Source organism: Portunus trituberculatus, chromosome 27 (genome assembly GCF_017591435.1).
Source record: "Portunus trituberculatus isolate SZX2019 chromosome 27, ASM1759143v1, whole genome shotgun sequence".
Lineage (NCBI taxonomy): Eukaryota > Metazoa > Arthropoda > Malacostraca > Decapoda > Portunidae > Portunus > Portunus trituberculatus.
The window spans coordinates 4009432-4081520 of NC_059281.1; the positions used below are offsets into that span (position 1 = coordinate 4009432).

General features: G+C 42.4%; 2 protein-coding genes across 2 annotated transcripts; one reads left to right on the plus strand and one right to left on the minus strand.

Annotated features, from left to right (window-relative positions):
* Positions 1-6324: 6324 nt before the first annotated feature.
* Positions 6325-49308, minus strand: LOC123509677 (palmitoyl-protein thioesterase ABHD10, mitochondrial-like). Its single transcript, XM_045264149.1, has 3 exons — positions 49124-49308; positions 48438-48725; positions 6325-8213 (listed from the first exon to the last, which is right to left on the minus strand). The coding sequence occupies exons 1-3, from the start codon at positions 49181-49183 to the stop codon at positions 8034-8036; spliced, it is 528 nt and encodes a 175-aa protein (XP_045120084.1). The 5' UTR covers positions 49184-49308; the 3' UTR covers positions 6325-8033.
* Positions 49309-57807: 8499 nt separating this feature from the next.
* Positions 57808-58383, plus strand: LOC123509434 (uncharacterized protein K02A2.6-like; the record flags this gene model as incomplete). The annotated part of the gene is made up of 1 exon (XM_045263725.1): positions 57808-58383. A coding segment is annotated over exon 1 (576 nt), but the record flags the coding sequence as incomplete, so codon positions are not given.
* Positions 58384-72089: the final 13706 nt, after the last annotated feature.

Genomic DNA, 72089 nt, shown 5'->3' on the forward strand with positions numbered 1-72089 from the left:
TCGAGCAGACCATTAAGGGTACAACGTGACCGCTGGGATTCTTCAGTAGGAAACTAAGACAAGCAGAAGCAAAATATAGTACTTTCGACCGAGAACTACTTGCTGTATACCTAGCTGTTCGTCACTTCAAACACCTCCTTGAAGGAAGCCCATTCACCATCCGTACAGACCACCAGCCACTGGTTCACGCCTTCTCCAAACCGGGTGATGCTTGGTCTAACCAACAACAGCGGCAACTGTCCAGCATCGCCAAGTTCAACTGCACCATCGCATACACCCCCGGAAAGCTGAATCCAGTGGCAGATGCCCTCTCAAGAGTGGAGATAAACTTGGTCCACCTCGGAATTAACTACGATGAGATAGCAACTGCCCAAGAGGACGACCCTGAGACTGCAGCCTACCGCACCGCCATAACCGGTCTCCAATGGAAGGGCGTCAACCCGGAGACAGGGGCGCACCATCCTCTGTGATGTCAGCACCGGTCGACCACGCCCTCTCAACCCGAAGCCCTTCCGCCGCCAAATCTTTTACATCATCCATGGGTTGTCGCATCCATCTGGACGGTCAAGCGCCCATCTGATAAAGGAAAAATTTGTCTGGCATAAAATGAATAAGGATATAAAGCAGTGGGCACGTTGCTGTTTCGCCTGCCAGACCAGCAAAGTCAGCCGCCACACTGAGTCGGGGACAGGAGAATTCCACCAGCCCAAACGTCGTTTTGGACATCTCCATGTCGATGTGGTTGGTCCCCTTCCACCATCAGACGGAGTACAATACCTCTTCACCACTACAGAACGCTCCACACGATGGCCTGAGGCAATCCCCATGAAAAACGCTACCGCTCAAGACTGCGCAGAAGCCCTCTTACATGGATGGATCAGCCGCTTTGGCATTCCAGATGAGATCACTTCCGACCAGGGTCCTGTTTTCATCTCTCACTTGTGGACGTCCTTGGGAGAATTAATGGGGACAAACATCCATCACACCACGGCATACAACCCAGCAGCCAATGGTATGGTAGAGCGAACCCACTGCACCCTAAAGGCTGGGCTGATGGCACGATGCACTGGACCAAACTGGAGGGCCCAACTACCCTGGGTCTTCCTTGGGATCCGGACATCGCCCAAGGAGGGACTACACGTCTCCCCTGCTGAGATGGTGTTTGGAGAGCCCCTCGTTGTTCCAGGAGAGTTCTTTTCATCATTCTATACCAATGAAGATGGCAACTACCTCGCCAAATTACGCCAGGCGGTGGGGAAGTACCGGCCGTGCGTCCAGACACACAAGTAGTTGCCCCCATGGCCCCTCCCGAAGTCACTCAACGCCTGTAAGTTCGTCTTCGTGAGGAACGATGCTCACAAGTCACCCCTCACCTGCCCCTACTGGGGACCCTACGCCGTCCTGGAGCGTAACTCCAAGGCATTTTGTCTCAGCATAGCCGGACGCAGCGACTGGGTGTCCATCGACCGTTTAAAGCCCGCCTACTTAGAGGAAGAGGTATCTATGTCGACATCGCCCCTTGTTGATGGCCATACCTCTATGTCAGACCACTCATGTGCACCTCCTCCTACACCAGTCTCTGCAGATAGACCTCGCCTGGCCTCATTCCGCGCAGGACGGCTCATTCGACAGCCCCAGAAACTTGATCTTTAACCAGGCAGGGACTCTCTTGCGGGGGGAGTATTTGTAACGTTGCTTGAGTCACTCCTTCAATCAACACAATCTCCGAAGAGAACGGAGCAGATTGACGGTGACTAAAACAAACTTACAAAGATATTTTAATATTCTTTTTCTATGATTTTGTGATATGGCATTTGATCAAATATGAGTGTAGTATTATGTTTAACATTTATTGTACAAGAAGACAAGTGTAATAATTGCCTGTTACTTTAAATACCACCATATGGTTGCATAGGATTTTTAGGATTCGCATTTATTATCTTATAACTTTGTGTATATGTTCGAGGTGTCAATAAACTGCATCAGCTACTGGAAACAGCTTTCAACTCCTTACAATATGACATCCGAAGCACAAGATCACATAGTAAAAAGCTGAGAAAAGGAAGATGTCTGAGAGATATTAAATAATATAGTTTCCCGCAGAGATGTATTGAGACGTGGAACAGTTTAAATGAAGAAGTAGTGTCTGCAACGAGTGTGCATACTTTTAAAATACGATTGGATAAGTGTAGATATGGAGACGGGGCCACACGAGCATAAACCCCAGGCCCTGTAAAACTACAACTAGGTAAATACACGAGATGCGGTCGAGGAAGGACGCAATACCGTCGCTCCCGAGAATCAGCTGATCTTCACTACCTTTGTTTGGGTTTGCAGTGGCCTGGGCGATTAGTGTGGACTCGTTTTTCTCATGAATACAGTGTTACAAAATAATGAGTGAGAAAGATATTCCATCTAAATGCAGGTATGAGACACAGGAAAGAATGAAAGCTGATGATGACTATGTTGGTGAGGGAAAAAGAGAATTCGAAGGCTTTGATACGGCGCATACTTCACTATTTGATAGAGTGTCGACTATCGAACGTAAATTAGATCAATTGATAAAGGAGAGTATGGGAATGAAAGAGAATGAAGAACAGGATAAAGAGCTCCAGAAATTGAAAGAAAGGATAAAAAGAGTGGAAGAAAACGAAACTAGGCTAAGAACCGAAAATGAAGAATTAAAAGTCCAAATAGCTAACTACAAGAAATTGATGGAAGAAGGACTCAGTAAAGCCGAGAAAGAAAAGAGAAACTAAAGATCTAGTTAACAAAGAAGAAGAAAGAGTACAAGACGTGATTAAAAAAAGTACAAGCATGGAGAATCCAAGATAAGAAAGACAAGAAATCATTTCAGGAAGTATTTCAAGAACAGTTAAAAGAAAGAGATGAAAATATGACAAACAAAATGATAGGAGTCCTGAAGAAAAAAGAAAATTTAGTAAGAGAAATTGCGAAAAAAAAAGTGTAATTATTTTTGGACTGAAAGAAGAAAAATGTTGAATATAGACCAAGAAGGGAAAAGGACGAAATGAAATCAGTAAAAGACCTACTAAAACATCTAATTGACGAGGATAGACAGAACTTAGAAGAGGAAGTAGAAGAAATCCATAGAATGGGACCATATCAAAGGGAACAGTGAGACCAATTAAGATATTACTAAAATCACAAGCAGCAGCAGAAGAAGTACTATATAGAAAACAAAACTCAGAGAAACAGAAGGTTGCAAATATATATATATATATATATATATATATATATATATATATATATATATATATATATATATATATATAGAAAAATAGAAACGAGGAGGAAAGGAAGAGACACAATGAACTGGTGGCAGAAGCAAGAGAAAAAAATAATGAAAGGTCAGAGGAGGAGAAGAAGGCATTTTTGGAGAATTATAGGAGACAGGATAAGGAAATGGTATATAAAAAGAAAGAAGAGAAAAAATGGAGCAAGTTTAACTAAAAATGATAAGAACAAGAGATTAAAAATGATGTATACAAACATAGATGGGATTTTATCTAGTAAATTAGAATTAAGAGATTACATAAAGAAAGAAGAACCAGATATTGTATGCCTGGTGGAAACAAAGTTAAATGAGGCAATAAAAATAGACATAGATAAAAGGTATAATATATGGAGGAGAGACAGAGTGGGTAAAGGAGGAGGAGGAGTCATGATGATGTTAAGGAAGGAGATAGTGGTAAATCAAGTGGAGTTTGGGAAGGAAAATCAGAAATACTGTATGTTAAGATGCATATTAATAAAAGGAGTTAACAATCATTGGAACATATGTGCCACCAAAAACAAACTCATGGACTAACCAAGAATATAGAGACATGATAGATGACACAATAAGGAGTCTTACAAGAATCATTAAAGAAAGGAGAAAAGTGATATTGGTAGGAGATTTCAACTGTAAGGAGGTAGACTGGGAAAATTATGAAAGTGGTATGGGGAAGATGCCTGGGAGATAGATTCCTGAACCTAATGATAGATAATTTGATGGTCCAAAGAGTAAAGGAAAACACAAGATTCAGAGGAAACGATGAGCCGGCAAGATTAGACCTAGTTTTACAAGGGATATACCAATTAACGATGATATAAGATACAAGTGCCCATTGGGAAAGAGTGACCATGTAATATTAGAAATGGATATAGAAGAAGGAAAGGAAGATAGAGATGAATCATACAAAGGAGACCGATTAAATTACAGAAAGGCTGATATTGAGAATCTCAAGAACTATTTTAAAACGTAAACTGGGAGGAGATGGAAAACTCATTAACGGTTCAAGAGAAATATAACTTATTTTTGGAAATATACAAAACTGGGGTCAGGAATATGTCCCGAAATATAGACCTAAAGAAGAAGGAAAGAAAGATTGGTTTAATGCAAGATGTGCTAGGGCAAAGGAGAAACGAGATGGAGCATGGAAAAGGTGGAGAAGAAACAGAAATCCAGAAAATAAGGAAGAAGAAAGGAACTATGAAAAGGACATTGTCAAAAAATGTAAGGAGTAACCAAAATTGTTCTACAGATTCATAAATGGAAAAATAATGCAAAAAGAAACAATAGGAAGGTTAAAAAGAGAGAATGGAATGGTGGAAGATCCCAAAAGTATGGCGGAACTGTTAAACAGTAAATTTCAGGAGGTCTTTACTAAGGAATCCAAATTTGTAAGACCACAGGGTAATAGAGAGACTGTCCATATGAAAGAGATCAAAGTAACCAAGCTTGAAATAAAAACGTTGATGACGGAACTAGATGAGGAAAAGGCAATGGGACCGGATGAAGTCCCAGGCAGAATACTGAAAGAATGTAGGGAAGAACTAGCAAGTCCAATATACAACATCATAAAATGCTCAATAGAAAATGGAACAGTGCCAGTGGAGTGGAAAAGAGCTGAGGTGGTTCCCATATATAAGAGCGGAAGGAAGGAAGAACCTTTAAATTACAGACCGGTATCACTAACTAGTGTAATATGCAAGATGTGTGAAAAAGTAATAAAGAAGCAATGGATTGAGTTTCTTGAAGACAACAAAATCAAATAGCCAATTTGGTTTTAGAAAAGGTCGGTCATGTGTAACAAATTTATTGAGTTTCTACTCTAGAATAGTTGATAAAGTACAAGAGAGAGAGGATGGATTGACTGTATTTATTTAGATTTAAAAAAGGCTTTTGATAAAGTGCCACATGAAAGATTACTATGGAAGTTAGAGGAGAAGGGTGGCTTAAAAGGAAGCACATTGAGATGGATGAAAAATTACTTGAGGGGGAGAGAAATAAGGACGATAGTTAAAGATATGAAGTCCAAGTGGAGAACAGTAGACAGTGGAGTGCCACATAGTATTTCTCAATACTTTTAAATATATAAATGACATGCCAGGAGTGAACAGCTACATAAATCTGTTTGCGGACGATGCGAAACTGTGCAGAGTCATTAAACAAAAGAGGATTGTGAAATACTACAGGAAGACTTAAACAAGATCTGGAAATGGAGCAAAAAATGGGAGATGGAATTCAATGTGGACAAAAGCCATGTCATGGAAATGGGAAAAAGTGAAAGACGACCAGTGGGAATCTATAAGATGGGAGATGGAGTAGAACTAGAAAAAGTAAAAAGGAAAAGGACTTGGGAGTGACAATGGAAGAAAACAATCAACCGGTAAGCCATATTGATAGAATTTTCAGAGACGTATAATTTGCTAAGGAATATTGGAGTAGCATTTCACTATATGGACAAAGAAATGATGAAGAAATTGATAAGTACTAAAATAAGACCTAGATTGGAATATGCAGGAGTTGTGTGGACCCCATAAAAGAAACACATAAGAAAATTGGAGACTACAAAAATGGCTACAAGAATGGTTCCAGAATTTAAAGGGATGACATATGAGGAGAGACTAAAGGCAATGGATCTACCAACCTTGGAACAGAGAAGAGAGAGGGATCTGATACAAGTTTATAAATTGATTAACGGAATGGATGAAGTGGATAATGAGAAACTGATCCTGAGAGAAGAATATGACATTAGAAGCACAAGATTGCATAGTAAGAAACTGAGGAAGGGAAGATGTCTGAGAGATGTTAAAAAATTTAGTTTCCTGCAAAGATGTGTTGAGACTTGGAACAGTTTGAGTGAGGAAGTGGTGTCAGCAAAGAGTGTACATAGTTTTAAAGAAAAATTGGATAAGTGTAGATATGGAGACGGGGCCACATGAGCATAAAGCCCAGGCCCTGTAAAACTACAACTAGGTAAATATAACTAGGTTAATACAGCTCATTAGTAAGGAGGAAGAGAAAATCACTGCATCTTCACATAATTTCTCCCTTAATAAAGACAATAAAATCTAATTCTAATGACATTCCTTGTTTGGCTCATTTCTTTTACACCCCAAGTTTAGGGAAAACAACCAAGCCTTACTGACTATACTGTGCAAAATTAAGTTAAACAACCAACTGGAGTCCAAAGTCTCAAATGTTTCAATGTCTGTCCTCTAATATATTGGCCCTTAAAGGTATTCCTTATAGGTGCCCCAGATGTTTAAAAATACAAACTCTTATACTATCACAGATTAAGGATAAAGCAAATACAACTTATTCTTGCTTTGCTACACAGTGTCCCAAAATTCTGGACACATAGATAGAAATGTATTAAATTCTTTTATAATTTTTATTCACTAATATCGTTATCCTCATTATTATTGATTAATGTTTGATGTATTTTATGAAATTCCCATGAACTTAATGAATGCTGTATCTTTTCTACTGATTTTAGCATATAAATTTATGACACTGTAGTAATATTAGTGTCTAAACTTTTGGGCCCATCCATATAACAGATCTATTCCTTTTCCTGCGTCTGATCTCATCAGCTAATTATACCAAGTGCAAGTAAACATTTCCATCAATGTTCACAAAGTTCACCATTTATCCATTCACAGTACTATCCATCCATGTTAGTTGTGGTCTGGCTTTACATTTATTCCTATCACAACAGACATTCTTACATCCAACACTTTCACTGTCTTTCCATCCCTTTCATTGTCTTGCTCTTGGCCTTACTCTTCTTATTTCATAATCAATCAGTAAAATTGTTCACCAATTGCTCTTCTTTCTATTTCTACAAACCACTGTAACACTCCTTGCTCTATTCAAGTAGCTCTACTCTTTCAATACCTCTCTGATCCTCATCTCTCACCCTATTCATTTGAAATACTTTCATCATATTCCTAATACATTTTGTTTCCATTACCTCTTATCTCTTCTCAATGTCATCACCCCTGTTCTCTCATACAACCTATTTTTTTCATCCACGCCAAGTAACCTATATCTATGCACTCTTTTCACACCACTCCACACCTTTCTAAAAAAATAGACAAGCACAGGGAAGCTGCCAGAAACCATTAGGTCTACACACAACACGTTTGGTATAGAATGTAAGCACCTATATCCATCCATTATCCTTATCCATGAGTAAAAGTTTGAAAACCTCAAAGAATATGAAGGGAAGAAAATAGTAATGCTAACTTCCTATACCAAAAGGAAGAAAATAGTAATGCTAACTTCCTATGTAGAATAAAATCCGAAAACCTAAAAGACTTACTCTAGATGGAGTTAATTAGTGTAACTAACCCATATATATATTAAAGTTAATGGCACTAATAGGATCTGAAATCAGATTGAATGAAGGAAAATGGAGTTGGAGTGACATATTCTTTGTGTTTAAACAAAAATACAAGTAGAAAGCTGACTAGAATCTGAAATCACATTTTTTTTTTTAATGAAAAAAAAAAAAAAAAAAAAAAAACTATTTCCAAGTGTTTAAAGTACAAGTTGAAAACCCAATGGGTATTAGGCTGAATGGAGGAAGAGATGGACAATGGCATATCAATCTTCACCACAAACTACAGCAATTCCCCTTTGCTTGATAAGCTGTGAGCATCTACACCAACACTCACAAGTTCCTCTCTCCAACTCTGCTGGAGAATATAATCTATCCCGACATCTAAGAGTACTTCCATCATTGCGTGCTCCTCTGATGCACCTCAGCTGCTAACTTAAGGATGGCATCGTAGATCACCTCCAGGCTCAGCTTATCAACAAGAGTGTGGCCAGCATGCTTGAGGAAGGTAAGGTGCACATCCTCAGTCTTGAAGGAGTGCATGAGTGGCAAGGATTCTGTGTACGGCACATCTTTGTCCTGGGGAAGAAAGCAAGGCCTTGAGTGAACTTTGAGTGTTGAAGTCCATAGATGAGTATCTGATTTTGCTAATTTCTAATAAGCGAACAAAATATTACTTTTTCTGCTCAAATCGTGGTGCATCTACAGATAATGTCCATGTGTCTTTCATCCCATCACACACAGTACATAAGAATGGCCAGAATGCACATGTTATGGCATCTATAAGCAGCAAAGTTAAAAAGACCAGACAAGGAATCCCCAATATATTTACATTTCCCAAATATATTTACATTCTGCCTTATCTCACAATGGGACAAGACATGGATAATTTGGTGTATAGATATGGACATGGTGTCATTCAGAACAAAGTGCAGTAACAAAAAAATTATCACAATAACCAATAAATTGATAACAAAAACTTTATCAGCAACAAGTGATAATTCATTGATAAATGACAATAAATCTATCACCCAATAACTGATAAAATGATAAATCCAAATCTTTATTTCTATCTTCATCTTGGAAAACTTTAAATTCAATGTTAATCCTGCCTCTTCACAGATGGAAGTATAGTTTTAAGTACCTAAAATAACTACAGTCAACTCTCGATTAATGGGGGTTTGAATAACACTATTTTGACAACATTACTTAATATTTAAGGAGATGTGATTAAATAACATGATTTATTCAATTTAACATGGTTAACTTGATTTGATGACATCATGTTCTTTCTCACAGTCCTCACTGTGATATCCATTATAGGCAATAGAGGCCCAGAAACACAAATATTATGGTGAAAGTAATACACAAAGTAAAGAAGAAGCGGCCACTACTGATCGGTGGCAGACAACTGTCTCCTCATCTCCTGCTTTGTTTTCCATGTTCCATGCAAGATTACACTTTGTGCATCACAAAACAATCCTTTCTTGGTGGTAAGGCATGTAAAAAACTAATAGAAATGTTTTTGTGAACATGAATGTATAAATGAGATCTCACTCCTCAGTCTGGTGCTAACCTGCACTGTGAATGGATAATTTCTCTGCATTTTCACCTAGTGCCATATACTATGGCATCCAAGCGTCCTTTAACCTCCTCAGAGGAAAGTGATTCCAAGAAATCAAGGAAGACTGTGACCACTAAAAAGAAGTTGGAAGTGTTAAATCGCTATGCTATGGGAGAAAAGACCATGGGATGGGACTGAGGGAGAGCACCTTGTGTATCATCAGAGCTAATAAAATGGGAACATACGTTTTTATTGTTTCTGTGACCTACTGATGTATTAATAGTTTCTTTAAGGTTTAAGTAACAAAATCCCCAAAATAAGCAGTTTCCCAGTGGCCAGGAACATAAACCCCCATTACCACAGTTTTTTATAAAGAAAAAATAATGTTTGAATAATGCAATTTTGAATGCAACATCTCCAGGAACATGATTCTTGAATCAAGAGTTGACTCTACATGTTTATTTTCTATAAACTAAAATTATCAGTTATTATCAGTTTTGAACCAAAAGTATTGGTGCTATCAATAAATTGATAATACCAGAAAAATAAAGTCAGATAATTAATAACCTGTTATTATTAGTGATAAATTACTGCAATAATGTCACCCTGTGGTATCAATCACTTATGATCATCTGCTGGTCACCTAACCTGCTGTTCCACGGCAGAAAGAGCTCATAACTCATAATGCATGACTCAGATCACTCACACACAACACACCAGCAAAGTGAGGTTATAACCCCTCAGGTTACAACTTACTGCCAGGTGAACAGGGGCTACACATTAAGAGGCTCATCCATTTGCCTCGCCATATCCACAACTCAAACCTTGGCCTTCTCAGTTTTGAATGTGGTGTGTGTATGTGTATTTACCTAGTTGTAGTTTTACAGGGACTGGGCTTTATGCTCGTGTGCCCCCGTCTCCATATCTACACTTATCCAATTTTTCTTTAAAACTATGCACACTCGTTGCTGACACCACTTCTTCACTCAAACTGTTCCACGTCTCAACACATCTTTGTGGGAAACTATATTTTTTAACATCTCTCAGACATCTTCCCTTTCTCAGCTTTTTACTATGTGATCTTGTGTTTCGAATGTCATATTCTTCTCTCAGGATCAGTTTCTCATTATCCACTTGGTCCATTCCGTTGATCAATTTATAAACTTATATCAGATCCCCTCTTTCCCTTCTCTGTTCCATAGCCTTTAGTCTCTCCTCATATGTCATCCCTTCAAATTCTGGAACCATTCTTGTAGCCATTTTTTGTAGTCTTTCCAACTTCCTTATGTGTTTCTTTTTATGCATATTCCAATCTGGGTCTTATTATAGTACTTATCAATTTCTTCATCATTTCTTTATCCATGTAATGAAATGCTACTCCAATATTCCTTAGCAAATTATATGTCTCTGAAAATTTTATCAATATGGCTTACCAGTTGATTGTTTTCTTCCATTGTCACTCCTAAGTCCTTTTCCTTTTTTACTTTCTCCAGTTCTACTCCATCTCCCATCTTATAGATTCCCATGGGTAGTCTTTCACTCTTTCCCATTTCCATGACATGGCTTTTGTCCACATTGAATTCCATTTCCCACTTCTTACTCCATTCCCAGATCTTATTTAGGTCTTCCTGCAATATTTCACAATCCTCTTTTTGCTTTATAACTCTGCACAGTTTCGTATCATCCACAAACAGATTTATGTAGCTGTTCACTCCTTCTGGCATGTCGTTTATATATATGAGGAAAAGTATTGGTGCTAATACTGAGATGGCACTCCGCTTTCTACTGATCTCCACTTGGACTTCATATCTTTAACTACCATCCTTATTTCTCTCCCCTTCAAATAACTTTCCATCCATCTCAATGTGCTTCCTTTTAAGCCACCCTTCTCCTCTAACTTCCACAATAATCTTGCATGTGGCACTTTGTCAAATCCCTTTTTTAAATCCAAATAAATACAGTCAACCCATCCCTCTCTCTCTTGTACTCTATCAACTATTCTAGAGTAGAAACTCAGTAAATTAGTTACACACGATCGTCTTTTTCTAAAACCAAATTGGCTATTTGATATTAACCCCTTCAATACGGTGATGCCTATGTGGGCGTCATGAAACCTCAGTAGCATATACAGTGGGTGAGCGTCATATTTCTTTCTGAGCTTTCTTCAGTTCAGTTGTCCCATATAGTGTGTTGGATAAATACACAGTGTGCTGTCCTTGAAATCCTAGTGCTCCTACCATCCTTGTCTCCAAATCACTAAAGATAAGCTACATGGGTTGTGTCTAAAATTAAATGGCATAGACTGTTCCCATCTCTCTCTCTCTCTCTCTCTCTCTCTCTCTCTCTCTCTCTCTCTCTCTCTCTCTCTCTCTCTTATGAAGATAAGTTAGTTCGTCCGCCTTGTAACATGTGAAAAACACACAACACACTAAAATAAGACCTAGATTGGAATATGCAGGAGTTGTGTGGACTCCCCATAAAAAGAAACACATAAGAAAATTAGAGAGACTACAAAAAATGGCTACAAGAATGGTTCCAGAATTTAAAGGGATGGCATATGAGGAGAGACTAAAGGCAATGGATCTACCAACCTTGGAGCAGAGAAGGGAAAGAGGGGATCTGATACAAGTTTATAAATTGATTAACGGAATGGATGAAGTGGATAATGAGAAACTGATCCTGAGAGAAGAATATGACTTTAGAAGCACAAGATCGCATAGTAAGAAACTAAGGAAGGGACGATGTCTGAGAGATGTTAAAAATTTAGATTCCATAAAGATGTGTTGAGACTTGGAACAGTTTGAGTAAGGAAGTGGTATCAGCAAAGAGTGTACATAGTTTTAAAGAAAAATTGGATAAGTGTAGATATGGAGACGGGACCACACGAGCATAAAGCCCAGGCCCTGTAAAACTACAACTAGGTAAATACACACGAGACGCGGTAGAGGAAGCACGCAATACCGTCGCTCCCGAGAATCAGCTGATCTTCACTACCTTTGTTTGGGTTTACAGTGGCCTGGGCAAAAAGTGTGGACTCATTTATTTTTTTCATGAATACAGTGTTAAATAATAATGAGTGAGAAAGATATTCCATCTAAATGCAGGTATGTGACAAGGGAAAGAATGAAAGCTAATGATGACAATGTTGGTGAGGGAGAAAGAGAATTTGAAGGCTTTGATACGGCGCAAACTTCACTATTTGATAGAGTCTTGACTATCGAACGTAAATTAGATAAATTGATAAAGGAGAGTATGGCAATGAAAGAGAATGAAGAACAGGATAAAGAGCTCCAGAAATTGAAAGAAAGGATAAAAAGAGTGGAAGAAAACGAAACTAGGCTAAGAACAGAAAATGAAGAATTAAAAGTGGAAGTAGCGAACTACAAGAAATTGATGGAAGGACTCGGTAAAGCCGAGAAAGAAAAAGAGAAGCTAAAAGATCTAGTTAACAAAGAAGAAGAAAGAGTACAAGACGTGATTAAAAAAGAAGTACAAGCATGGAGAATCCAAGATAAGAAAAACAAGGAATCATTTCAAGAAGTATTTCAAGAACAGTTAAAAGAAAGAGATGAAAATATGACAAGCAAAATGATAGGAGTCCTCAAGAAAAAAGAAAATTTAGTAAGAGAAATTGCGGAAAAAAGAAGAGTGTAATTATTTTTGGACTGAAAGAAAAAATGTTAAATATAGACCAAGAAGGAAAAAGACAAAATGAAATCAGTAAAGACCTACTAAAACATCTGAATGACGAGGATAGACAGAACTTAGAAGAGGAAGTAGAAGAAATCCATAGAATGGGACCATATCAAGAAGGAACAGTGAGACCAATTAAGATATTACTAAAATCACAAGCAGCAGCAGAAGTACTATATAGAAAAACAAAACTCAGAGAAACAGAAGGTTGCAAAGATATATATATAAAGAAAAATAGAAACGAGGAGGAAAGGAAGAGACACAATGAACTGGTGGCAGAAGCAAGAGAAAAAAATAATGAAAGGTCAGAGGAGAAGAAGGCATTTTTTTGGAGAATTATAGGAGACAGGATAAGGAAATGGTATATAAAAGAGAGAGAAGAGAAAAAATGGAGCAAGTTTAACTAAAATGATAAGAACAAGAGATTAAAAATGATGTATACAAACATAGATGGGATTTTATCTAGTAAATTAGAATTAAGAGATTACATAAAGAAAGAAGAACCAGATATTGTATGCCTGGTGGAAACAAAGTTAAATGAGGCAATAAAAATAGACATAGATAAAAGGTATAATATATGGAGGAGAGACAGAGTGGGTAAAGGAGGAGGAGGAGTCATGATGATGTTAAGGAAGGAGATAGTGGTAAATCAAGTGGAGTTTGGGAAGGAAAATCAGAAATACTGTATGTTAAGATGCATATTAACAAAAGGAGTTAACAATCATTGGAACATATGTGCCACCAAAAACAAACTCATGGACTAACCAAGAATATAGAGACATGATAGATGACACAATAAGGAGTCTTACAAGAATCATTAAGGAAAGGAGAAAAGTGATATTGGTAGGAGATTTCAACTGTAAGGAGGTAGACTGGGAAAATTATGAAAGTGGTATGGGGAAGATGCCTGGGAGATAGATTCCTGAACCTAATGATAGATAATTTGATGGTCCAAAGAGTAAAGGAAAACACAAGATTCAGAGGAAACGATGAGCCGGCAAGATTAGACCTAGTTTTACAAGGGATATACCAATTAACGATGATATAAGATACAAGTGCCCATTGGGAAAGAGTGACCATGTAATATTAGAGATGGATATAGAAGAAGGAAAGGAAGATAGAGATGAATCATACAAAGGAGACCGATTAAATTACAGAAAGGCTGATATTGAGAATCTCAAGAACTATTTTAAAACGTAAACTGGGAGGAGATGGAAAACTCATTAACGGTTCAAGAGAAATATAACTTATTTTTGGAAATATACAAAACTGGGGTCAGGAATATGTTCCGAAATATAGACCTAAAGAAGAAGGAAAGAAAGATTGGTTTAATGCAAGATGTGCTAGGGCAAAGGAGAAACGAGATGGAGCATGGAAAAGGTGGAGAAGAAACAGAAATCCAGAAAATAAGGAAAACTTCAAAACAGCAAGAAATGAATATGCTAAGGTGAGAAAGGAAGAAGAAAAGAACTATGAAAAGGACATTGTCGAAAAATGTAAGGAACAACCAAAATTGTTCTACAGATTCATAAATGGAAAAATAAGACAAAAAGAAACAATAGAAAGGTTAAAAGGAGAAAACGGAATGGTGGAAGACCCAAAAGTATGGCAGAACTGTTAAATAGTAAATTTCATGAGGTCTTTACTAAGGAATCCAAATTTGAAAGACCACAGGGTAATAGAGACTGTCTATATGAAAGAGATTAAAGTAACCAAGCTTGAAATAAAAAGTTGATGACGGAATTGGATGAGGAAAAGGCAATGGGACCGGATGAAGTCTCAGGCAGAATACTGAAAGAATGTAGGGAAGAACTAGCAAGTCCAATATACAACATCATAAAATGCTCAATAGAAAATGGAACAGTGCCAGTGGAGTGGAAAAGAGCTGAGGTGGTTCCCATATATAAGAGCGGAAGGAAGGAAGAACCTTTAAATTACAGACCGGTATCACTAACTAGTGTAATATGCAAGATGTGTGAAAAAGTAATAAAGAAGCAATGGATTGAGTTTCTTGAAGACAACAAAATATTATCAAATAGCCAATTTGGTTTTAGAAAAGGTCGGTCATGTGTGACAAATTTATTGAGTTTCTACTCTAGAATAGTTGATAAAGTACAAGAGAGAGAGGATGGGTTGACTGTATTTATTTAGATCTAAAAAAGGCTTTTGATAAAGTGCCACATGAAAGATTACTATGGAAGTTAGAGGAGAAGGGTGGCTTAAAAGGAAGCACATTGAGATGGATGAAGAATTACTTAAGGGGGAGAGAAATAAGGACGATAGTTAAAGATATGAAGTCCAAGTGGAGAACAGTAGACAGCGGAGTGCCACAGGGGTCAGTATTGGCACCAATACTTTTCTCGTATATATAAATGACATGCCAGAGGAGTGAACAGCTACATAAATCTGTTTGCGGACGATGCGAAACTGTGCAGAGTCATTAAACAAAAGAGGATTGTGAAATACTACAGGAAGACTTAAACAAGATCTGGAAATGGAGCAAAAAATGGGAGATGGAATTCAATGTGGACAAAAGCCATGTCATGGAAATGGGAAAAAGTGAAAGACGACCAGTGGGAATCTATAAGATGGGAGATGGAGTAGAACTAGAAAAAGTAAAAAAGGAAAAGGACTTGGGAGTGACAATGGAAGAAAATAATCAACCAGTAAGCCATATTGATAGAATTTTCAGAGAGACGTATAATTTGCTAAGGAATATTGGAGTAGCATTTCACTATATGGACAAGGAAATGATGAAGAAATTGATAAGTACTAAAATAAGACCTAGATTGGAATATGCAGGAGTTGTATGGACTCCCATAAAAGAAACACATAAGAAAATTAGAGAGACTACAAAAAATGGCTACAAGAATGGTTCCAGAATTTGAAGGGATGACATATGAGGAGAGACTAAAGGCAATGGATCTACCAACCTTGGAGCAGAGAAGAGAGAGAGGGGATCTGATACAAGTTTATAAATTGATTAACGGAATGGATGAAGTGGATAATGAGAAACTGATCCTGAGAGAAGAATATGACATTAGAAGCTGTGGTGTTCAGCAAAAAGCAGTCAGCAATCCGGTGATCTTTATTCCCTTGGTGTACAGAGGTGTGGGGCGACTACACAGTTTGCTCTCCCACTGACCCGACGCCTCACGTCACAGTCGTCCTCACTTCCCCTCCCATAACAAGCAATTAACTAGGTAACTAGGTACAAGGGTAAGAGCCAACGACACCCAAGTATTTAACCCATCACCTACACACATCATAGTACATTACAACACAGATACATATACATTACATTACACCCCCTGATCTCAGGATCACAACAATATCGCTGCGGAGGGTGCGCTCACGGGTACTCCTTAAGCACGGCTTCGTGGTGCCTCAGGTGGGGTTCAGCCACCTGCGGCTGCAGCAGCTGGCTTTGCGTCAACATAAAGCGGGGTTCATCTTCTACTCCCGGTTCATCTGGAGTGCCAGCTTCGTTCACTGAGAGGCTGCTGCAGTGTCTCAAGTCCCTGACGTGTCGTGGGACTCCATCAACCTCTACCACCTGCGGCGAGTTCACCCTGGTGGCGACGCCGGGCTGCGATGCTGAGGTGCAGCGCTCGCCCGCCTCGAACCCACACTGCATCGTCAACTGTGTAGTTCTTCCTTGCAACATCAGGGAGGTGTGAGCGGCACGCTGTACCTGATGTGCCGCACGCAGTCTCGTACTCGGTACCGGTAAATACCACTCACGGAGCTGATGCCACAGTTTCCCGTCCGGGCGTCACGTTGTACAGGTGGACTGCCTCAGCAACGGAGCAGCCCTTCCTCGCTGCTATCACCTTCACCGTCGATGGTTCCTTTCCACGATACCGTTACCAGGCGGTGCGTATGCCCTCTGAAGCGCAGCGACACGCCCAGCGGCGAAAGCTGCGAATCGCCGGCCTCGGAAGACAGTGTCGTTGTCACAGAGCAGTTGGGCGCTCGCTCGCAGAAGACTTGTTCCAGGTGACTGATGACGGTGTCCGCATCTGGACGACGTAAGTGCCGCCACACAGCGAACCGAGGCGGCCCGCAGTCGACAAGGGACAGGTAGGCGCTACCGAGGTAGTGGGTAACATCTGTCGCCAGGCGCCACCACGTCTCAGTCACACTTAATGACCCGTGTGCCGCCGCCGGCGCTGGCTCGATCTTGCGGCACACCTCACACTGCCGCACAGTAGCACGTGCTTCAGCAGCGTCACTGCTCGTGAGATGTCACGTCGTGCAAAGAAAGTGTGCGTCGCGCGCCGGGATGGCCAGCACGTATGTGAGCGTCAGCGACACTCGCCACGCTGCTATGACTGCTAGCTGCTGATGCTGCTACCGCTGCTACACTCACTGCCGATCCGTCTTTGTCACCTCGCACCACTCCCTGGGACTCGCGTGAGGCGTCGGTGCGGTTCTCTGAGGGCGTCACGAGCGTCACAGACATGACCAGCTCAAGTTCCGTCACCAGCTGCGGATGACATCTACCCGACGGCAAATCAGCATCTCCCCATGAGCCTTGGTGCGAAGGCGTGCCCAGCCACTCAGCGCATCGTCAATCCAGCGGTAGACAGTCGCAGAGTCTGTTCGCAGATCGATGGTTCGCATGCCCCATGCGATGGCCAGATTGACGCCACGAACTGCTGCGTCCAGCTCAGCCATGTTAATGTGGAGCTCTCATCTCTTCTAATCCAGCATGCGTCCTCGATGGCAGCTCCTTGCGGTGTTTCCACAACAACACCGGCAGCGATAGAGCTGGCGTCGGTCCACCACTGCCTGGTCTCCATGCACGCACCATTGCCCACAGCACGGATCTTCTTTGGACAGCCTGCTTGACACGTACTCCATCTGCTGCACTGGGCGTCATCCCCGTCACGTCGTCCCAGCCCGGGTACTAGCGTTCACCTGCCGTTTATCCATGCCACTGCCGGTGCAGCCAGCCGCCCACCGGCAAATGAGCGATCAGTCACCGCACCACGCAAACACTGCGGCGGGTCACTTGTTTCCTGGCACGGCAACTGCGTTGTCTCGCGTCCATTGCAGTTCCCGTTCACGGACGTGCGCGTAGACCCAGCAAGCGTGCCCCATCCGCCACACGGACTGGCTGTTTACACTCCAGCCCGTAACTTCGCGAAGTGTGCAGCAACCTGCTCTGCACTGACCAGGTCTTCATTCACGAGCAGGTCGTCTACGTGCGGCAAAACTGCTTGTTCGATCTTAGAGTCTTGAGCCAGGATGGTCTTGACAACTGCTTTCATAACTTGTGGAGCGATGTTGAGGCCAAAACCAAGGCGTTAAGCACTACCGCCGACCTCTCACCATCACGGTCTGGAAAGGCCACAACTGCTGATCTACACGCACCTGTAGATCGCCTTGCGTGGGTCGAGGACGGACACGTTTCTCCATGCGGCGCCACTTCCTTAGTTGGTCAGAGCATACGTTGCTGTCGGCAGTGAAGGCAGTCACGCGGTCATTTAGCTCACGGTAATGATGATGGGCCGCACCTTACCGCCATTGTTCTGCCGCACTGCCATTAGCGGTGAAGCCCCGAGTGCCCGTGCTGCTGCTCATCGTGAGGTACAAGCCAACCACTTGTAATCCACGACTCCAGCTCCTGGCAGAACGCCTGTCGCATGGAAAGGGGCACGTTGTACTGCTCCACTGTGTTGCCGAGACAGTCAGGGGCAGCACCATTGTCCACTTCCACGTGGCGATCCACGTCCGACTCACTGTGTTGAACTGCGCTGAAGTCAGGGCGTCCACCACCAATGGCGCGGGGCAGCGGTGCCACACAACCGTCGCTGTCCAGCGCCGCAGAATTGAACATCAGAGGCAGACTTCACCGTGACTCCACCAAGTGCCTCGATGCCTGCGATGCCAAGTACAACATCCGCGCCCAGGAGGCTGGCTCACCACCAGTGCTTGAGTCTGGCACACGGGCCAGCAGGAGTCTCCACAGACACCTCGCCGACTCCAGTACACGGGCGTGTCTCCACTGATGGTCGTTACGCTGGTGATCCGAGGTTGCCACCGCATGCAACACGGCGTGCACGATGGTCTCGGTGCTGCCTGTGTCAACGAGCACTTGACAACGACACCCGTTGACTAACAGCTGCACCACTGGCAACGCCGCTCACTGGTTTCCGGAGGAGCGCTGGCGCTGATCGTCCCCTCCTACATCGTTTCCGTAACACGGGCATGCTGCAACAAGATGCCCCGGCCGGCCGCAATTCCAGCAACGACGAGTGCGCCTCGGTGCTCTCACTTGTTGCTCGTGAAGCTGCTCTCTGGCCGTTGTTGGTTGACCACGAGCCTGTGTCACTACAGCTCCAGCAGCCACACCAGCAGCTATACTCTCATCAAAGAGTACAGCACGAGCCCGGGCCAGCACACTAACCAGGTCGAGGTCTTGCCCTACATCCAGCGAACTGTTCTGCGAATGTCATCTGGCAGTCCAGTCACGAAGGCACAGGCGAGGACACGCTCCGGGACTCACCCGGCCGGAGGCGGCGTGTAGCAAATGCCTCGTACGGCGCGTACTGGTCCAAAGCGAGCAGCGTACAAGGCGTCCCGCACGGCTTCTGGAGAACAGCGGCTGGCTTGAGGGAGTTGTGACCACCAGAGCCGCCACCAGTCAGGCGCAGCGTAAGACGGACTGGGAGGCGGCGCCCAGCTCGCACAACATCTCGGCCCTTGTCACCCATTCTCGGCGTCCGTTGTACCGTCGAACTCGGGATGAGTCTAGCGTCAAATGGCGTTGGTGTAGATGGGCTCACCTTCACGTCTTCGGGTCTTGGGCATGACTGCCTAGATAGCTTGTGGTGTTCAGCAAAAGCAGTCAGCAATCCGGTGATCTTTATTCCTTGGTGTACAGAGGTGTGGCGACTACACAGCTCGCCTTCTGCTCTACTGATCCGGCCTCGCGTCACAGTCGTCCTCACTTTCCCATAACAAGCAATTAACTAGGTAACTAGGTACAAGGGTAAGAGCCAACGACACCCAAGTACACATCATAGTACATTACAACACAGATACATATACATTACATTACAGAAGCACAAGATTGCATAGTAAGAAAACGATGTCTGAGAGATGTTAAAAATTTAGTTTCCATAAAGGTTTGTTGAGACTTGGAACAGTTTGAGTGAGGAAGTGGTGTCAGCAAAAGTGTACATAGTTTTAAGAAAATTGGATAAGTGTAGATATGGAGACGGGACCACACGAGCATAAAGCCCAGGCCCTGTAAAACTACAACTAGGTAAATAGGTAAATACACACACACACACACACACACACACACACACACACACACACGGCCCGGTAGCTCAGTGGTTAGAGCGCTGGCTTCACAAGCCAGATGACGGGTTCGATTGGCCGGGTGGAGATATTTGGTGTGTCTCCTTTCACGTGTAGCCCTGTTCACCTAGCAGTGAGTAGGTACGGGATGTAAATTGAGGAGTTGTGACCTTGTTGTGATGTGTGTGTGCCTGGTCTCAGACCTATCCCAAGATCGGAAATAATGAGCTCTGAGCTCGTTCCGTAGGGTAATGTCTGGCTGTCTCGTCAGAGACTGCAGCAGATCAAACAGTAAATTACACACACTCATACACACACACACACACACACACACATATGTACTAAAATAAGACCTAGATTGGAATATGCAGGAGTTGTGTGGAACCCCATAAAAAGAAACACATAAGAAAATTAGAGAGACTACAAAAAATGGCTACAAGAATGGTTCCAGAATTTAAAGGGATGACATATGAGAAGAGACTAAAGGCTATGGATCTACCAACCTTGGAGCAGAGAAGAGAGAGAGGGGATCTGATACAAGTTTATAAATTGATTAACGGAATGGATGAAGTGGATAATGAGAAACTGATCCTGAGAGAAGAATATAACTTTAGAAGCACAACATCGCATAGTAAGAAACTAAGGAAGGGACGATGTCTGAGAGATGTTAAAAAATTTAGTTTCCCACAAAGATGTGTTGAGACTTGGAACAGTTTGAGTGAGGAAGTGGTGTCAGCAAAGAGTGTACATAGTTTTAAAGAAAAATTGGATAAGTGTAAATATGGAGACGGGACCACACGAGCATAACACCTAGGCCCTGTAAAACTACAACTAGGTAAATACAACTAGGTAAATACACACACACACACACACACAAATACAAAAACAACAAATTTTCTAATCTCTCTCTCTCTCTCTCTCTCTCCTCCCTTCGTTTCCCTCTCCCTTCCCTCCCTCCCACTCTTCCTCTCTAAAGATAAGCTACATGCATCCCGCTTGTGTCTAAAATATTAGCAAGTGTCTCTCTCTCTCTCTCTCTCTCCGAAGAGAGAAGCGTCCACTTTCCTCTTCGCGAAGGCGATATAGTGACTAAAAAATAGCAGCATAATACACAAAGACGACAAGTATGACAAGCTTGCATGAGTTTCCCATGCTCGGGCACGCGGCACTACCACCCATATATCATACAGGCGGGCTTTTTTAACATCCGGCGCGAAGGGGTTAATTTGTTATCTTCAAGGAACTCGATCCATTGTTTCTTTATTATTCTTTCATACATCTTGCATATTACACTAGTCAGTGATACCGGTCTGTAATTTAAAGGTTCTTCCTTCCGCTCTTATATATGGGAACCACCTCAGCTCTTTTCCATTCTACTGGTACTGTTCCATTTTCTATTGAGCATTTTATGATGTATATAGGACTTGCTAGTTCTTCCCTACATTCTTTCAGTATTCTGCCTGAGACTTCATCTGGTCCCATTGCCTTTCCTTCATCCAATTCCTTCATTAACTCTTTTATTTCAAGCTTGGTTACTTTAACTTCTTTCATATAGACAGTCTCTCTAATACCCTGTGGTCTTTCAAATTTGGATTCCTTAGTAAAAACCTCCTGAAATTTATTATTTAACAGTTCTGCCATACTTTTGGGGTCTTCCACCACCCTGTTCTCTCCTTTTAACCATTCTATTGTTTTCCATTTATGAATCTGTAGAACAATTTTGGTTGCTTCTTACATTTTTCAACAATGTCCTTTTCATAGTTCCTTTCCTCTTCCTTCCTCACCTTAGCATATTCATTTCTCACTGCTTTGAAGTTTTCCTTAGTTTCTGGATTTCTATTTCTTCTCCACCTTTTCCATGCTCTATCTCTTTTCTCTTTTGCCCTAGCACACCTTTCGTTAAACCAATCTTTCTTTCCTTCTTCTTTAGGTCTATATATCGGGACATATTCCTTGACTCCTGTTTTGTATATTTCCAAAATAAGTTATATTTCTCTTGTACCCTCTCTGAGTTATCCATCTTCCTCCCATAACGTTTTTAAATAGTTCTTGAGGTTCTTTCTGTAGTGTGTGTGTATTTACCTAGTTGTAGTTTTACAGGATCTGGGCTTTATGCTCGTGTGGCCCCATCTCCATATCTACATTTATCCAATTTTTATTTAAAGCTATGCACACTCGTTGCTGACACCACTTCCTCCCTCAAACTGTTCCAAGTCTCAACACATCTTTACGAGAAACTATATTTTTTTAATATCTCTTAGACATCTTCCATTCCTCAGCTTTTTAGTATGTGATCTTGTGCTTCGAATGTCATATTCTTTTCTCAGGATCAGATTCTCATTATTCACTTGGTCCATTCCATTGATCAATTTATAAACTTGTATCAGATCCCCTCTCTCCCTTCTCTGTTCCAGGTTTGGTAGATCCATAGCCTTTAGTCTCTCCTCATATGTCATCCCTTCAAATTCTGGAACCATTCTTGTAGCCATTTTTTGTAGTCTCTCCAGCTTCCTTATGTGTTTCTTTTTGTGAGGGGTCCACACTACTCCTGCATATTCCAATCTGGGTCTTATTATAGTACTTATCAGTTTCTTCATCATTTTTTTGTCCATGTAATGAAATGTTATTCTAATATTCCTTAGCAAATTATGTCTCTCTGAAAATTCTATCAATATGGCTTACCGGTTGATTATTTTCTTCGATCGTCACTCCCAAATCATTTTCCTTTTCTACTTTCTCCAGTTCTACTCCATCTCCCATCTTATAGATTACCACTGGTCGTCTTTCACTCTTTCCCATTTCCATGACATGGCTTTTGTCCACATTGAATTCCATCCCCCACTTTTTACTCCATTCCCAGATCTTACTTAGGTCTTCCTGCAGTATTTCACAATCCTCTTTTTGCTTTATAACTCTGCACAGTTTTCCATCATCCGCAAACAGTTTTATGTAGCTGTTCACTCCTTCTGGCATGTCGTTTATATATACGAGAAAAAGTATTGGCGCCAATACTGACCCCTGTGGCACTCCGCTTGCTACTGCTCTCCACTTGGACTTCATATCTTTAACTACCGTCCTTATTTCTCTCCCTCTCAAATCATTTTCCATCCATCTCAATGTGCTTCCTTTTAAGCCACCCTTCTCCTCTAACTTCCACAGTAATCTTGCATGTGGCACTTTATCAAATGCCTTTTTTAAATCCAAATAAATACAATCAACCTATCCCTCTCTCTCTTGTACTCTGTCAACTATTCCAGAGTAGAAACTCAGTAAATTTGTTACACACTACCGCCTTTTTCTAAAACCAAATTGGCTATTTAATAATAATTTGTTGTCTTCAAGGAACTCGATCCATTGTTTCTTTATTACTCTTTCACACATCTTCCTTATTACACTAGTTAGTGATACCGGCCTGTAATTTAAAGGTTCTTCCTTCCTTCCGCTCTTGTATATGGGAACCACCTCATCTCTTTTCCATTCTACTGGTACTGTACCATTTTCTATTGAGCATTTTATGATGTACGTATATAGGTCTTGCTAGTTCTTCCCTATATTCTTTCAGTATTCTGCCTGAGACTTCATCCTGTCCCATTGCCTTTTCTTCATCCAGTTCCTTCATTAACTCTTTTATTTCAAGCTTGGTTACTTTAATCTCTTTCATATAGACGGTCTCTCTATTACCCTATGGCCTTTCAAATTTGGATTCCTTAGTAAAGACCTCCTGAAATTTACTATCTAACAGTTCTGCCATACTTTTTGGGTCTTCCACCATCCCATTCTCTCCTTTTAACCTTTCTATTGTTTCTTTTTGTCTTATTTTTCCGTTGATGAATCTGTCGAACAATTTTGGTTGCTCCTTGCATTTTTCGACAATGTCCTTTTCATAGTTCCTCTCCTCTTCCTTCCTTACTTTAACATATTCATTTTTCGCTGTCTTGAAGTTTTCCTTATTTACTGCATCTCTATTTCTCCTCCACCTTTTCCATGCTCCATCTCTTTTCTCCTTTGCCTTGGCACACCTTGCATTAAACCAATCTTTCTTTCTTCTTTAGGTCTATATTTCGGGACATATTCCCTGACTCCTGTTTTGTATATTTCCAAAAAATAAGCTATATTTCTCTTGCATCCTCTCAGAGTTTTTCATCTCCTCCCAGTTAGCGTATTTGAAACAGTTCTTGAGATTCTCAATATCAGCCTTTCTGTAATTCAATCGGTCTCTTTTGTATGATTTGTCTCTATCTTCTTTTCCCTCTTCTATATCCATTTCTAATATTACATGGTCACTCTTTCCCAATGGGCACTTATATCTTATATCATCATTCATTTGTATACCCCTTGTAAAAACCAGGTCCAATCTCGCCGGTTTGTCGTTTCCTCTGAGTCTTGTGTTTTCCTTTACTCTTTGGTCCATCATATTGTCTATCATTAGGTTCAGGAATCTTTCTCCCCAGGCTTCTTCCCCCATACCACTTTCATAATTTTCCCAGTCCACTTCTTTACAGTTGAAATCTCCTACTAATATTACTTTTCTCCTTTCTTTAATGACTCTCGTTAGACTCCTTATTGTGTCATCAATCATGTCTTTATATTCTTGATTGGTCCATGAATTTTTTTTGGTGGCACATATGTTACAATGATTGTTAACTCTTTTTTATTAATATGCATCTTAATATACAGTACTTCTGCTTTTCCTTCCCCATATTCCACTTGGTTTACCACCATCTCTTTCCTTAACATTATCATGACTCCTCCTCCTCCTTTACCTCCTCTGTCTTTCCTTCATACGTTATATCTATTATCTATGTCTATTTTGATTGCCTCATTTAGTTTTGTTTCAGCCAGGCATACAATATCCAATTTTTCTTTCTTTATGTAATATTTTAGTTCTAATTTACTTGATAGAACCCCGTCTATGTTCGTATACATCATTTTTAGTTTCTTGCCCTTATCACTTTTAGTTAGACTTGGTCCACTGTTTCCTCTTCCTTCTCTCTTATATACCATTTCCTTATCCTGTCTCCTAGAATTCTGCAAAAAGAAATACCTTTTTCTCCTGCTCTGACCTTTCATTTTTTTTTTTTTTTCCTTACTGCTGCCGCCAGTTCATTGTATCTTTTCCTTTCTTCCTCATTTCTATTTTTCCTTATATATATATATATATATATATATATATATATATATATATATATATATATATATATATATATATATATATATATATATATATCCTTGCAGCCTTCTGTTTCTCTGAGTTTTGATGTTCTATATAATATCTCTTCTGTTGCTGCTTGTGAATTTAGTAGTATCTTAATTAGCCTTGTTGTTCCATCTTGATAAGGTCCCATTCTGTGTATTTCCTCTACTTCCTCCTCTAGGTTCTGTTGTTGTTCTATCTTGATAAGGTCCCATTCTGTGTATTTCCTCTACTTCCTCCTCTAGGTTCTGCCTATCTTCATCGTTTAGATTCTTTAGTAGGTGTTTGACTGATTTCATTTCCTCTTTTTCCCTTCTTGGTCTATATTTTACATTTTTTCTTTTAGTCCAAATATGATTACACTCTTTTTCTTTTCTGCAATTTCCCTTACTAGGTTTTCTTTTTCCTTAAGGACTCCTATCATTTTGTTTGCCATATTCTCATCTCTTTCTTTTAGTTGTTCCTGGATCACCTCCTGAAAATTATCCTTGTCTTTCTTATCTTGTACTCTCCATGCCTGTACTTCCTTCTTAATCACGTCCAGTACTCTTTCTTCTTCTTCGTTAACTAGATCTTTCAGGATCTTTTTTTCTTTCTCTACTTTACCGAGTCCTTCATCCATCTGTTTCTTATATTTGGGTAGTTCTTTTCTCAGTTCCTGTTCTTGTACTCTTTCCCTATTCTCATACCTGCATATGGGTGTAAGCTCTTTCCGACTCATGGTGCCTTTCAATGTAATTCCTGGAAACTATTGCCACACAAGTCACACATTTGCCCAGGCCTCTGTAAACACACCAACCTGTGGTAGTGCAATCAGCTGATCGCAAGGAGTGTTGGTCCACACGTCCGACCTTGACTGTGTCTCGATCGTGTGTGTGTGTGTGTATTTACCTAGTTGTATTTACCTAGTTGTAGTTTTACAGGGCCTGGGCTTTATGCTCGTGTGGTCCCGTCTCCATATCTACACTTATCCAATTTTTCTTTAAAACTATGCACACTCTTTGCTGACACCACTTCCTCACTCAAACTGTTCCAAGTCTCAACACATCTTTGCAGGAAACTAAATTTTTTAACATCTCTCAGACATCGTCCCTTCCTTAGTTTCTTACTATGCGATCTTGTGCTTCTAAAGTCATATTCTTCTCTCAGGATCAGTTTCTCATTATCCACTTCATCCATTCCGTTAATCAATTTAAAACTTGTATCAGATCCCTCTCTCTTCTCTGCTCCAAGGTTGGTAGATCCATTGCCTTTAGTCTCTCCTCATATGCCATCCCTTTAAATTCTGGAACCATTCTTGTAGCCATTTTTGTAGTCTCTCTAATTTTCTTATGTGTTTCTTTTATGGGGAGTCCACACAACTCCTGCATGTTCCAATCTAGGTCTTATTTTAGTACTTATCAATTTCTTCATCATTTCCTTGTCCATATAGTGAAATGCTACTCCAATATTCCTTAGCAAATTATACGTCTCTCTGAAAATTCTATCAATATGGCTTACCGGTTGATTATTTTCTTCCATTGTCACTCCCAAGTCCTTTTCCTTTTTACTTTTCTAGTTCTACTCCATCTCCCATCTTATAGATTCCCACTGGTCGTCTTTCACTTTTTCCCATTTCCATGACATGGCTTTTGTCCACATTGAATTCCATCTCCCATTTTTTGCTCCATTTCCAGATCTTGTTTAAGTCTTCTTGCAGTATTTCACAATCCTCTTTTTGTTTAATGACTCTGCACAGTTTCGCATCGTCCGCAAACAGATTTATGTAGCTGTTCACTCCCTCTGGCATGTCATTTATATATACGAGAAAAAGTATTGGTGCCAATACTGACCCCTGTGGTACTCCGCTGTCTACTGTTCTCCACTTGGACTTCATATCTTTAACTATCGTCCTTATTTCTCTCCCCCTTAAGTAATTCTTCATCCATCTCAATGTGCTTCCTTTTAAGCCACCCTTCTCCTCTAACTTCCATAGTAATCTTTCATGTGGCACTTTATCAAAAGCCTTTTTTAGATCTAAATAAATACAGTCAACCCATCCCTCTCTCTCTTGTACTTTATCAACTATTCTAGAGTAGAAACTCAATAAATTTGTCACACATAACCGACCTTTTCTAAAACCAAATTGGCTATTTGATAATATTTTGTTGTCTTCAAGAAACTCAATCCATTGCTTCTTTATTACTTTTTCACACATCTTGCATATTACACTAGTTAGTGATACCGGTCTGTAATTTAAAGGTTCTTCCTTCCTTCCGCTCTTATATATGGGAACCACCTCATCTCTTTTCCACTCCACTGGCACTGTTCCATTTTCTATTGAGCATTTTATGATGTTGAATATTGGACTTTCTAGTTCTTCCCTACATTCTTTCAGTATTCTGCCTGAGACTTCATCCGGTCCCATTGCCTTTTCCTCATCCAATTCCGTCATCAATTTTTTTATTTCAAGCTTGGTTACTTTAATCTCTTTCATATAGACAGTTTCTCTATTACCCTGTGGTCTTTCAAATTTGGATTCCTTAGTAAAGACCTCCTGAAATTTACTATTTAACAGTTCTGCCATACTTTTTGGGTCTTCCACCATTCCGTTTTCTCCTTTTAACCTTTCTATTGTTTCTTTTGTCTTATTTTTCCATTTATGAATCTGTAGAACAATTTTGGTTGTTCCTTACATTTTTCGACAATGTCCTTTTCATAGTTCTTTTCTTCCTTTCTCACCTTAGCATATTCATTTCTTGCTGTTTTGAAGTTTTCCTTATTTTCTGGATTTCTGTTTCTTCTCCACCTTTTCCATGCTCCATCTCGTTTCTCCTTTGCCCTAGCACATCTTGCATTAAACCAATCTTTCTTTCCTTCTTCTTTAGGTCTATATTTCGGAACATATTCCCTGACCCCAGTTTTGTATATTTCCAAAAATAAATTATATTTTTCTTGAACCGTTAATGAGTTTTCCATCTCCTCCCAGTTTACATTTTTAAAATAGTTCTTGAGATTCTCAATATCAGCCTTTCTGTAATTTAATCGGTCTCCTTTGTATGATTCATCTCTATCTTCCTTTCCTTCTTCTATATCCATCTCTAATATTACATGGTCACTCTTTTCCAATGGGCACTTGTATCTTATATCATCGTTAATTGGTATATCCCTTGTAAAACTAGGTCTAATCTTGCCGGCTCATCGCTTTCCTCTGAATCTTGTGTTTTCCTTTACTCTTTGGACCATCAAATTATCTATCATTAGGTTCAGGAATCTATCTCCCAGGCATCTTCCCCATACCACTTTCATAATTTTCCCAGTCTACCTCCTTACAGTTGAAATCTCCTACCAATATCACTTTTCTCCTTTCCTTAATGATTCTTGTAAGACTCCTTATTGTGTCATCTATCATGTCTCTATATTCTTGGTTAGTCCATGAGTTTGTTTTGGTGGCACATATGTTCCAATGATTGTTAACTCCTTTTTGTTAATATGCATCTTAACATACAGTATTTCTGATTTTCCTTCCCCAAACTCCACTTGATTTACCACTATCTCCTTCCTTAACATCATCATGACTCCTCCTCCTCCTTTACCCACTCTGTCTCTCCTCCATATATTATACCTTTTATCTATGTCTATTTTATTGCCTCATTTAACTTTGTTTCCACCAGGCATACAATATCTGGTTCTTCTTTCTTTATGTAATCTCTTAATTCTAATTTACTAGATAAAATCCCATCTATGTTTGTATACATCATTTTTAATCTCTTGTTCTTATCATTTTTAGTTAAACTTGCTCCATTCTTTTCTCTTCTTTCTCTTTTATATACCATTTCCTTATCCTGTCTCCTATAATTCTCCAAAAAAATGCCTTCTTCTCCTCCTCTGACCTTTCATTATTTTTTTCTCTTGCTTCTGCCACCAGTTCATTGTGTCTCTTCCTTTCCTCCTCGTTTCTATTTTTCTTTATATATATATCTTTGCAACCTTCTGTTTCTGTGTGTGTGTGTGTGTGTGTGTGTGCATGCATATTTACCTAGTTGTGAGATACAGGAAAAGAGACACACTAGGCTCGTGCTGTCCTGCCCCCTGATCCATTTCTATCAAAATTTTGTTTAAATTTATGTATGGTCTTTGCACACACTGTTTCATCATCACGTTTGTTCCACACTGCTAAATATCTGTGAGGAAAGCTGCATTTCTTCTGCAATGACTCAGTTTCAGTTATTTTCCATGTCCTCTAGTGCTCCTCATAACAAGTTTCACTAGATCATCTCTGTCCAGCTCCTCTATCACTTCCAATATCCTATATAGTGCTATCACATCACCTCTCTCCTCCTTTCCTCCAGCGTAGTTAGTCCCAGTTTTTCCATCCTCTCTTTGTAACTATATTCACTTAGATTTGTAGGAATTTTTGTTGCAGCTATCTGGATTCTTTCCAGCTTCCTGATGTCTTTTTTTTAGATTTGGTGACCACACTAATGCTGCATACTCTAGATGCGGACGTATCATTGTTGTTATCAACTTTTTTATCATATCTTCATCAATGTATGTAAATGCTGCTCTGATATTTCTAAGTAGATAATAGGTTTCTTCTGTGGTCTCGTAATATGCTTTCCAAACAGCATGCTGTTAGAAATTATTACTCCTGTGTCCTTTTCTTCTCTCCTTTTATTATTTTTTTCCATTTCCCAGGTAATAAGTGCCTTTTGTTCTTCTAGCACTCCTTCCTAACTCCATCATGCAACATTTCATAGCATCAAACTTCATGTTCCATTTCACAGACCATTCATGTATTTTCAATAAGTTTTGATTTAGTGCTTCATGGTCCTTTTGATTTGAGACTCTCCTCATGATCTTTGCATCATCAGCAAAGACTCTTATGTAGCTAGTAACTCCTTCTGACATGTCGTTAACATAAACAGTAAACATGATTGGTGCTAGTATTGAACCTTGCGGGTCTCCACTCATTACCTCTCTCCAATTTGACTTTTCACCTCTGACAACTGTCCTTATTTCTCTACCCATCAAAAAGTCAGTCATCCACCTTAATAATGATCCTCCCATTCCTCCTATACTTTTCAATTTCCATATTAATCTTTTGTATAGTACTTTATCAAAAGATTTTTTTAGATCCAAGTATATGCAGTCAGTCTATTCATCTCTCTCATTCACTATATCCAAAACTCTTGTGTAAAAAGTTAACAAATTAGTTGTAAAGGATCTCCTTTCCTGGAACCCAAATTGTTTCTCTATTATCATTCTGTTCTCTTCCACATTTGTCAGTGATACTGGTCAATAATCTAATGGGTCTTCATTGTTCTCGGCCTTGAAGACTGGTATAATATCTGCCCATTTCCGGTCCTTGGGTAAAGTTCCTTCCAACAAGATGGTGCTGATGATATTGTGGATTACCTTAGCTAGCTGTGAGCTGCATTCTTTTAAAACCCAGTTTGGTATCCTATCAGATCCCTTTGCTTTCCTTCCAGTTTATCCAAACCTTTCTGTATTTCCTCTACTGCTGTTTCACTTCCTCCAAACCTATCCTATTTACTATACTTATTCTTTCTTCTTTGAACTAATTTTCTTTAGTGAACAGAGAGTGGAAGTATTTATTGAACACTTCAGCTATCTCCTTTGGATCTTCAACTGTTTCTCCTTCTACCTTTACTCTGCTGATATCTTCTTTGTGCTTCATCTTACTGTTGATATATCTGAATGTTTCTATCGTAGTTTCTTTGCTCAACTCTACAAATTGTAACGTACGCATTCCTTTTAAATATATAATTGGTCCAAAGGTCAAATCTCCTATTTTTCCTCCATTTGTTCCATGCTTTCTCCTGCTCCAGTCTGGCTGTGGCACATATCATATTGTACCACTCTTTGATGAATGTATTCAGCATTGCCCTCTTGGGTACCCATTTCTTTACTCCCTTATTGAATATTTCCATGAAGGTGGCCCACTTAACTTCAATGTCATCTGCCTCTATAACCCCTCCAATTCATCCCCTCAAAGAAGCTCCTGAGCTGTCCAAAGTTGGCCTGGCTATAGTTTAGCCCCTTACTCCTGTGGTCTTCATTCCTCTTGCTCTTACTTTTATCTATTAAAGAGAACTGCATCAGTACATGATCACTTTTTCCTACTGGGCTTTTATAATTTAAGTCCCCAATAATTGTATGTTCTTTTGTAAATATCAGGTCAAGTCTTGATCATTCATTTGCACTGAATCTTGTATGTTCTCAGACCCATTGTGTGAGGATGTTCTCAATGGCCAATTCCAATAGTTAGTTTCCCCCTAATGCCTCACTGCTTTCAGTAGTCCAATTTTCCCAAGAAACTACTTTACAGTTAAAACCTTCCATTACTAATGCATCCTCACTTCCTACTATTAATTTAGATAGACTTGCTTTTGTGCTTCTAATTTCTTTCAGTATTCTTCACTTCAAGAGTTGGTTTATAGAGGAACATAGGTCACAATAACACCAAGGCATCTTCCCATGTTCCTCTTTAACTTCACTTTGAGCACCTCAGCATTGCCTCCCACATGTAGCTGACTTTACTGTTAGCTCTTTCTTCACTAGGAGCATCACACCTCCACCTTGCTTGTTTTCTCTTTTTGTCAACCATACATTGTATTTTCTATTACCAATCTCTAGTACCTCCACATCACTCTTCAGTTTAGTTTCAACAATTCCCATAATATCTGTTTTTTTCTTCTTGTAATATAGGATTTTTACTGTAAAATTCATTTTTATATACATACTTACCCATAACAATTAATTATTGCTTAAACCCCATTCCCACAGCAAACTTACCACATGTATAACAGCTCGAGGAAAGAAACGAAAGAAAAACTTGAGGTGTCCTTTCTCATTTTTGAGAAGCCACCCAGCCCATTTTCTATTCCCAGGTATCACCCACCAGGCAGATTTCTTCATTCGCCTCTAGCCTAAGAGGTCATAGAGGGGAGGGAGGATGAAAAACTCAATTATAATTAGTAATTACGAGTAAGTATGTAGATAAAAATGGATTTTACATTAAAAATCCAATTTGTTATTACACATACTACTACCCATAAATATTAATTATTGCTTAAGAACTGAATCCCAAGTATGGGAGGATAACCTCACCCCTAAGAACAACTTTCACTCTCCAAGACACATACCCTTACAAACACAAAACTTACAACATCGAGGCCATATCCTGAGGTGGGTGCACCACTTGTATCCCATGACAGAGGGACAAAACTAGAGGAGTGAGAGGAGCATCACACCTCTCACCTCGAGAATGGTCCAATGACCTAGAACCCCACAGAGGACAATACATAGAACCGTATGTATATGGAACCCAAAAGAAAAATTAATTAATTACCCTGAGAGCCAACACAATAGGGCCCAGAGAAAAGGTATCCAAATACCTATGAGTAATATCCCTGAGATGAAAAGAAGCAAAAGTGGACATACTCTTCCAGGTTCCCGCCTGAGAAACAGAAGGAATGCTCAGAATCTTCCTAAACAAGGCACTTGTCACCACTGCTCTAACTTCATGTGCCTTCACCCGAATCAAGTGCATGTCCTCCTCAGAAACATCCACTTGTGCACGCTGGATAACCTGACATATCCAGTGGGAAATAGTATGAGGGTGCACTACACGCCGAGGCTTAGTAACCATCACAAAAAGACGGGAGCATCTAGGATGACAGACCCTGGTCCTATGAAGGTACTCCCTGACAGCTCTGATTAGGCACAAAAGCCTGTCCCCTTCCAAGTCGCCAACACACTCTGTAAGAGCAGGAATGGTGAAGTCGGACTAAGATACATCACCTGGGAGTTGAGTCTTCACTAGAAAATCAGGAGCTAGAGAAAAAGTCACAGAAGCCCAACCCTTCGAGTGACGAACTTCTGCTGACAGCCCATGCAGTTCACTAACTCGGCGAGCAGACGCTAAAGCCAAAAGAAAGGAGGACTTTAGTGTAACATCTTTTAATGAAGCCAAACGCAGAGGCTCATAAGGGAACTTCATTAATGAACGTAAAACTAAGGATAAATCCCACACAGGAATGCGTGGTGAACAAGGAGCCAACTTGGCAAACCCCCGAAACAGAGCTGACAGATCCCTATCCTGGGAGATATCCAAGCCAGCCTGCCAGAAAATCGGGGCCAAAGTGGAAGGATAGCCCCTAATGGACAGCAAGGACAAATGTATAATGTCCCAAAGAAAAAGAAAAAGTCTGCTAAGTCCATTACAAAGGCCGAGAGAGGATGATAACCCCTCGACTCACACCAACCACAGAAGACAGACCACTTTGCCTGACAGACTCTGGCAGAGGACTGTCTGATTGGACGGGCCACAAATCTAGCAACCTTCCGCGAAAAGCCTCTCTTTCGGAAGAGATGCTGGAGAGTCTCCATGCATGAAGGTGAAGAGCCCCTGGAGACTTGTGAAAGAGGTGGCGATGAGGCTGGCGGAGCAGAGAGGCCCATTGCGTCAACACTCGAGGATGGTCCACAAACAGATTCAGAAGCAGAGGAAACCAGTCTGTTGATGCCACCGTGGGGCAATCAGAGTCACACGAACACAAGCAGACTCTCTGACTTGAACTAGCACCTGCTGAATAAGCAAGAAGGGAGGAAAGGCGTACAGATCCAAGCCCTCCCATGGAAAGACAAACGCATCCTATTTCCAAGCTCCTGGGTCGGGCAGTGGAGACACATACAGAGGTAACTCGTGATTTAAGGCAGTGGCAAACAGATCCACCCGTGGCGCACCCCACACCTGGAAGCCCTGCCTGCACACTACAGGATGCAGGATCCACTCTGATCCCATACACCCATGACTGAGGATGTCCGCCACTGCATTGCGCCGTCCCAGCACAAACCTGGGGCGAAGAGAGACCAAACTGTCATCGCACCACCGGAGAATGTCCCCTGCCAGACTCAAGAGAGACTCAAACCAGGTGCTCCCTGAGTTCCGTAAATAGGCCACCACTGTCGAATTGTCTGACATGAGAGACACCACTGTGCCCGAGACTTCCTGCTGAAAGGACTGCACAGCCTGGAAAACAGCCATCATCTCCAGGTGGTTGATGTGAAACCTCTGCTCTTGTGGAGACTACACCCCCCGAGACAAGAGAGTCCCCCAGATGAGCACCTCAACCGTGAAAGGACGTGTTGGAAAACAGAGATTGTTCCAGAGGTGCCATTACAAAGGGAGCTCCCTTGAGCAGATGACCCGGATCCATCCACCAGGAAAGGTATGCCAGACACTGCTGTGAAGGAGGAATCCACCACCAGGGAGGGTCAAACACTGCCTTCCAGTGTTTTTTTTAGGCACCACTGAAGGGACCAAGAGCGTACCTGGCTGCCTGGGACCAGCCTCTCCAGGGAAGCCAGATGACCCAGGAGTGACCTCCATAGAGACACCATAGGGGCTCTGTCCTCTAGAAAACTTTGTGCCACCATTCTGGTGATGGAAAAACCAGAGCCCTTACTGAATCCAGCACCATGCCCAAGTGCTGCTTCCTTTGGCTGGGTACCAGGTCTGAGTTGGGTAGATTGATCTGAATACCCAACTGAACGCACAGCCGTAAAACAGCCCGGATGGCGTCTATGCGCCCCTGGAAAGTCATCCCTGTGACCAACCAATCATCCAGGTAATGGCACAGGGAGATATCATGTTGATGAGCCCATGAAGACACTGGAGCCATCACCTTGGTGAAGACCTGCGGGGTGGTGGCAAAGCCAAAACAAAGAACCTTGAACTGAAAAACCTTGCCTCGCTAAATGAACCGCAGGTACTTGTGAGAACACAGGTGGGTTGGAACTTGGGAATATGTGTCCCTCAGATCCAGAGACATCATCCAATCCCCCACATTCATAGATCCCAAAACTGATGCCACCATCTCCATCCAAAACCTTGTTCAGAGTTGAGAGGTCGAACACGGATCTCCAACCGCATGTTACCTTGGGAACTAGGAACAGACGGGCATAAAAGCTTTCTAGCTTGCCCCCCACAAGCTCTATAGCCCCTTTGGCCAACATATCCTGCACCACTAAGTCCAAGGTCACCTGATGATCCGATCCCTCTGCATAACTCGCAGACTCTATTGGTCTGGCTGACAAAGGAGGGAGGATGCAGAAAGGAGAGGACATAACCATAACACAAGAGTCTTCACTACCCACTCTCCTGCCCCCACCTCCATCCACTCTCTCCAGTGCCGCTGCAGGCAAGCGCCTACAGGCACAGGAGAGCAAACTACTTCCCTAACGAGATCTACCTCGGCCATGGGGTCCGCCACTGCAAGAACCCCTGGCCTGAAAGGATCCCCCTGTAACAGAAGAACTGGGGACCAGAGCCGACAAAGAGGCATTACGAAACACATCCCTCCTTGACTGTCCTTTTATCTTACTCCCCTGGGACGCAGAAGCTTAACCCCGAAAAGAAGAGGCTAACCCCCACACCCCAGAAGAGAGGGCATGCTGCTGAGCAGCTAAGTGCTCATCTTCCCGTACCCTGGTCGTCTCCACTGCTGGGTCAAATAGCACATCAGAAATGGGAGAAGAAAGGAGCTGGCGCTTCTCCCTGTCAGAAAAGATACGACGCAACGAATCCACTACTGCCTGCCTCCTTAACATAAGGAATCTACAATGTAGCTCCTCAGCAGGACAAAGAATGTCCTTATTTGCCTTGGCCAGAGCTGACAAAAATTCCAAAACATCCTTTTCTGTGCTAGAACCAGCACCAACCCATGTAGCCAAAACCTGGTTTGTCCAAGAGGCAATATCAGCCATGGAGCCACACACTTTCTTCATTTGTGCCAACAGATGGGAGAAGACAGAGACTGCTGGGTTGCCCAATGGCCTTAGACTCCTCATTAAATTAACCACAGGAGGAGCCAGAGAGGCCCCTTCAGGTAGAAAAAAAGACCTGGCCCGGCCATACCAGTCCCTGGACAACCGAAAATTTGGTAAGCAAGGCTTAAGCTCCTTCAGGGACCTGCATTGGGCTTCTTCATGAACAGCTTGAGCCGTAAGCGACCATGGGAGAGAAAATGAGGGCTGGCAGGGCAAAACTGAGCCCTGTGCCCTTTCAACCCTCATAAGATAGGACAAGGAAGGAGCCTCAGGAACAGGCAGATGAAGATAGGCTCTCACTTGGCCTATGAGGTGCAAAAAAGGGGAAACACCTTCTTGATTGGGAGGCACGTCCTCCTCATCATCCTCACAGGTCCCGGCTACAGAAAGGGGATGGCCAACTGGCATGTGAGCCGAAAGACCTTGGCCCACCCCACTGCTACCATGAACAGCAGCTGGTCGGCCAGTCTCAACAGAAGCCTCCTGAAAAGTGGAAAACTGTCCAGCACAGATTTAGCAGGGTCCATATGAATCACACCACTACAAGGAAGGGGATGGCCGCCAGGCATGGGATCCGAGGGGCACACACCAACCCCTACAAAAGGCACATGAGTCTGGTTGCCCAGCATGGGAGCCTTGTGGCTGACACCAACACTCACATTCTGGGAAGGGAGAAGTCCATCAGACATAATAGCACCAAGCTCCACATGGAACGGTCTCACCTATGCCTAATCTACATGAGGGGATGATGAGCTGGCTGCCAGGTATGGGAGCTGTATGGCAGACGCCAGCCTCAACATCCTGGAAAGGAGTCTGGCCGCCAGGCATGGAAGCTGTATGGCAGACGCCAACCTCCATTTCCTGGGTAGCGGGCGGCCGCCGGGCATGGTAGACTGATGGCTGTTGACAATCCCATCCCCCGTAAACACTGCGAAAGGTATCAGGAGTACCAGGCATTTCCTTACCTGAACCACAGATAAAACCACAGGAGGGGATAAGAGGCTGGCCGCCTGGCATGGGAGCCGTATGGCAGATGCCACCATCAATATCCCGGATAGGAGTCTGGCTGCCATGGCAAATACTGACCTCCGTATCCCGGGTAGTGGGACGGCCGCCAGGCATGGTAGACCACCCTAAAAAAACAGTGCGAAAAGTACCTTACATGTGCCAGAAACCGCGGCATGGCAGCCACCTGTTGTTGGGTCTGCGGTAGACGCCAGTACCATCTGAACCTCGCGACTGGTGGCACCAGCTGGTCCCGCTTGCCCTGGCCTCTGCATTGCCTTGATCATACCCGGTTGGGAATCATCTACCTGTGAAGCTAGAGAATAGAAACCAGAGAAGGGGGGAACCCTGGGAAGAGGAGAGAAAGAGGGAAAGCTGGCCCAACGTCTCCTCTATATTACACATGCGTTTATGCAGCTGCTGTGACAAAGGGGAAGACTTACACTTACCGGAAGAAGCCTTCCTCTTCTCAGTACAATCTTTAATACTATCCAAAAGACGTAGAAACTGGTCGTGTGACAAGGCCTTGCAGCAATCACAACGGGAAGCAAAGCTACAAAACACCTCCCTAAGTGACACACTCCCCATGAGGGTCCACCGTAAGTAACGGGAGGGAACGAGAACACTTCACACACTTTCGTGGAATAATAACACACTTACAAACTCCCTGTAGAAGAAAAACAAGCCAAGGAGTGACGAAAGGCAAACCCAACTGCTGCTGAAAAGAAAAAAACGAGCTGGTGAAAAAGATGAGCTGAAGACTACGTGTACGCCACATGACAGCAAAGAGGCAAATGAAGGAATCAGCCTGATGGCTAATACCTGGGAATAGAAAACGGGCTGGGTGTCTTCTCAAAGAAAATGAGAAAGGGCACCTCAAGTATTTCTTTCATTTCTTTCCTCAAGCTGTTAGACATGGGGTAAATTTGCTGTGGGAATGGGGGTTTAAGCAATAATTAGTAATTATGGGTAGTAGCATGTGTAATAACAATAATCATTTAATTTAAACCTAGCTGAAATTAAACCATTTAAGTTTGTGAAAGCAACTTTTAATTTGTCCCATCTCCAGCCTCCTCTCTCATATACCACTTCCTAAATCTAATGTCCATGACTCTCCCAAAGAATTTCTTTTCCTCCACCTCTGATCTCTCCTCGTTTTTTTTACTTGCTTCTCTTCTTAACTCATTTATTTTGTCTCTCTCCTCCCTGGTCCTATTTTCTTAAACAACACCTGTGTGTGTGTGTGTGTGTGTGTGTGTGTGTGTGTACCTAATTGTATTTACCTAATTGTAACATACGGGAAAAGAGCTATGCTCGTGTTGTCCCGTCTCCATATCTATTAATGTCCAGCTTTTTCTTAAAATCATGAATATTCCTTGCGTTGACCACTTCCACGTCTAAACTATTCCATGCTTCCACCCTTCTATGAGGGAAGCTATATTTTTCACATCTCTCCTATAAGTGGCCATTTTAGTTTTTTCCCATGCCCTCTCGACATTCTTCCATTCCACATACACAGATCTTCCCTATCCATTTTTCCATGCCAATCATCACTCTGTATATTGCTATCAGGTCTCCCTTCTCTTCTGTTTTCCAGGGTTGGAAGTTGCATTCTTTTCAGTCTGTCTTCATAAGTCAAATCTCTTAAGTCAGGCACCATTTTGTTGCAGCCCTCTGTACTTTCTCTAGTTTCCTTATGTGTTTCTTTAAGTTCGGAGCCCACTGTATTGTTGCATATTCAAGCCTCGGTCTTATCATTGCAGTAATTATTTTCTTCATCATTTCTTCATCTAGATATACGAACGCCACTCTTATGTTCCTCAATAAGTTCAATACTTCTCCAATTATTTTGTTTATATGTCTCTCTGGCGATAGGTCATTGGTAATTGTCACCCCAAGGTCTTTTTCTTCATGACTGGTTTTATGTCTTCATTTCCTATCTTGTACATACTCCTGATTCTTCTTTCACTCTTGCCAAACTCTATTTTCTTGCATTTTGTCGTGTTGAACTCCATTTGCCATGTACAGCTCCATTTCCATATTCTGTCCAAGTCTTCCTGGAGTAGTTCGCAATCTTTGTCACATCTCACTTTTCTTAACAATTTTGCATCGCCTGCAAATAGGCTCACATAACTGGACACCCCATCCACCATGTCATTTATGTAGACTGCGAACATTACTGGTGCCAACACTGATCCCTGTGGAACTCCACTCTCCACCAATCCCCATTCTGATGGTCTGTCCTTAATTATTGTTCTCATTTCTCTTCCTACCAAAAGTCTTCCATCCATTTTAGTAAACTGCCATGCACTCCTCCTACCATTTCAAGTTTCCAGATCAGTCTCTGGTGTGGTACCTTATCAAAGGCCTTTTTTAAATCCAGATATATTCCATCAGCCCAACCATCTCTTTCCTGTATTACATCTATCACCCTCGAATAGTAACATATCAGGTTTGTCGTGCATGAACGCCCTTTCCTAAAACCAAATTGACACTCACAAAGTATGTCATTTTTCTCCAAGAAGTCTGTCCATCTAGTCTTCACCACCCTCTCACACATCTTAGCTACCACACTTGTAAGTGACACTGGTCTATAGTTCAATGGGTCTCTCTTGTTACCTGATTTATAGATTGGGACAATGTTAGCTCTTTTCCAGTCTTGGGGCACTACACCTTCCCTTAATGAGGCATCAATTACTTCACAAACTTTTTCTGCCAATTGCTCCCTGCATTCTCTTAAAATCCATCCTGATACCCCATCAGGTCCCACAGCTTTTCTCACTTCTAAACTCCCCATCATGTTCTTGATCTCCTCCACAGTTACTTGAAACTCCTTCATAATCCCTTTCTGTTCCATTACCAGTGGTTTGTCAAAAGCAGTCTCCTTTGTGAATACCTTCCGAAAGCATCCATTCATAGCCTCTGCCATTTCCTGGGATCTTCACTGCATACTCCATTTACTTCTAAACTTTCAATACTTTCTCTATTTTTGATGTTGTTGTTCACATGTCTGTAAAAAGCCTTGGTTGGTCTTTACATTTATCAATTATATCCTTTTCTTGTTTCTTTCTTTCTTCTCTTCTAATCAACACATATTCATTTCTTGCTCTTTTGTAACTTTCCCACTGCTTAATCCGTCTTTTCCTTCTCCACCTCTTCCATGCATCCTCTTTTCTTGTTCTAGCCTTTTCACATCTATCGTTAAACCAGTCCTGCTTTCCAACTTCTATGTTGTCTTATTGGTACAAATTTTTCTCACCTTCTTTGTATATTTTTATAAATTCCTTCCACTTTTCATTTGCTCCTTAGCACTCTTGAATTTCATCCAATTTGTCTCTTGAAAGAATTTCTTTAGGTTTCCAAAATCTGTCTTGGCATAATTCCATCTTCCCACTTTATATTCTTCATTTCTTCTAGATTTCTCTTCGTCTATCACCTTGAACTCCAAAACTGCATGATCACTCTTTGCTAAAGGGCACTCCACCCTCATCTCCTCAATGACCATTGGCTCTGTACTAAAGACCAAGTCCAGTCTTGACGATGCTCCTCTCCTCCAAACCTAGTATCTTCTTTGACCCACTGAGTTAACACATTTTCCATTGCCAGTGTCAATAGTGTATTTCCCATGTTGTCTCTGATCCTTCCATTGACCAGTCCTCCCAACACACCTCTTTACAATTAAAATCTCCCATCATTATAGTTCGTTCACAGCCACCCAACATTTCTTCCAGACATGTTCCTGTATCACTTATCATTTCTTCATATTCCTGTACTGACCATGCATTTGTCTTAGGTGGTACGTACACCACTATGTAGTGCCTCTTTTTCCTTCATTAGTTTCTGCTCTGATCTTTAGCACTTCTGCCTTTCCCATACCTTTTTCACTTGATCCACCTTTATATCTTTTTTAACCAGCAACATCACTCCTCCTCCCATCTTACCTACTCTATTTCTTTTCCAAACGTTATATTTCCCTTCTCCAACCTTCATCAGGTCTTCTCCTCTCTCAGTTTTGTTTCAGTAAGACCCACAATATCTGGGTTCTTGTCCCTCAAGTAATCGTTGAGTTCTAAAATCCCGATATCACTCCATTTATGTTGGAATACATTACATTTCGCTCATATGTAAGTTTCTTTAGTCCTTTCTTGCTGTACTTTTCTGGGTTATGAACCACTTCCTCAGTCTCATATCCAAGATTCTCCAGAAAACTCTTTCTTCTCCTCTTCTGTCCTCTCTTCATTTTTTCAAAGCCTCCTTTCTCAACTCATTTAACATTTCTCTTTCCTTTTCACCGAGATCTCTTCTCAACCAAATCTTCCTTGTTGTTTCCTGCTGGGCTAGCCTCCATGACTTCTCCACCAATTCATCTACATCCTTTTGTGACTTAAGTTTGATTCTTATTGGCCTCATACCTTCTCTTGTGAACTTTCCAATTCTATGGAAGTCCTCTATTTCTTGTACTAGGTCTTTTCCTCCTCCTGCACCACATTAATGATATTATTTATCACCTTTTTATGTTTTCTCTCTCTCCATTTTACTCGGTGTCTTATCCTCCTCCACACCAAATATCACCACACATCTCTTTTTGTCTACAGTTTCCCTCACCAATGTCTCATTTGACTTAATAACCTTCACCACTTTCTCAGCTATCTTCTCTTCTATGATCTGTTGATCTATAATTTCAGCAAGGCCCAAAGTTTTCTCCCTGACTCTTTGATTTCCTTTTCCAGACTTGCAACTTTGTAATTTACCTCCTTTCTTTCCACTTCCTGACTTTTTTCCATTCAGCCTGCTTCTCCATCACTTTTCCTAGAGATTCTCCACATTTTTCGCAATTCACTTTAATTAGCTTAACTTCCTCTTTCAGTGCTGCATTTTCCTTCTTCATATCGGCACAGTCTTTCGTTTACATTGTCATAACTCGTTTCCAGGCCCTCATACTTTTCAAACAGTTTTTCAATTTTACCTTCTAACTCCAGAATTTTCTTCACATAAGCGCTCTTCTCCATTATTCCTTGAAACCCTGTGAAGTCTGATTCCTCTTTCGAGTTCACGGCCGCCATGTTGCGCAGATCTTTGTAAACAAACCAGCTGATGGCTCAAACGCAGGCTACAGTTTATATTTACCTTCACTGGACATTATTTTGCTAATCAACAGTTAACATGACTATATCCCTCTCTCTCTCTCTGCTCCAAGGTGTGTGTGTGTCTCCTCATATGTGTGTGTGTGTGTGTGTGTGTGTTACCTAATTGTATTTACCTAATTGTAACATACGGAAAAGAGCTATGCTCGTGTTGTCCCGTCTCCATATCTATTAATGTCCAGCTTTTTCTTAAAATCATGAATATTCCTTGCGCTGACCACTTCCACGTCTAAACTATTCCATGCTTCCACCCTTCTATGAGGGAAGCTATATTTTTCACATCTCTCCTATAAGTGGCCATTTTAGTTTTTCCCATGCCCTCTCGACATTCTTTCATTCCACATACACAGATCTTCCCTATCCATTTTTCCATGCCAATCATCACTCTGTATATTGCTATCAGGTCTCCCTTCTCTTCTGTTTTCCAGGGTCGGAAGTTGCATTCTTTTCAGTCTGTCTTCATAAGTCAAATCTCTTAAGTCAGGCACCATTTTTGTTGCAGCCCTCTGTACTTTCTCTAGTTTCCTTATGTGTTTCTTTAAGTTGAGCCCACTGTATTGTTGCATATTCAAGCCTCGGTCTTATCATTGCAGTAATTATTTTCTTCATCATTTCTTCATCTAAATATACGAACGCCACTCTTATGTTCCTCAATAAGTTCAATACTTCTCCAATTATTTTGTTTATATGTCTCTCTGGCGATAGGTCATTGGTAATTGTCACCCCAAGGTCTTTTCTTCATGACTGGTTTTATGTCTTCATTTCCTATCTTGTACATACTCCTGATTCTTCTTTCACTCTTGCCAAACTCTATTTTCTTGCATTTTGTCGTGTTGAACTCCATTTGCCATGTACAGCTCCATTTCCATATTCTGTCCAAGTCTTCCTGGAGTAGTTCGCAATCTTTGTCACATCTCACTTTTCTTAACAATTTTGCATCGTCTGCAAATAGGCTCACATAACTGGACACCCCATCCACCATGTCATTTATGTAGACCGCGAACATTACTGGTGCCAACACTGATCCCTGTGGAACTCCACTCTCCACCAAGCCCCATTCTGATGGTCTGTCCTTAATTATTGTTCTCATTTCTCTTCCTACCAAAAGTCTTCCATCCATTTTAGTAAACTGCCATGCACTCCTCCTACCATTTCAAGTTTCCAGATCAGTCTCCGTGTGGTACCTTATCAAAGGCCTTTTTAAATCCAGATATATTCCATCAGCCCAACCATCTCTTTCCTGTATTACATCTATCACCCTCGAATAGTAACATATCAGGTTTGTCGTGCATGAACGCCCTTTTCTAAAACCAAATTGACACTCACAAAGTATGTCATTTTTCTCCAAGAAGTCTGTCCATCTATTCTTCACCACCCTCTCACACATCTTAGCTACCACACTTGTAAGTGACACTGGTCTATAGTTCAATGGGTCTCTCTTGTTACCTGATTTATAGATTGGGACAATGTTAGCTCTTTTCCAGTCTTGGGGCACTACACCTTCCCTTAATGAGGCATCAATTACTTCACAAACTTTTTCTGCCAGTTGCTCCTGCATTCTCTTAAAATCCATCCTGATACCCCATCAGGTCCCACAGCTTTTCTCACTTCTAAACTCCCCATCATATTCTTGATCTCCTCCACAGTTACTTGAAACTCCTTCATAATCCCTTTCTGTTCCATTACCAGTGGTTTGTCAAAAGCAGTCTCCTTTGTGAATACCTTCCGAAAGCATCCATTCATAGCCTCTGCCATTTCCTGGGATCTTCACTGCATACTCCATTTACTTCTAAACTTTCAATACTTTCTCTATTTTTGATGTTGTTGTTCACATGTCTGTAAAAAGCCTTGGTTGGTCTTTACATTTATCAATTATATCCTTTTCTTGTTTCTTTCTTTCTTCTCTTCTAATCAACACATATTCATTTCTTGCTCTTTTGTAACTTTCCCACTGCTTAATCCGTCTTTTCCTTCTCCACCTCTTCCATGCATCCTCTTTTCTTGTTCTAGCCTTTTCACATCTATCGTTAAACCAGTCCTGCTTTCCAACTTCTCTATGTTGTCTTATTGGTACAAATTTTTCTCACCTTCTTTGTATATTTTTATAAATTCCTTCCACTTTTCATTTGCTCCTTAGCACTCTTGAATTTCATCCAATTTGTCTCTTGAAAGAATTTCTTTAGGTTTCCAAAATCTGTCTTGGCATAATTCCATCTTCCCACTTTATATTCTTCATTTCTTCTAGATTTCTCTTCATCTATCACCTTGAACTCCAAAACTGCATGATCACTCTTTGCTAAAGGGCACTCCACCCTCATCTCCTCAATGACCATTGGCTCTGTACTAAAGACCAAGTCCAGTCTTGACGATGCTCCCTCTCCTCCAAACCTAGTATCTTCTTTGACCCACTGAGTTAACACATTTTCCATTGCCAGTGTCAATAGTGTATTTCCCATGTTGTCTCTGATCCTTCCATTGACCAGTCCTCCCAACACACCTCTTTACAATTAAAATCTCCCATCATTATAGTTCGTTCACAGCCACCCAACATTTCTTCCAGACATGTTCCTGTATCATTTATCATTTCTTCATATTCCTGTACTGACCATGCATTTGTCTTAGGTGGTACGTACACCACTATGTAGTGCCTCTTTTTCCTTCATTAGTTTCTGCTCTGATCTTTAGCACTTCTGCCTTTCCCATACCTTCTTTCACTTGATCCACCTTTATATCTTTTTTAACCAGCAACATCACTCCTCCTCCCATCTTACCTACTCTATTTCTTTTCCAAACATTATATTTCCTTCTCCAACCATCATCAGGTCTTCTCCTCTCTCAGTTTTGTTTCAGTAAGACCCACAATATCTGGGTTCTTGTCCCTCAAGTAATCGTTGAGTTCTAAAATCCCGATATCACTCCATTTATGTTGGAATACATTACATTCCGCTCATACGTAAGTTTCTTTAGTCCTTTCTTGCTGTACTTTTCTGGGTTATGAACCACTTCCTCAGTCTCATATCCAAGATTCTCCAGAAAAACTCTTTCTTCTCCTCTTCTGTCCTCTCTTCATTTTTTTCAAAGCCTCCTTTCTCAACTCATTTAACATTTCTCTTTCCTTTTCACCGAGATCTCTTCTCAACCAAATCTTCCTTGTTGTTTCCTGCTGGGCTAGCCTCCATGACTTCTCCACCAATTCATCTACATCCTTTTGTGACTTAAGTTTGATTCTTATTGGCCTCATACCTTCTCTTGTGAACTTTCCAATTCTATGGAAGTCCTCTATTTCTTGTACTAGGTCTTTTCCTCCTCCTGCACCACATTAATGATATTATTTATCACCTTTTTATGTTTTCTCTCTCTCCATTTTACTCGGTGTCTTATCCTCCTCCACACCAAATATCACCACACATCTCTTTTTGTCTACAGTTTCCTCACCAATGTCTCATTTGATTTAATAACCTTCACCACTTTCTCAGCAATCTTCTCTTCTATGATCTGTTGATCTATAATTTCAGCAAGGCCCAAAGTTTTCTCCCCAGACTCTTTGATTTCCTTTTCCAGACTTGCAACTTTGTAATTTACCTCCTTTCTTTCCACTTCCTGACTTTTTTTCCATTCAGCCTGCTTCTCCATCACTTTTCCTAGAGATTCTCCACATTTTTCGCAATTCACTTTAATTAGCTTAACTTCCTCTTTCAGTGCTTCATTTTCCTTCTTCATATCGGCACACTCCTTCATGACATTGTCATAACTCGTTTCCAGGCCCCCATACTTTTCAAACAGTGTTTCAATTTTACCTTCCAACTCCAGAATTTTCTTCACATAAGCGCTCTTCTCCACTATTCCTTGAAATCCTGTGAAGTCTGATTCATCTTTCGAGTTCACGGCCGCCATGTTGCGCAGATGTAAACAAACCAGCTGATGGCTCAAACGCAGGCTACAGTTTATATTTACCTTCCCTGGACATTATTTTGCTAATCAACAGTTAACATGACTATATGGAGACAGGACAAACATTACCAGCTCCTTTCCCACCTTGGTTACTCTTAGGCAATGGTAACTGTAGAATTAGAGATGATTGCTCTGGAGCTCAGGGACCACATCCGCCATCGACGATGTCCCGTGTGTGTGTGTGTGTGTGTGTGTGTGTGTGTGTGTGTGTGTGTGTGTGTGTGTGTGTGTGTGTGTGTCTGTGTGTGTGTGTATTTACCTAGTTGTATTTACCTAGTTGTAGTTTTACACCTCTTTATGCTCGTGTGGTCCCGTCTCCATATCTACACTTATCCAATTTTTCTTTAAAACTATGTACACTCTTTGCTGACACCACTTCCTCACTCAAACTGTTCCAAGTCTCAACACATATTTTGGAAACTAAATTTTTAACATCTCTCAGACATCGCCCCTTCCTTAGTTTCTTACTATGATCTTGTGCTTCTAAAGTCATATTCTTCTCTCAGGATCAGTTTCTCATTATCCACTTCATCCATTGTTAATCAATTTAAAACTTGTATCAGATCTCTCTCTCTTCTCTGCTCCAGGTTGGTAGATCCATTGCCTTTAGTGTGTGTGTGTGTGTGTGTGTGTGTGTGTGTGTGTGTGTGTGTGTATTTACCTAATTGTAACATACGGAAAAGAGCTATGCTCGTGTTGTCCCGTCTCCATATCTATTAATGTCCAGCTTTTTCTTAAAATCATGAATATTCCTTGCTTGACCACTTCCACGTCTAAACTATTCCATGCTTCCACCCTTCTATGAGGGAAGCTATATTTTTCACATCTCTCCTATAAGTGGCCATTTTAGTTTTTTCCCATGCCCTCTCGACATTCTTTCATTCCACATACACAGATCTTCCCTATCCATTTTTCCATGCCAATCATCACTCTGTATATTGCTATCAGGTCTCCCTTTCTTCTGTTTTCCAGGGTCGGAAGTTGCATTCTTTCAGTCTGTCTTCATAAGTCAAATCTCTTAAGTCAGGCACCATTTTGTTGCAGCCCTCTGTACTTTCTCTAGTTTCCTTATGTGTTTCTTTAAGTTCGAGCCCACTGTATTGTTGCATATTCAAGCCTCGGTCTTATCATTGCAGTAATTATTTTCTTCATCATTTCTTCATCTAAATATACGAACGCCACTCTTATGTTCCTCAATAAGTTCAATACTTCTCCAATTATTTTGTTTATATGTCTCTCTGGCGATAGGTCATTGGTAATTGTCACCCCAAGGTCTTTTTCTTCATGACTGGTTTTATGTCTTCATTTCCTATCTTGTACATACTCCTGATTCTTCTTTCACTCTTGCCAAACTCTATTTTCTTGCATTTTGTCGTGTTGAACTCCATTTGCCATGTACAGCTCCATTTCCATATTCTGTCCAAGTCTTCCTGGAGTAGTTCGCAATCTTTGTCACATCTCACTTTTCTTAACAATTTTGCATCGTCTGCAAATAGGCTCACATAACTGGACACCCCATCCACCATGTCATTTATGTAGACCGCGAACATTACTGGTGCCAACACTGATCCCTGTGGAACTCCACTCTCCACCAAGCCCCATTCTGATGGTCTGTCCTTAATTATTGTTCTCATTTCTCTTCCTACCAAAAGTCTTCCATCCATTTTAGTAAACTGCCATGCACTCCTCCTACCATTTCAAGTTTCCAGATCAGTCTCCGGTGTGGTACCTTATAAACGCTCTTCTCCATTATTCCTTGAAATCCTGTGAAGTCTGATTCATCTTTCGAGTTCACGGCCGCCATGTTGCGCAGATGTAAACAAACCAGCTGATGGCTCAAACGCAGGCTACAGTTTATATTCACCTTCCCTGGACATTATTTTGCTAATCAACAGTTAACATGACTATATGGAGACGGGACAAACATTACAAGCTCCTTTCCCACCTTGGTTACTCTTAGGCAATGGTAACTGTAGAATTAGAGATGATTGCTCTGGAGCTCAGCGACCACATCCGCCATCGACGATGTCCCGTGTGTGTGTGTGTGTGTGTGTGTGTTTAATAAGTATACAGATATGTAGACACACACATGCAATACTAACCTTTACCCCATGAATAATTCTTAAAGGAACTGGGAAAGGAATTTGTTCAGGGTCTCTTGTTAAAGCAAATTTCTCCATATCTTGAAAATGGGCTTTAGTGAGAGGGAATTCCCCATAGTCTGGGGCATACAAAGGCACCACTCCACCCTCTTCGTATTTCTGCAGCAACTTTGGGGTTAGTTGAGCACGCAACACCTTGTCATAGCGGCTGTGGAAGTTGATGGCCGGTGCCAACATGAGGATGCCAGCAAACTTCTCTGGGTGCATCTGTATCAAGTGAGAGGTGATCTGGAAGAAAGAAAATGCAAGTGGCAAATGTAAACAAGTCTGGCGGGAAGAAAATGTGAACTAGTGAAGTTGATATTCTCTGAAACTGATTAATTTACTTGTCTTATAATGTGGAACATGATTATTTATGCACATTAAAAGAAGACCAAAGGCAATGAAAAAAATCACAGCAGAATAAAAGCAAGAAGACAATGATGTGACAAGATGGCAAATAGAGTAAAGCTAAGGATTAGTTGTTTTTATTCTCTATATATTCATTTGTGCACTGTACTACTGCTATTGTTCATGCTATGCAAAACATAATCCACAATCAAGGAAAAAAGGGAAAAGTGAAAACCAGAACACATGCGTGTGCACACACACACACACACACACACACATTACAAAGAGGGGCTTACCCAGCAGCCCATAGAAGAACAAACAACAATCTGTGGACCTTCTGCTACACTGAGAAGCATTTCCTTTGCATCTTCAAGCCATATGGAAAATCTGGTCTCCACTTTAGTTATTCCCTCTGACTCTCCCAAACCTGAAGGGTCGTACCTGCAATTAAATACCAATGCTGTTAATACCCAAGGTTGTTCACAGCTAGGAGACTGATGAACTTTAAAATTGACATCCCTTCTTATTCCGGTTGAAATAAAATTTTGTTATAGATTTGAATAGTCGGGCTCTAATTAAAGGAGTAGGATGTTTCCCTGATGTTTTATATTTGCTATGATATGTTCTGTACAGTCCTCATCCCAGCAGTATTATGCCGGGTGAACACCCCAACATAATGCCATGACAAAAAACAATGGCCTACCACAATGGGGGATCTTTTTCTGCCACGGCACTATGTCAGGTACCAGCCATTAGCATGATGTCACTGACTCCCAATACACACCACAGTACCACCTCAGTGCTCACGTGACTGTTGTGGTGAGAAAAATTGTTTGCTATTGTCCTCTCATTCATGCCATCTTTTGTTTGTTTCCCTTGGTTTCTGGGTTATATCTTGGTGACTATGGGTAAAATAAATTTGTTAACGCCTGTAAAGACAAGTTCACATGTGCCAATTTGCGACTGATATTTTACGTACGTGATGTTTCCGACTCAAAATCGGTGCCTAGCAACTGGAGAAAGCAGTCACAAAACAAGATCAACATGTTCGTCTTGTTAGTTGATCTGCAACTTTATATATGTTGTGATGTCATAGAGTAAGCCCTGATAATGTGGCCTCCAGATATAGAGATGTTTGAGTTGGTGAGGGAAAAAGAACACATCTGGGATCCCCGAAATTAATTATACAATAAAAAAAAACTTGTGCAAATCATCATTCGACAAAATAGCTGCCACTCTACAGGAAATGTTTCCCTTACTGCAGGGTGTTGTTGGAGGTGAGGACTGAAGACTCATCAGGATATAATTTGATCACAATTGTGCATAATTTTCTTAGGATTAACAATTTTCTTATGAGAAATGTAGATTAATTTAGAGTGTGGTAGACACTCCTTTCTTTCTTTCTACTTAGCCAGGGATGTATTCACAAGCATTTTCTTTTCTGTTAACTTTTTCGGTATGCCAAAAGAAGAGCAACCACCGCTTCAGCATCGTCACTGCAGGAAGACATCTTGGCGGGTTGCTGTTTGTTTACATTCACTTCCCACTAAGGCGCCAACTAATTGATACTTTCCAGCCGCTACGTGTGAGACACTTTCCGACTAGAAGGGATGAATCAGAATCTCTTTGTATGCAAAATTTCAGTTACAAATTGGCACGTGTGAACCCACCTTAACTATAGCTCAGATCAAAGGGCTTCACAAGGCTGGGCTCCAGACAAGAGAAATAGAGGCAAACATTGGTGTGAGTGAACAAAGTATGAGAAACTGGGTGAAACGTTTCATGGACGACAGTGGTGTCAAGTTACCATCTGCTAAATCAAGGCTTAGCCCCTCAAAGAAGACATCTGTACGTAATTCAACTGCACTCACTGTTTTTTTTTTTTCTTATGTTATAGCCTATAGTGCCTGTAGGCATACTTGAAGAGTATGTATGGGAAGCGCTGTTCAGCTTCAACCCATTAGCGGCGCAGGCAATTTTATTTATAATAGTACCCATATTAGGGCCCATATCACCACCCAACACATCTTTGGTGTAACCATCTAGAACCTGGGTATCATGGTGACATGTAGGTAACTTTAAACCACTGGACAAATGGTAAAGTTTCAAGGCGGTACATGGTAGAATTCGAACCTACGCGTGGATGTCTGCCCGATCATACCCTCACCACTTTATTGACTCCCAGCACATCCACTTCGTCCCTTAGTTGAACAGCCTCGCCCTCCAGGGCGAGGCTTCAAGGGCGTCCTCGCACCACTACCACTACCACTACCATCACCATCACCATCACCATCACCATCACCATCACCATCACCACCACCATCACCACCACTGCCACCACCACTAGACTTTGAAGGATGTGTTCAAAATAAAATAATCTTTCACTGTACGTATACATTTTGCATTAAACACATTTCTATTATGCTTATTAATGCTTTTATTAATAAACTTACAGACATAAAAATGACTATGAAAAAGAGAAATGTTTAAACACAAAATTATTTTACTAGTACAGTAGCTACCTTCTTCCTCTATTTTGCTACTTCCTCCTCTGATGTGTCACCATTGTCATTGTCTGTCTCTGATCCTGTTACTTGACTTGGTGTGTGCAGTCTGAAGAAGCTTGTTATTGATTGCTGTTTTTTCTTTTGTTGTTTTTCTTTGAGAAGAACCTCATAGCATGTCATTTTTTCCATGACTCTTCTGATGACGGCGGTGCTTCTTTCAATATTTGGGTAATTTTCTTCGAGAATTTTCATTGACTGCGCCAACAAGTCCATACACTCAGACAAGTTGGCTGCTGTGAGGGCTCGCTCCAGTGTACATGTTTTCCTTGCTCTCTTGGGCGTATCACCGCCAGCTGGAGATGCAGAAGGGCTTGGGAGCCATGGTAAACACTGGGCACGAGAGAGGAAGATGTTGCCACAACCACGTGTAGGTGAACAATGAAGGTGTTTGGCGCGCATTTCTGAACTAAATCGCCGCACAAATTTTAACTTTCTTGAAACCGTATAAATCTGAGGAATTCGTACAATGTGATGAAAAACCCCTATTTTTGGACACTGTATAACTCTGAATTCATATAAAGTAAATTTGCATAAATTGAGGACTACCTGTATTTATGCAGGATGGTGCACCACGTCACACCACCAAATCTGTAGTTGGGCAGCTTAAGGACTGTGATGTAAATTTTTTTAAAGACCAGCTAGGACCAGCCAGACAATTTTCCTGACCTGAATCCCATTGAAAACCTGTGATCAACAGTGAAGCAAAGTTTGATGGGCACAGATATTAGTCCTATTCCATGGCTACAGGATGCTAGTTTGAGGGATTAGAACAGTCATCCTTTTTAGGAACAGGCTGAATGTAGGTAGGCCAACTGCCAGCAAGAAGGAAAGGTAGAAGGTGATAGTTGAAAGAGTTTAGCCAGGCAAGGTGCGAGTAACAGAAGCACAGTTTTGAGGGACCCTATCAGATCCATAAGCCTTCCAAGGATTTAGGCCAGTGAGGGCATGGAAAACATTGTTATGAAGAACCTTGATTGAAGGCATGAAATAGTCAGAGGGAGGAGGAGAGGAAGAGACAAGCCCTGAATCATCCAAGGTGGAGTTGTTAGCAAAGGTTTGAGAGAAGAGTTCAGCATTAGAGAGAGATGAGGTGGCAGTGGTGCCATCAGGATGAAAAAAAAGAGGGGAAATATGAAGAAGTAAAATTATTGGAGATGTTTTTGGCCAGATGTCAGAAGTCTCGAGGGGAGTTATAGTTTGAAAGTTTTTTTACATTTTCTACTTATGAAGGAGTAGTACTTGGCAAGTTGAAGAACAGACTTGACATGATTCTGGGCAGAAATATAAAGCTCATGAGATTCAGGAGATGGAAGACTCAAGTACCTTTTATGGGCAACCTCTCTATTATGTATAGCATAAGAACAGACTGTGTTAAATCAAGGTTTAGAAGGTTTAAGTTGAGAAAAAGAATGAGGAATGTATGCCTCCATGCCAGACACTATCATCTCTGTTATGCATTCAGCACACAGAGATGGGTCTCTGACACGGAAACAATAATCATTCCAGGAAAAATCAGTACAATACCTTCTCAGATCTCCCCAACTGGCAGAGGCAAAATGCAAGAGGAACCTCCACTTTAGGGGATCATGAGGAAGGGTTGGAGAAATAGGAAAAGATACAGAAATGAGATTGTCATCAAAGGAGCCCAACAGAGAAGATAGGGTAACAGCATAAGCAGAGGGATTAGAGGTATGGAAAAGATCAAGAATGTTGGGCATATCTCCAAGATGGTCAGGAATCTGAGTAGGGTGTTGCACCAGTTGCTCTAGGTCATGGAAGATAGCTAAGTTGAAGGATAGTTCACCAGAATGGACAGTGAAGGGAGAAGAAAGCCAAAGCTGGTGGTGAACATTGAAATCTCCAAGGATGGAGATCTCTGCAAAAGGATACAGGGATAGAATGTGCTCTATTTTGGAAGTTAAATAGTCAAAGAATTTACTATAGTCAGAGAAGTTAGGGGAGAGACAGAGAGCACAGATAAATTCAGTTAGTAACTACTGAGTGGAAGCCAGATGGTGGAAAACTCAGATTTGAGAGCATGGGCACAAAAGCAAATTGTCATAGTGCACATAGACACAACATCTAGCTTTAGAATTAAATTTAGGATAGAAAAGTAAGAGGGAACAGAAAAGAGACTACTGTCAGTTGCCTCAGATAGCTGTGTTTCAGTAAGAAAAACATGAGGTTTCATAGAGGAGAGATGGTGTTCTACAGATTGAAAATTAGATCTAAGACTGCGAATGTTGCAGAAGATAATGAAAAAAAAAAAACTTGAGGGAGGTGTCAAGACATTTTGGGTCACCACCGAGAGAGCAGTCCGACCTAGGGACATTTCTAGTCCCCTCCCCAGAAGGGGACTCCGAGGCTGGATTTGGAATTGCCATTTTTTTTATTTTGAACTTTAGATGAAGTGTATGTGAGGTAGGTGCATGTAGTTTTGTGTGAAGGAGAGTCGTCTTTAGAGGGCAGCCTGTACCTGCCTCTTTGAGTTGTGAGACACAAAAGGAAACGTTCAGCAATGCATTATAAAGACACAATAGATGGCTGAGTCTCACACCAAACACATATAGGTACTTGATAATGTTAATGAAGAACTCATGATGACGGCAGAACAAATGTAAACTCTACTGAAATTTGGTGCAGCTCTGTAGTGTTTGTTGGACTATTAGATGATTATACCTGGTTTATTACACCCTTTTGAACCATGCTTGGTTCGTCCATGCTCGTTTCGAGCACGTGTTCGGGTTTTTCCTACCTTACAACTTACCTGCCGTCAGGCGAGAGGTCACTGCCTGCCTGACCACAGTGAAACTAGACCTCCCTCAGTTCTGGTTCGCCGTCTATCCTACCTACTTCTGGAATTTGGGTGAGCATTTCTACTTTGCATTTAAAGAGTGTTCTGAATATCGTTTTTACTTGTATCATTGTGGGTAATTGTATATGACTTTAGTGATATTGTGATATTCCTTGTACTTACTGTGTTATGATACGTCACTGTGTTACACATCGTTTATTAGTTTAGTTATTGCGTGCATTTGTCTAGGTATAATTGTTGGTGTTGTGTTGTGTTTGTTGTTGTTTGTGTTGGAATTATTATACTTAACTTAATCTTTGGTATGGACTGTTAATGTTTAGTTTCTTATGTTAGAACATCTTATTTATATATGACCTGGTTTACAGGCCTCTGGTCGTATTCATGAAATACAGTTCTGGTACTGCACACGGCTTCGTTTCCCTCTGCACTCCTTATCACTTCCCAACAACTGGTGACCCCGGAGTGACCGTGGATATTGGGGTGCAACCTGCGGTTCACTAGAAGACGCCGTATATTGGAGATATGACACCCTCGGATCCTAACGCAACTGCGGGACAGTCGTCAAATTCCTCATCCCCTGTGCAGCCTGTGACTGCAGCAGTAGCAGTAAAGTCGCCTGTGTTCGACGAAACTTCAGTAACACGTTGGTTCACAATAGTTGAGTCGCAATTTGTTCTAGCTAAGATAACTATTCCAAGTACTAAGTTTCATCACATACTGGCAACTTTACCTTTACGGGTGATGAACCAACTGAGTGATGATGTGATTACTTCTATGGATTATGATAGGTTGAAACAAGCCTTGATTACTCTTTTCACCAGATCAAAACCTGAACTTTTTTGACTCCCTTTTGGAGTGTGTGATAAACCTTCAACCTATTTGAGAGATTTACGTAGAATTGCTGCTCAACTGGGAGTTGATGATGTATTCCTAAGGTTAAAGTTCTTGAAGGCGTTGCCTAACAACATAAGGCCTCTCTTAGTGACATATGATGAATCTACCTCCCTTGAAGAACTTGCCCGTGTGGCTGATACATTGCTGGCGTACGGTACACACGTCAATGTAGCCAGTAGTGCTAGTGTGTCTTTGGTTGCAGGCAGAAGTAGTGACCTTAGGACTGACCGTAGTCAGGGTGATAACAGAGGCTCAAATTTCAGAGATAATATTTATGGGAAACCTAGTGTACCTATTGGCGTGCGCGCCTTTCATGACAGCCAGCGACCACAAGTTTGTAGGTACCATTTGTATTATGGCAACAAGGCCAAATCATGTAAGAAGTGGTGTATGCTTTCATCTACTTCAACTAACGTTCTTCCTGATTCTCGTCCTCCATCACGTAGCTCATCCCCTGCTCCCATGCCTCACCAGTCGGGAAACTAGACGGGCAATCCGTGAATCTTTTAACCGTCGGATTGCCACTTAGAGTAAGTGCCACAATCGGTTGCAAAACATATCCATTTATGATTGATACAGGTTCATCATTTTCAATAATTCCTTTTGAACCTAGTTTTACACCATTTCTTAGACCAACCGCTGTTGTGAATCTCACTAATGCTTCAGGTAATCCTATACGTTGTTATGGAGAGATTAACGTGGACCTAGGAATACGATGCATCAGGCGTTCCTTTCCTTGGTCTTTCGTCATTGCAGATGTCATTCATCCCATTTTGGGGACGGATTTTCTTGCTGCTCATGATTTAATTGTTGATTGCAAGAACAAAGTGCTTATTGATTCATCTACACAATGTGTAATTCATCTTGAAACGTCAGACTCTCCTATTTCCTCGTACTGTGTCAGTTATGATGAGGTAGACACTAGGGTTGCTTCACTTCTTTCTCAATTCCCTGTCCTTTGCAGTTGTCAGCTACTGACCGTACTGAGAGAGACATACATCATCACATAGACACAGGTAATTCACCTCCCATTTGGTTCAAAACCAGGCCTCTGACTGGTGAGAAGCTCAAAGCAGCTAAGGATGAATTTCAGTTTCTACTTAATGTTGGGATCATAAGACGTTCTAACTCTCCTTGGGCGTCTCCTTTGCACCTCGTACCAAAGAAGGAGCCCGGTGCCTGGAGACCTTGTGGTGATTACCGTGGCTTAAACAAGGTAACTATCGATGACAAGTACCCAATACCTTATTTGCGCTCTCTCACCATGTCACTGAAGGATAAGGTGTTTACCAAGATAGACCTTCAGCGTGCGTACTTGCAAATTCCAGTGTCTGAACTAGATATACCCAAGACTGCTATTTGTACCCCCTTTGGACTATTTGAGTTTTTGTATATGACTTTTGGTTTGAAAAATGCAGGCTCAACATTCCAGCGTTTTATAGACACGATTTTGGCTAATGTTAAAAACTGTTTTACCTATTTAGATGACATCTTAATAGCCAGTGAATCTCTGGAAGAACATGTGCTTGTACTTTCTACCCTAGCTAGACAAAATTTGCGGATTTCTTTGCCTAAATGTGAGTTTTTCAAGTCTTAACTCATTTTTCTCGGTTACGAGGTTAGTTCACAAGGTATTAGACCACCATCCTGCCGGATTGCTGCAATCTCTGATTTTCCTTTGCCTGAGACTTTTACTGGGTTGCGTCGTTTCATGGGCATGCTTAATTTTTTAGAGCTATGATTCAGGATTTTGCTGAGATTGCCTACCCTGTGACAGAGCTCCTCCGCTATAACCCTTCTTCCGGACTATTACCATGGACAGACGCATCCGAAGACTCCTTCAAAAAGTTGAAGCAAGCTTTAGCAAACTGTCCTTTCCCTCACAAACTTCGACACACTACCAGCTGGTGACAGACAGTTCCAAGTTAGTTGTCGGTGCAGCGCTCTACCAAATGGTTGATCGCCAACCGGCGCCACTGGGATTTTATTCTAAGAAGCTTTCTGACACTCAGCGGGACTATTCAGTCTATGACAAGGAACTTTTGGCTGCATACTTGGCTGTTCACCACTTTAAGACTCTCATCGATGGACAGTCTGTCACTCTCTTCCTTGACCACAAACCTGTTGTTAATGCTTTTCACTTTAAGTCTATTGCCAAATCTGACCGCCAACAGAGACAGTTGTCTTTCATCTCTGAGTATGTTTCTTCTGTAGAATACATCCGTGGTGACAACAACGTTGTAGCTGATTGCCTTTCACGTCCTGTTTGTGCAGTTACAGTTGATGCTTTTGACCTTCGTAGTATTGCTCGATCCCAGGATGCTGAAGTGGAATTGGAGACGTACAAAGACAGACTAACAAGGTACTCTTTATCACCTGACTTAGATCTATGGTGTGACACTTCTACTAATTCCCCCAGACCTTTTGTTCCTTCTTCTCTTAGAGTTGATATTATCAATTCCTTGCATAACCTTTCTCATCCTGGTAATAAGTCCACTGCTAAACTAGTCAAACAAAGATATTTTTGGCCAAATATAGGTAAAGACGTTAAAAATTTGTGAAAAATTGTCTAAATTGTTAACGAGCTAAGGTGCAGCAACACACCAAATCTCCTGTTTCTGCTATTTCTGCTCCTACTGACCGTTTTCAGACTGTGCATATAGACATTGTCGGACCTTTTCCTCCTGCTACCCTACCTAATTGCATGTATCCTCTTCCCTACCGCTACCTTTTGACTTGCATTGACAGAGCAACTAGATGGGTTGAAGCCATTCCTCTCATCGACATTACTGCAAGCTCAACTGCAGTTGCCTTCGTCGCCGGCTGGGTATCTCGTTTTGGAGTTCCGCTGCAAGTCGTCACTGACCGTGGTGCCCAGTTCGAGAGTGAACTGTTCTCTGAGCTCTCGTCAATGATCGGCTTTCATCACGTTCGTACGACAAGCTACCATCCACAAGCAAATGGCATCATTGAGAGACATCACAGGTCTTTGAAGTCCGCAGTCATGGCAAGACAAGACAATTGGTATTTGGCCTTGCCTATAGTTCTCCTTGGCTACCGTTTGACGCCTAATATCTCAGGTTATTCCCCATTTACAGCTGTGACGGGTGCCCACATGATGTATCCTTCGCCACTGATTGATAGAGATGCGTCTCGCTCGATGAATTTAGCCACCATCCAGGTTTTCATCAATGAGATGCAGTCCATTGACTTCAGTGACTTGGCATCTGGGGATTGTCACTCAACACCTCACCCGTATGTGCCCAAGGATCTCCTCACTTGTCAGAGGTCTGGCTACGTGTGGACCGCATTCGCAAAAGTTTAGAGGCGCCTTACTCAGGCCCCTATGAGGTTCTCCAGCGTGCACCTAAGTACTTCATTATCAAGCTTCCACGGGGAAACACTTCGGTCTCCATCGACCGCCTCAAGCCGGTTTATATAAAGGAGCGCGTCAATAAACAGCCTACCCCTCCAGTTGATGTATCTACGCAGTCTATTGCCATCCCTGATTTCCCTCTTCCTTCTGTTTCTAACACCCCTTACACTACACGCAGCGGACGGACGGTTCGGTTTCGACAGCACCCTGACTATTGTTCTTACTAGGTACACTCCGTTCTTGTGGGGGGAGTGTTGTAGTGTTTGTTGGACTATTAGATGATTATACCTGGTTTATTACACCCTTTTGAACCATGCTTGGTTCGTTCATGCTCGTTTCGAGCACGTTTTCGGGTTTTTCCTACCTTACAACTTACCTGCCGTCAGGCGAGAGGTCACTGCCTGCCTGACCACAGTGAAACTAGACCTCCCTCAGTTCTGGTTCGCCGTCTATCCTACCTACTTCTGGAATTTGGGTGAGCATTTCTACTTTGCATTTATACAGTGTTCTTAATATCGTTTTTACTTGTATCATTGTGGGTAATTGTATATGACTTTAGTGATATTGTGATATTCCTTGTACTTACTGTGTTATGATACGTCACTGTGTTACACATCGTTTATTAGTTTAGTTATTGCCTGCATTTATCTACGTATAACTGTTGGTGTTGTGTTGTGTTTGTTGTTGTTTGTGTTGGATTTATTATACTTAACTTAATCTTTGGTATGGACTGTTAATGTTTAATTTCTTATGTTAGAACATCTTATTTATATATGACCTGGTTTACAGGCCTCTGGTCGTATTCATGAAATACAGTTCTGGACTGCACACGGCTTCGTTTCCCTCTGCACCCTTATCACTTCCCAACACGAGAGAGAATTTCAGTTACAACTTAGAAGGCAGGAGAAAGAGTTAGAAATTCAGGAGTTAGCCCTACGAAATGATGCTAAGTTTAGAGGGAAGAAATAGATATAAAGAAACAGTTAGCAAGCTTTAATCCTGCTATAGCTGCTCCGCTAGTTCCCCCTTTTGATGAATCTGATGTTGACGGGTCATTTCGCGCTTTTGAGAGCATTGCTAATAGGAATAAATGGCCCAAGGATCAGTGGGTGTCTCTCCTTGTCCCTAAGCTAGTAGGAAAAGCTTATAGGGTATACAACGGCCTTAGTGATGAGGTAGAATATGAAGAGATCAAAGGTAACATTCTAGACGCCTACTCTATCACTTCTGATGGATACAGACAACAGTTCGAAAGTATATGAAACCAAACTCTCACACCTATGTTGAATTCGCTAGTGAGAAACTAAGACAATTTAAGAAATGGTTAGCCGCCCTTAACATTACCACCTTTTTGGAGTTGCTCAATCTAATGGTCCTGGAAGAATGGAAGAACAAGTTACCTTTAATATTCTGATGCATGTGGAAGAACGGGGAGAGTGATCTCATGTCTGCCGCTAAAGTGGCTGATGCATTTGCTTTGTTGATGGGATCCCTGGGTAGTAGAGGTCGTGGTTCACTATCTAATGTTAGGTCCTCCTTTGGGGAAGGTTTTGGGGCGCGGGTGGTAAGCCAACCGGATTCTCGCCAAATGCATATAATTCCCCCTGGTGTACATACTGTAAGAAGCCAGGTCACACGATCCAAAAATGTAGACACCCAAATTGCAAGGGTTCTCAACGTCAACTTTCTTTTGTGGCCCCTAAACCTAACACATTTGAGAACAAGAAACCAGTGGCCCTAGCTAACCCTGTCAACTCTCCTCTAGAACTTTATGACTCGTACATGTATCAAGGTAAAGTGTCCCTGACTGATGGTAAAGACAAGGCAATAAATATCAAGGTTCTGCGTGATACAGGTGCTGCCCAATCCATCTTAAGGGAAGATGTCATCCCTAACATCAAACAGGCTTTCACTGGGAGAAGGTGATCCTTACAGGTCTCGAATCACAGCTCTCCTATCCTTTGGCTAATATTAGCTTACAGTGCCCGTTCATTTCAGGAGAGGTTGAGGTAGCCATTAAACCTGGTGAACTGCCAGTACCGGGGTACATCTTGTACTGGGTAATGATCTTGCGGGTAACTTGGCTGTTCCAAACTTAATTGTTCTTGATTCTCCCTTAACAGAAAGTCCCACTAAGACCCTGGACGAAACATCCCTCACTTCTTCCCAGTGTGTGCAGTCACCAGGTCTCAGTCCAAGTCCCCTGCCCTTTCATCACCTCCTCCACCAATGATTGCCTCTACTGACAACTTGTATAATAACATAATTTCAAAGGAGAATTTGATTAATGCTCAGGAACAGGATCTCACTTTGGCTAAGATCAGACATGTTGCCAGTGAGACAAAGGATATGTCTAAATTGCCTTGTTTTTATTATCAGGAAGGAGTCCTGATGCGTGCCTACAGACCTCCTGAACTGAAACAACTAGACACCTGGTCAGAAACACATCAAGTTGGTCTGTAAGACCAGCCATTATAGAACTAGCTCATGATGGATTGTCAGGTCATCTAGGCATCCAAAAAACCTACAAGAAGGCTCTTCAACATTTTTTTTGGTCAGGAATGAAAAAGGATGTGTCACACTATGTAAAAACATGTCACATATGTCAAATTGTGGGTAAGCCTAACGAACGCCTTGTGCCAGCTCCTCTGACGCCTATTCCAGTTCAGACGGAGCCCTTCGAAAAAATCATTCTAGACTGCGTAGGGCCCTTACCCAAAACCAAACGAGGGAATCAGTATTTGTTAACCCTCATGGATCCCACTACCAGGTACCCTGAAGCATTCCCTCTTAAGAACATCACATCAAAGACCATTGTAAAACATCTAATACATTTTTTCACCTCGGTAGGAATTCCAAAACAAATTCAGTCTGACAAGGGTAGCAATTTCACTAGCCATTTTTCCAACAGATAGTGAATGAGCTAAACATCGACCATGTTACCTCCTCGGCTTACCACCCCAATCCCAAGGCTGTCTGGAGCGGTTTCACCAAACATTAAAATCCATGATGAAGAAGTATTGCTTGGAGCATCAAGGAGACTGGGATGAAAGTATTTCTTTCCTTCTCTTCGCTTTAAGAGAATCTCCTCAAGATTCTTTAGGTTACTCCTTTTGAATTACTCTATGGTAGACAGATCAGGGGGCCTCTCAAAATATTAAAGGATCAATGGTTTACTCAAAATACTCCTTCAAGCCCCAGTGTGTCTGACTACATCAGTAACCTTAAGAATAAAATCAGTGAAGTCAGATCTTTTGCTAAATCAAACTTCCTCAAATCTCAAACTAAAATGCAACAGAATTCTCTTCCCAAATCTGTCATGAGAAATTTCAAACCAGGAGACAAGGTTTTACTTTTTCTCCCCACTCCAGACAATGCTCTTTACAGTAAGTTCATGGGACCTTATGTTGTGGCTAAAAAAGTCCATTAAATTATGTGGTCCACACTCCTGACCATCGTAAGGATTCCCAACTAGTTCATATTAATCTAAGGAAACCTTACCACTCCAGAGGACGACTTGTCTCGCACTGTACCTGTATGTCTGGTAGGGAAGGAGTTTGGTCCTGTGCCCCCCGAGGAAGAGTCCGACATCGAATTCCTCTTCTCGTCACCTAAAGGATGCCCTTCAAACAGCCAAATCATGTCCAACCTTGATGAGGTGTTTCTTTCCTTAACACCTTCACAACAGTCTGATCTTAAAAAGCTATTGCTAGACTTTTCTGAAATCACAGGTGACCTTCCAGGAGTTTGTAATACTATCCAACATGACATAACATTAATATCTAATGACATCAAGCCTATAAGACAACCAGCCTATCACATTTCACCCATTAAAAGAGACTTGATGAAAAAGAGGTAGACTATCTGCTCTGTTATCACCTTGCAGAACCTAGTATATCTCCTGGGCTTCTCCTGCCTGTTAACATCTAAGCCAGATAGTAGTAGTCGATTTTGCACCGACTACAGGAAATTAAATAAAGTGACGGTGCCAGACTCCTACCCATTGCCCTTGATAGAGGACCTTATAGATAGTATAGGAGTAGCCAAATTTGTAACCACTATAGACTTACTTAAAGGTTACTACCAGATTCCCCTCTCGGACGAGGCCCAAATAATATCCGCCTTCATCACCCCCTTCGGACTATACCAATACACAGTGATGCCCTTTGGCTTGTCTAATGCTCCCGCCACCTTCCAGAGGGCTATAAATTACATCACTCAGGACTTGGAGGGAACAAGCCCAGACACCACCTACGGGTGACACCAGCTATACACGAGTTCAAATACTCGTCGCAGACAAGTCTGACGGACAACCCTACGCACCACTGGCTGACATGAAGCCTCTCAGCATTCAACAGTGTGTGTGGGTACTACCACTACAATACAGTTTACCACTGAAACTATACAAAAGATGGTGGGGGCACACAGCCGCCCACCAAACCCACTGGTGACCACGGCCACCTACAAACAAACAATCAGGACGAGACAGTAACGTGTCTCTCCGCGTCGCCACACCACGAGGACGACGCACAACAGGAAATGCAGCCCCAACCGGCTACACTTTCCTCAGGACAACAAGCCCGTTGTCCTACACAGCCACGGTCTACCCAGTAGCAAGCCAGCTACTCAACAGGAGGGCACAACTCCCAGACCAATGGCTAGCGAGTAACAGGAACAGCCCAGCAACACGTGTCTCCCCTCTGTGCCAGAACCAAGAGCGAGCGTGTCTACCTCCGCTCAAGACTACCTCTGTACTATACACAGTATACTACTGATACTACATAACAGATGGTGGGGCACACAGCCGCCCACCAAACCCACTGGTGACCACGGCCACCAACAAAACAACAGGACGAGACAAAACGTGTCTCTCCTCCGCGCCGCCCCACCACGAGTGGACGAACGCACAAGAAATGCAGCCAAACTTACTACACCTCTCCTACAGCAACAAGCCCGTTGCTCTAACAGTCACGGTCTACCCAGTAGCAAGCCAGCTACTCAACAGGAGGGCACAACTCCAAGACCAATGACTAGTGAGTGACAAGAGAAGCCCAGCAACACGAATCTCCCTAACAATGTGCCAGACCGACGAGAGTGCGTGTCTATCTCCGCTGAAGGCCGCTTCTGTACTGATGTGAAGCTCACCGGCGCACAAAAATGGTGGAAACAAAAAGAGGGGGTGTGGCCGCACAGCGGAACAGCAACAGCTCGCGCTTGGGCCAGAGGCTATACATATAACATTATTAAATAAAGGGGAAATAATGCGCTGGCCCTCACATGCCCTCCCTTAAAAGAAAAAATTTTGGAAATAAACATTTACAAAATTTTTTAAAAGGCACGGAACTGATTAAAGGGAATGGCCCCGGGACAGACAATCGGCCACAATGTTGTCTGCTCCTCTTATTTATCTTACTATGACATTGTACTCCTGGGCTCACTCTGTATGGGGGCCACTTGACAGGCTTTTCGTCCCCAACATTAATATCGTGTGTTTTTAACTGTGTCCTGCCCGGGACACTGCTAAACACTGAAGAGTTCTTTCTCAGCCGCCGAAGCAACTCAAATTGCTGATCCCCTAAATGTGCAACCTTTTCCTTCAAGAGATGGAGGCTATTCCGTTCCCACTGCCCTGTAGGAACAACAGGTTCAGGCCCAATAACTTCTGGAGCCTCTCCCTCCCGGCAGAAAAATAAAACTGAAGATGCCTCCTGCACGGCAGAACTAAAAGAGCCCTTCTGGCTAGTAAAACGAAAATAGGGCTTCAGCATGTTAATATGACACAGCTAAGCCCTCTTGCACCGGTCAGGAGTGACTACCAGGTAGTCGAGGTCACCTACCTTCTTCTCTATAATATAGGGGCCACTATAGCGGGCAGCAAGCGGCTGGCCCTGAAGTGGTAACAGCACAAGCACTTCATCTCCAGGGGCAAAACTCCGATACTCGGCCCTTCAGTCATAATACCACTTCATACTCTGCTGGGCCTTACACAGGTGGGCCTGCGCCACCTCTAATGCCTTGGCTAGTCTCTCTCGACTGCTCATAATGCTCTTAAGCAGTGAGACAGGGCGCTCAGGCGACGGCTGACACCAAGCCTCCCGAACTACGTCGAGCGGTCCACGCACTCGGTGTCCAAACACTAGCTGATTGGGTGAGAAACCCTAGGACTCAGTGGGCGCTTCTCTCACCGCAAATAAGACAAAGGGGACACCCTCGTCCCAATCCTTCTCTCTCTTGAGCATAGTTTTGAGAGTTTGATGATGTCTCTCCAGGGCTCCCTGAGACTGTGGATGATAAGCACTGGACACAATATGCTTGATCCCCCACGCAGTCACTGTATCTTTAAACAACTTAGAAGTAAAGTTGGTCCCCTGATCGGACTGCAGCTCTGCTGGCAATCCAAAGTGTGTAAAGAAGGTTAACAAAGCCTTCAGCACCACCTTAGAGTGAGTGCTTCTCAGGGGAATTGCTTCAGGGTACCACGTGGTAACATCCATTATGGGCAACAGATACTTGTGACCAGCCCTGGTAGTAGGCAGAGGACCTACTATATCAATCAAAACCCTCGTGAAGGGAGGATCAACAACAGGGATAGGGTGGAGTGGCACCACAGGGGGTGTCTGATTAGGCTTGCCCACCACTTGACAAGTGTGGCAGCACTTAAGAATTGTGGCTACTTCTCCAGACATGCTGGGCCACCAAAAATTGCGACGCAGGCGAGCAACGGTCTTTCGGATGCCCAGGTGTCCAGCCATGGGCCCCTCATGTGCCAACAGCACAAGTGCCTCACGCAGCTTCTGCGGCACAACTACTTGCAATAACTCACCACCGTCACTCTCCTGTCATCTACGACACAACACCCCTTGATGCACTCACTTCCCTCACCCACTCGAGCAAAGAAGGAAGCCAACGCCGGGTCCTCCTGCTGCCTACGAATGAGCTCTGCAGGCTCTAGCTGGGTAAGAGAAAGGGGGACTATAGGGTCATGGGGTTGAGGCAACGCTGCAACCCTACGTCCCACACGGCATCGAGGACGGAGAGCTGGCCCAGGCTGCTCCGCTCCTGCCATGTGATCCGGTGAGTCCTCAGAAGGATCATCACCACCAGCCAGGCAGTCACCAGGCAAGGGAACAGCTCGCTCCCTGCCTCCAAGATGCTCCACAGGGGAAGAAACTTCCAACCCCCCCGCAGAACTGGAAGTCTCCCCACCCTGGGCGCCAACTTCCAACAACCTGCCTGACTTATGCTGGGGCCTGTGCTGAACATCAGAGCCCTCAGCCTCCACACCAGGAAGCGACTCAGCACGAGTGCTCCCTCCGGAGTGCTCTGCGGAGTGAGGATAACCATCAAACAACTCAGCTACACCCAACACTCCGTCCTCACTCTCAGCAACAACTCCCAAAGCCGAGTCCGGTGCATTAACAAGTGACTCTACACCGTCACCGTCAGCCTCTACACCTGAACTCAATGGTGAGCCCAACACTGGCTCCACCACATCATCACTGTTACTCCCATCTGGAGTCAATCCCACCTGGCTGCTAGCAACCTCCTGGGTAGTAACAGGCTCTCTCTCAGCCCAGCGGGCCTGAGAGCGGGTAACAACATTTACCGAGTCTTGCACCACTGGCCCAGACTCTTCAACAACCTCATCCTCATCAGAAGTTGGGATCCATACACGACCACCAGCCAAATCATTCCCAAGCAGGAAGTCCACTCCTGCGACTGGCAGTTCGTCTGCCACTGCTACCTGCGCCGTAGCAGTGACAAGAGGACATGACAGCGTCACCTCAGCCGTCACGAACTCCTCCACAGTGTTAAGTCCACGACACAACACTGCCTTGCTCGATGTCACCTTCTTCCCAGTGACATTTCGGCACACTGACTGCTGTGCTCCCGTATCACGCAGTACAGTGACGGGATACTTTGTGCCATCAATCTCAACAGTGCCTCCACACAGGAAAGGACGGCACCAGTCGAGCTCACTATCCTTAACAACAGCGGGCGAAGCAACAGGGGGAGGGACAGGTGGGCCAACCTGCTCTCTCTCCTCCAAACACAACTCAGGCACACGCCGTGCCTTCTCACTCCTAAAGCCTGAGGGAGCAGTCAATTCATCACCACAAACTTTATCTGGCCACACCAACAAGGTAACTGGTTTCTGCGAGGACTTTGGAGTTTCAGCTGTTACTAAGTTTAGGCAATTGAACTTAAAATGCCCTTTCCCTCGGCAGTGATAGCACGTAGGCTGGGAATCATACTTGGGCGTTTTAGAGGCCGCCTTCCCCGCCGTCCCGTCCTTCGCAGAAAAAGGAGGGGTGGGGGCCTGGGGCTTTCCAAAACCCATTTTACTGCCGAACCCAGTATATCGCCTAAAGTAGCCTGGAGAGCCCGAGGAAGAACTGCCACCACTCCCTGGGCCTCCCTTAGGACCACCTTCCTTACGACTCCAACTCCCAGGCTGCTGCACAGGACGGTGGGCCAACACATAATCATCAGCCCATGTAGCAGCCTCCTTCAAGGTCCTAAACCTCTTCTCCCTCAACAGAGGTACCAGCTCCTTATCAGCAATATCAATAAACTGCTCCATAACTACTAACTCCTTCAAAGCCTCAAGAGAGTCAACACCCTCGCTAGCAACCCATCTCTCAAACACTTTCTCCAGTGAACGAGCACACTCGAGGTAGGAGTCACTTGCTCGCTTCCTCTTTCCTCTGAATTGCAAGCGATAGGCTTCTGGTCGCAGCTCATATGCCCACAAAATGTCAGCCTTAAACTCCACATAATCATCCAGATCATCAGCTGACATTTTATCATAAACTTCCAAGGCTTTTCCCTTGAGTTTATTCGCGACCAAGCCTACCCATCTCTCTCGAGACCAAGCAAACTCCTTGGCTTTCCTCTCGAAACGAACAAACCATTCAGCCACCTTAGACTCATCAAATTCGGGGACTAGCTGGAGACTTTGAACTAACGTACACTCAACACTCTGTTCTCCTTCTCCTCCTACACTACCAACAAATCCAGGCGTATTTACTGCATGGCGAGTTCTCTCCCACTCCAACTCTCTATCTTTATCTGCCCTTTTCTCTCCATCTCTCTAGCCTCCTTCTCTGCTGCTAGTCTGTTTAACTCTCGTCTCTCTTCCACCTCTCTAGCCTCCTGCTCTGCTGCTAGTCTCTGAAGTTCTCGTCTTTCTTCCGCTTCTCTAGCCCTCTCTTCTGCCTCTCTAGCCTCTCGCTCTGCTGCTAGTCTCTGAATTTCTCGTTTCTCCTCCGCTGCTAGTCTGTTTGACTCTCGTCTTTCTTCTGCAGCTAATCTCTTCAACTCTCGCCTCTCTTCTGCTTCTATCTCCATTTTCCTCAGTTCCAGCTTTAATCGCAGTTCCTCCAGTCTGGCAGCTGACTGGACACTATCAGCAATACTGCTTGCTGGACTAGATCGTCGGGAGCCTTCCCTGCTTCCGATACTTCTGCCAGGACTAATATATCCCACATCACCTTCACTGGGACCGCCACGTGCGTTATCATGACACGTAGTAAATGCGTCCTCACTGACCCCACGCGCGGCCACCGACTCATCATACTCACGTGGTGAGTCTCGCCGGCTCACACTTGCATCCTCACCCTCCACTGGTGGGGTGAAAAGACCAGTAACTCTCTCCATGGTGCTCACAGGGACTCGTCTTCACAAACAATAAAATAATATAAGTAATAATACCCCACACAATAACACTACACTATAAAGCACTTGGTTTATCCTGGCGAAGTCGCCACTGTTACGAGTTCACCCACCCGGCTGCTGCGGTTAGCTGCTACAGCTCACTAGACGGTTATGCTGGCAAAATCGCCAGCTTTGTTACGGTCAGTACAGTGGGGATTATAAATCACTCCACAGAGTCCCCACTACTACAACTCGCAGCCGACGTAACCCTCAGGTTCTTTCAAGGTCGCCAACAGTGTATAATCTCCCCCACTGTAAGGGAATCTCCTCAACAACTCCTTCTCCTCCTGTACCAAACCAAGTAGAATTTATAAATGGTAGATGTTATGTGTAACAGGGCGAGGCCTTAATACCCCATAGAGAAACCGCCCACAAGGACAATTCCACTCACTTCTCTATGATGTATTAATGCCTCTCCACATGCCCTGTCCACAGACTGTGATAACTCACAGACCGGAACAACGCTCGCGGTATATTATACTTATACTATCCTACTACAAGTGCTTACTAACACCTGTTAGACTGACATCCCTAATCTATTTCTACTGCAATATATGATGTGTACAGCACATCCGGTGATGTACACACAAGCCCAGACACCACCTACGGGTGACACCAGCTATACACGAGTTCAAATACTTGTCGCAGACAAGTCTGACGGACAACCCTACGCACCACTGGCCGACATGAAGCCTCTCAGCATTCAACAGTGTGTGTGGCTACTACCACTACAATACAGTTTACCACTGAAACTATACAAAAGATGGTGGGGGCACACAGCCGCCCACCAAACCCACTGGTGACCACGGCCACCTACAAACAAACAATCAGGACGAGACAGTAACGTGTCTCTCCGCGTCGCCACACCACGAGGGGACGAACGCACAACAGGAAATGCAGCCCCAACCGGCTACACTTTCCTCAGGACAACAAGCCCGTTGTCCTACACAGCCACGGTCTACCCAGTAGCAAGCCAGCTACTCAACAGGAGGGCACAACTCCCAGACCAATGGCTAGCGAGTAACAGGAACAGCCCAGCAACACGTGTCTCCCCTCTGTGCCAGAACCAAGAGCGAGCGTGTCTACCTCCGCTGAAGGCTACCTCTGTACTATACACAGTATACTACTGATACTACACAACAGATGGTGGGGCACACAGCCGCCCACCAAACCCACTGGTGACCACGGCCACCAACAAAACAACAGGATGAGACAAAACGTGTCTCTCCTCCGCGCCGCCCTACCACGAGTGGACGAACGCACAAGAAATGCAGCCAAACTTACTACACCTCTCCTACAGCAACAAGCCCGTTGCTCTAACAGTCACGGTCTACCCAGTAGCAAGCCAGCTACTCAACAGGAGGGCACAACTCCAAGACCAATGACTAGTGAGTGACAAGAGAAGCCCAGCAACACGAATCTCCCTAACAATGTGCCAGACCGACGAGAGTGCATGTCTATCTCCGCTGAAGGCCGCTTCTGTACTGATGTGAAGCTTGCCAGCGCACAAAAATGGTGGAAACAAAAAGAGGGGGTGTGGCCGCACAGCGGAACAGCAACAGCTCGCGCTTGGGCCAGAGGCTATACATATAACATTATTAAATAAAGGGGAAATAATGCGCTGGCCCTCATATATATATATATATATATATATATATATATATATATATATATATATATATATATATATACAGGCAACCCCTTTTAACGAAGGGTTACGTTCCTAAAAACACTTTGTTGCGAAACTTCGTTTAACCGATTATAACAAGTTTAACCCTTGATTTGAACTTCCATTAAGAGTAAGCAAAGCGAGTGCATCATAGTACAGTGAAAGGTTTAATGAAAGTAAAAATTATGAAGTTAAACATTTAGGTAGTTTAATTTAAGTCATTATAATGTATACTAATGTATGTATGTACGTGACTTTATAATGTTTATGATCTTAACTTTATGAAGGGAGGGAGAGTGAAACGGGAAAGACACTAACCGGCAACCTGTGGAATGTAAACAAAGTGCGCATCATGGTACCGCATACAAAACTTATGTACCACATTTCCACAAGGCTTTCCATTTCATCCATTGTAGAGTCACAAGTTCAGGTGTTTCTTTTAGCTTTCAAGGAAGATGCAGTCTCACCAGCCTTCTTAATAGAGTCTGCTGACTTGAAAATAGTAGACAGTAGATGGAGTCAAGATGGTGGCAAGCAATGTTATTAGTTTTCTGGCCTCTCTCTTGTCTGTGAACAATACCCAGCTTCACTTCGAGAGTAAGGCACTTCCTGGTCTTCTTAGGAACGCTAGGCCACATTGCAGGGCGTTTTGGTGGTAAGTTGAACTAGGGAAGATGAGCTACTGGTGACGCTGTTATGTTTTGACTGGGGAGTGAGTGGTGCGCATGATCTTGATCTTGACCTTGATGCTACAGGTGACGCAGAATTTCTTCTGAGTCAGGCCTTTGTATCGGCAGTGCCTGTGTTGTCCACGAGAGGCTTGATCTTGATCTTTATTCTACAGGTGTCTCAGGATTTCTCCTGAGGCAGGCCTTAGTACCAGCAGCTCCTGGTGTATTCAAAAGCCTGTCAGCTTGCATGATACGGTGGGGCTTTCAAATTTGGAAAAAATTACCTGGATAAAACTTCGTTAAAGCGAGTTTGGTGTTCGTTAAACGAGCAGATGGTAGTAAACGAAACCTTCGTTGTAGCCAAATTTCGTTGTGTGAACCTTCGTTAAACGGTGTTGCCTGTATATATATATATATATATATATATATATATATATATATATATATATATATATATATATATATATATATATATATATATATATATATATATATATATATATATATATATATATATATATATATATATATATATATATATATATATATATATATATATATATATATATATATATATATATATATATATATATATATATATATAAAGCAGGTTGCCTGTATATATTGTTACGGCCCGCCCATAACATACTCCACTACCATCACCTCCTCCGCTTGCTACCTCATTCACCACCTCTCCACCTCCCCTCCACGTCACCGTCTCATGAAGCCCCGCTCCTGTCCCGAAGTAGGATTCGCGCGGCCCCATTCGACTCCAGCAGAAGTGTTAAGCGAGCTCCCTGATTTTTGGAAGGCGGTCAAGATCAAGGCCTCAACCAGTGAACACACCGCCTCTTGGAATACCGTGGGATCCACATCATCCAGCACTTCACCACTGCGACACCTCTTAAGTATCACTTCCCTTCGTCCCGTTTTTTCCACATTGCCTCCATATAGGATTAGTATTATTGTTAGGTATTGTTAAGTTGGGTTCTTTTTTTTTTTTTTTTTTTTTACGGTATATAGCGCCTGTACATGAAGAGTGTATGGGAAGCGCTGTTCAGCTTCCGCCCATTAGTAGGGTTATATTTATTTATGTGTTATATCTATCTGTGTATGTCAGTTTCATGTGTGTTTTGTTATTGGGTTATTAAATAGCTTCTTAAGTGCCCCTTTGCATATCCTCACCAGTTAAACCTGCAATGGTTTTTTTTTTTATTGTTATTGTTCACTGGCTCCCCGATGCCAATCTTACCCATTTAACTGGTGAACGTAACAATTGGCGACCATGACAGGACCCTTATAACCCTTGTTCAGTGTTCCATTTTTCCAGTGACTTTTTTTTCTGTGATTACATTATTTTTTTTTTTTTTTTTTTTATGTTCCTGTGGTGTTGTGACTTTGATGTGGTTTTTTTCTGTGACTTACTCTGCGTGTGGTTTAAATTTACCTTTGTGCGATCAAGTGGCTCCCTTTGGGTTAAAAGTGCTTCGTGACTTTCATTGGTATCGCATAGCAGTGGTAAAGCAGGAAACCAGGTAGAAAGGCGTGTTCAC

Bases quoted from the DNA above. Each gene is read 5' to 3' on its own strand.
- LOC123509677 (XM_045264149.1), bottom strand. From the start codon at position 49,183: ATGCTTCTCAGTGTAGCAGAAGGTCCACAGATTGTTGTTTGTTCTTCT. The intron at 48,726-49,123 runs GTAAGCCCCTCT...TCTTTCTTCCAG, and splicing joins GTTCTTCTATGGGCTGCTGG to ATCACCTCTCACTTGATACA. The intron at 8,214-48,437 runs GTTAGTATTGCA...TTTCTTCCCCAG, and splicing joins GAATTATTCATGGGGTAAAG to GACAAAGATGTGCCGTACAC.